At 42.2% G+C, this 70,380-nt stretch overlaps 2 protein-coding genes across 2 annotated transcripts; both read left to right on the top strand.

Moving 5' to 3' along the window:
* The first annotated feature begins 10,587 nt into the window (after positions 1-10,587).
* On the top strand, positions 10,588-20,911 carry LOC311035374 (uncharacterized protein). The gene is made up of 11 exons (XM_084043537.1): positions 10,588-10,860; positions 12,224-13,035; positions 13,532-13,723; positions 13,988-14,083; positions 14,217-14,373; positions 15,669-15,928; positions 16,416-16,607; positions 16,886-16,981; positions 17,114-17,279; positions 18,858-18,983; positions 19,616-20,911. The coding sequence occupies exons 2-11, from the start codon at positions 12,226-12,228 to the stop codon at positions 19,657-19,659; spliced, it is 2,139 nt and encodes a 712-aa protein (XP_083899663.1). The 5' UTR covers positions 10,588-10,860; positions 12,224-12,225; the 3' UTR covers positions 19,660-20,911.
* A 24,979-nt stretch (positions 20,912-45,890) lies between these two features.
* LOC311034439 (uncharacterized protein) lies at positions 45,891-59,411 on the top strand (the record flags this gene model as incomplete). Its single annotated transcript, XM_084042319.1, has 18 exons — positions 45,891-46,640; positions 47,135-47,326; positions 47,591-47,686; positions 47,821-47,977; positions 48,919-49,745; positions 50,229-50,420; positions 50,685-50,780; positions 50,915-51,071; positions 51,887-52,878; positions 53,370-53,561; positions 53,826-53,921; positions 54,058-54,214; positions 55,194-55,465; positions 55,950-56,141; positions 56,409-56,504; positions 56,637-56,802; positions 57,772-57,897; positions 58,100-59,411. 18 exons carry the CDS (start codon positions 45,891-45,893, stop codon positions 58,141-58,143), a joined length of 4,800 nt encoding a protein of 1,599 aa, XP_083898445.1. The 3' UTR covers positions 58,144-59,411.
* Positions 59,412-70,380: the final 10,969 nt, after the last annotated feature.

Here is a 70,380-nt window from a genome sequence, read left to right as displayed (position 1 = left end):
GAGCCTTTTGGTCGTGATTTCAGCATCTTTCGTACCAGGCAGTGATGCAGCCAGTCAGGATGCTCTCTATGATGCACCTGTAGAAGTTGCAGAGTATCCTGGAGTCCATATCTTAATTACTCCTCAGTCTATGGAAGAGTTGTCTTGTTGCCTTGATGATGGTGCCTGTGTGAAGCTCACGACACGTCACATCACGTCGTGACGCGTTCTTTTCACCTGTAATGACATGAAATTGGGACGCCAGGGTTAAAGTGCATGATCCTAAAGATGAAGCTTTTTTTTTTTTTTTTTTTTTTAAGATATTGTTTTGGGATTTTTATGCCTTCATTGACAGGACAGTAGGCCGACAGGAAATGGGGAGAGAGACGGGGGAGACACACAGCAAAGGTCGCCGGGATCGGGAGTTGAACCCGCGACATGCTGTCAAGCTGGACCACCAGTGCATGCGGCATGCGGCAAGCGCCTGGACCGCCAGGCCAGCGGGTGCCCCCCCCTGTACTTTTAAGACTGTTACTACTTCCTCCCTGATATTGTAAAATATTTTAGTATCTGTGTAATTTGATTGTTTTTATAGAATTGTGTCTTTTACTTTCTCGCGTGTCTGTATTGTATTTTCCCAGTTCAGAACCCCAGGGAGATTAGGAGCACTTCTGGATTGTTAAATTAACAATTACGTAAACATAGGCCATTGGCGTACGTTGCAACCATTTCAGCATTCACAACCTTGGTATGTACGACACAAACAGCTACACCTGCTTGACAGGTATAGCCGGCATAGCTTTTAACGGTTTGTGTGGCATTGGTGGAATGAGCAATAAAACTAGTTACAGTTTTCCTAGTTTAGCACATACATGCACTCATACGCATTGAGGTGAGTCAGAGGTGACGCATTCACACAAGGTGGGGACAGATGAGAATAGGGTGTTCAGCATAGAGGGAGGAATGATGGGGAGAAGAAGGAAAAAAATATATTGGTCTCCCCATATACCAACCTTGGAGAACTAAACCATAAGGCCATTGCACATTATTGCAACTTCAATAGAACAGGACATCACACACCTGCTCAATGACCATTTTACTCTACTGCCCTCCGGGCACAGGTACAAAACACAGAGGCGCAGAAAGGCTCACTTTGTCAAAAGCCTGATACCTGCAGTGATAGCCTTAAACAATAGGCCTCCCTCAACAGGCCTGAGTGTCCTGCTGCGTGCCTGGTATTGTTGTGTTCATAATTGCTGTGGAAAGAAATGTCCCCTTGGGAACAAAAAAGTCTATAATACAAACAATAATATAACCCATCAATCTCCCAATACTGTCTGAGGTCAGTCAAGTCAAGATTGAAGATTTTGGGGCATAATTTACTCTTTTGTCAACAAAAGTGCTCTTGCCAAGACTCTTGCCAGAGCCCTCATTCAATGCCACTTTGACTATGCTTGCACCTCTTGGTTTTCCAACATCTCAATGTCACTAAAACCTATGCTTCAGAGTTCAGACCACCCAAAACAAACTGATTTGACTACTTCTCAGCCTAAAGCCCATGACCCACCTAATTCCAACACATAGTTTGGGATGGCTCAGGGTAGATGACAGGGTTAAGCAATTAAAAAAACTATCTGGTATCACCCATTTATAGAACAACAAATATATTATGTGTGTTATCCTTTTAGCCTAAATGTCTGACTGTACCTTGTGCATTTCTGAAAAATAAAGTATTCAATTAATCAGTCAAAGGTATAAAGCTGAAGTTGGCTCCCTTATTCACATGTTCTGGTCCTGTTCATAATTGTCTAGCTACTGGAGAAAATATTAAGAACACTGTCCATGATAACTAGAATAAACATCTGCTACATTTACTCAAAATCAATATTATTTTCTTCCACAATAACTCACTACAATACGTTACACAATTTATTTATTCGAGTAGCTGGAATTTAATGATGCTTTTTTAGCTAACAGTTTGAACACTTATTATGCAGTCTAAAAGTGTTTCCATATACAATATCACAACCTAGAAAATGTTTCATTCAGGTTTGGCTGAGAAATCTGAATTAAATGATGGACCGTGTTCTTGAATAAACAACCAGTTCCTGAGTGACAGCATACTGCATGCATGCGCTGTCAACCGAGAGCAGGCATTCATTCTGTGGTTGGCTTTAGTATTGCTTTAATATTGACCATTATTGTTTAGATACCAGTAATGGGGGAATGATGATGATGTAAAAAGAAAGTCCCAAATATTAGCATAACAGTATATATATCAGACCAATTATGCCAGTCCAGTATTCAGCCGTGCTGGTGTTTGCTAGCATTATGAAAACAAACCACTCCAGTCCTTAACCACACAGATGTGGTCAAGTAATTAGTTTGTCCTTAGTAAATGTCAATACAGAGCTTCAGCAGAGGTGCATTATGGATGGTTCATGCTTGTCGTTTACACACCCCGCATGACCTCTGCATGTAAATGTGTATTAACGGGTTTGTTTGCACAACGCATTGTAAAAGCAGCGCTGTTTGCTGAGACACGTCTCACACATTTTACTACGTCAACATATCCCTGTTTCACCAGGTAGACATGTAGTCTGTAGTATGAACAATATGTGGTATGCACCATGTGTGTAGCCTGCAGATACTGTACGTAGGTGTGTATGGAATCAGTGTCAGTCGGTAGTAAACATAGTATACTCCAGACTGACAATGACTTCATAATTATGCAACTATGTTCGTGTGTGTAAAATTCCAAGGGGGTTTAGGTGAACAGAAACAACAGCAGACATTTTTGACAATGGGGAGGATTGTTGAGAAAAAGAGGGAGGGTGACGGAGGAAGAAAGAGAGCAGGTGAAGAGAATGAGATGTAGAGCAAGAGAGAGATGAGAAGAAAGTGTGAGAGAGGGGGGAGAAGGAGAGAGAGAGAGGGGCGGCAGTGGCTCAGGGGTAGAGTGGCCGGTAGTAGCGGCCGGATGGAAGCCGTGAAGTTTCCAGTTCGATCCCGCTCCCCCAGAAGAGTTTGTGTCGAAGTGTCCTTGAGCAAGACGCTGAACCCCTAATTGCTCCCAATGAGCAGGTTGGTGCCTTGCATGGTTTCCTCCTCCATCGGTGTGTGAATGTGTGTGTGAATGGGTGAATGTAATGCACAATCTATGTAAAGCGCTTTGGATAAAAGCGCTACAGTATATAAATGCACCATTTACCATTTTATTTACCATTTAGAGAGAGAAAGAGAGCGAGAGCGAGAGAGATAGAGAGAGAGAGAGAGAGAGAGAGAGAGAGAGAGAGAGAGAGAGAGAGAGAGAGAGAGAGAGAGAGAGAGAGAGAGAGAGAGAGAGAGAGAGAGATGTGTTACCTTCAGAAAGATTCAGGGTGAACAGGGTTAACGAAAGAATGAGAGGAATGGGAAAAAGGTGGCAACCCCCATGAAACCATTGAGTAACTTTTAGATCGCGTCTTAAGATAACCTTTCTTATTATGCTAAGATTAGCTGTCTGTTAATGTTAGCTGTATTGCCAGGCAAACACAGGGCAGGGAGTGCACACCAGCGTTGATGAGGTGCTGCTGACCACGGCAGGTTATAATGTTGAGAAGGAGGAGGCCGCACAACTCTTAGCCACAATGCAAATGTTTATAAAAGAAAATCAGGGAACCAGCGACAAGATAGTCTTCCTCAGGGTTGCCAAACCCTAAATCTTTGCATTGTGGCTAAGAGTTGTGCGGCCTCCTCCTTCTCAACAGCTGCACGTCATGTTATGAGTATTATGCTTTTGTTAATACAGTATATTTTCTCCAATTATTTAAGTTGTCACTGTTGATGAACAAGAATATTTCTGGGTTTGTCATTCAGGGACCCAACCTTAAGCAAACCCAAACCCACAGCTCATATTTCAAAAGTGTTGGGAATTTTTTTGTGTGTTGTTCCTGTCACCCCTGTTTGACAAGGTAGATAACTTAACCCTTGTGTCTACACGTCAATAAGCAATGGTACAGGAAAACTTATCGGCCATTATTCAAAATGTCAGAATTTAGAGTTTGGGCAGGTGGCTGGCGTTCATTTCCCATGAACTTCTGACTAGGATGATGCTACATTTACTCAAAATCAGTATTGTTTTTACTTTAAAAGTTATGTCAGCTCGGCAATAACTTACTACAATTCGTTACACAATTTATTTATTCGGGTGGCTGGAATTTAATGATGCTTTTTTGGCAAATAGTTTGAACACTTATTATGCAGTCTAAAAGTGTTTCCATATACAATCTCACAACCTAGAAAATGTTTCTTTCAGGTTTGGCTGAGAAATCTGAAATAAATGATGGAACATGTTCTTGAATAAACAACCAGTTCCTGAGTGACAGCATACTGCATGCATGCGCTATAGAAAGAGAAAGCTCACAAACATGCCAGTGTAGGTCAGCTCCTCTGTCCGCCCATGCATCAAACATTTTAGGTCCCACAGAATTTATCTCGAAAACTATTGTCTGGAGTTTTCTGTGCACATTCATTCTCCCAGGAAGTTTGGGTCCCGGGCAAACGTTCTCTTTTCGGTCTTGAGCTAAAAGGTTTGGGTAGTGCTACCCTTGGGCCAAAATGCAGTTGCACCCATTATTCCAAATCTAATGGCCGGATTGCCATGACACTTTGGGTGATTCCACTTTCCTCTAGTGCCACTATCAAATAAAATATCTAAATCGAATAGGCAGACTACAGTGAAATGTATCCTTCCCATACTATATGGGAAGATATTAGATATCTCAAAAACTGTTGCCTGGGTTGTAAGGTGCAACATAACCTCTGCAGGCAGCTTTTATTTATTTTTTGCTGTGACCAGCAGCTCTATAAATTGCTCTGTCAGGTGGTCGGTTGGTTGGTCGCATTGATGTATACACATACGTGGTCGCAAGCTATTGTGAATTCACTTGTAAATGGTGCATTTACCTGTATATACAGTAGTGCCTTTATCCAAAGCACTTCACAATGTGCATTACATTCACCCACTTGGGTGTCAGAATGTATTGAGAGGATAGCCCCTTGAGATGCAGCATCTCATTTTAGAGGGGGTCCTATACTGTACACATAAGTAAAACATTACATACAATACAAATACACATACGTACAGATAAAGTTAGCTTTCTCACTCTTTCCCACCCACACCCCAGCCCTCAACTCATTTTAAACAAAGAAATGAATCAAAGTTAGAAATAAACATAAGTACAAGCAGTATCAAAAGCATGAACAGGTTGTTTTGAGGTGTGAATACAAGGAAGTCCTGAAGCGGCCAAAAGAGGTAACACATCTGAGAGAAAGAGGAAGATTGTTCCAGTCAAATGGAGCTTTGTAGTGGAATGACCTGCGTCCAACTTCAGAAAGTATTTTTTTGAGGAACAGTAAAATAGGGATGTTGTGTTTATCTAAGTGGATATGATGTGTATGGTTCCAGAGATTGTTTCAAATATGAAGGACAGTTAAAGTGAACACATTTAAAAAGGAATAGATACCACTGATACCAGTGAAGTTGCCTTCTTGCCTTATTAAGGCTGCAGCCAATTAAGCGAACTGTGTGTGCATGGGTCTTGGCTTTGTCTTGGTCTAGACTGGCATGGGTCTCGCAAGGGTCATGGTCTCACCTAGCATGGGTCTTGGTTTTTGCTGGCATGGATCTTGTTTTTTTCCTTGGTCTAGACTGGCATGAGTTTTTGTCTGGAACACAACGGTGATCATGCAGGAGCGGGGTAGATTAAGAACTTTGGTTCATTCTTGTCTCATGATGGCTTTGGTTGTTTTCCCCATAACCGGTCACAAGTTCGTTACACACTCAGTCATACTCACTAAAGCCTTATGATCACAATGCCAGTGTTATTGTCTCCAGTGTAAAATGCCTCAAATCATGAACACAGCGTTCAATTTCCGTGAGATTTTGCATGCACATTCTCACTAGGCCGAGGAAGTAATGGCACTTGAAAATGTTCAAATCAGCCTCATAACGGCGATATAACAGGCCGATCTGTGTTTTTAACTATAACTGCACCGATCTGTGTAAAACTTTGTAGGTGCACTCCCTAGAGGCCAAGGAAAAACCTTTGCCCTGCATTTTTCACATCTGCCTTTTATAGCGCCACCAGGAGGCTGCCTTATGTAAAACACATTTATTGAACTTGAATTTAGGATATTACTCCACCAGATCTTATCCAAATTTCACGCACATCGGTACACATGATCTCTAGTCATGTGATCAAGACAGATCGTTTTTCGTTTGATTTCTCATATTCCATCCTGATTGGCTAAGTTTCACATCTAAAGTTTGCAGGAGTGGCCCGTTTTGAACAAAATTGCATTGCAAAATTTTAGCACCAAAAAAAATGTATATATATTACTCTTACAAATGTTGTCCAAACATCACGCAAATCGGTACATATTATCTCTTTAGTCAAGTCATCAAGACGGATCCGTCCAATCCGTTTGATTTTTCACATTCCAGCCTGATTGCAGAATCCGAACATTGCTCGCCCACACTAACCCACCTGATCTGGCGACCTGTGCTCCGAGGAGCACTTTGTCTAGTTCATCCATTAATCCCACTGCGCCATTCCAAACAAACAGGTCCGGCATGGTTCGAGTAGGTGTGACAGAGACATTTGTTGATCTTATACTATAAGGCCTGATGATAAACATGAATACATCAAATAGAAAGCTAGTGTGCCAACGCTGCCAACCCCTTGGGGAGGGTGTGCAGACAATCACATACCTCCTTCTATACACACAGTCACCACAGCGGTTTTACCAGGAGAGTGGGTCATGCGCAGAGGTTCACACTGTAGCCTCTGGGTTCTGGCCTCCCTCCTGAACAGCAAGGGCCTCTCAACGACAAGGGCGTAATCCCTTGCTGATTTCACAGCCACAAACCCTGCCAATTGTGTTCATTGGAGCACCCTGCCAATACGCGAGTTTGTGAAATTACCCATCCCCCCCCCCCATCCTAACTATTGGGAGCAGTGGGCAGCCACGGAGCAGCGCCAATCGAACAGCTTAAGCTCTGCAAGGCCATTGACCAATTCCACTGACAGGAATAATGTCCCTATTTCCAAACATCTATGTCTTTTGGAAACACACATGAACATGGGGAGAACAAGTCAAAATCCACACAGAAAGCCCACAGTCCAACATATTTGACCCAGTGCCTTCTTGCTGTGAGTTAACAGTGCCAGCCATAACCACCACGCTGCGATCATGTATCGGTATAGCAACAGAGACGCTTTTGGAACAATTGGTGCTCCCTACTCTACCACATTTCTCTGCTGCCCAGACTTGTCCGTCACATAGAGGACGGCTTCAAGAGAAACCACATAATACAATGGTGATAAAGAAACTGAGGATGAGAGCTGCCATTTCAGTGGACGGACCTGTTCCTGGTCTCAGTCTCATGACTACTGTCACTTCAACAAACAATCATAATGACCATGTGCTCACATACGCACGTACACACACACACACACACACACACACACACACACACACACACACACACACACACACACACACACACACACACACACACACACACACACACACACACACACACACACACACACACACACACACACACACACGTCACACGCGCACAAGTACAAAGTTTCCAAGGGTCCTGAGCTGACATACATATTACGTACATATTTCTCACTCTTCATACCAGTAACCTGTAAACTGATTGTATGACATTCTATAGTAGTTGTGTATATCTGTCTGTCTCTTATATGTCATCATGATTTGTGTGCATGGGGAACTCATTTGAAACAAGCTCAGTGCTTTTATGAGTCTTCCAGTTTAGTAGACCTTGTATTGTGAATTTGTACTTCCATGTACTGTTGTTCTCATGTCTTACTAAATAAAGTACATCAATCAATCAATCACGGAAGCCATCAATGAGCTGTAGTTTATCAATGTTATTGTTTAACCTCATAGGTGAAAAGTTTCAACAATTAAAAAACAAAGTTGAAAAATTGACACTTTGTGAGTAATTTCAAAACACATACATTTGTAATCACTTGTATCATTTCGATCAGCATGTTCAGGTTCCAGTACCCAGCATTGGATGGGTCATTGTGTGGGTGAAATAGACTCTCTCCCTCAATCACTCCCCCTCCCTTTCTCTCACAAAATGTCACACGCAGAAGTACCTCATAGTACAGTACTTCTCTTACTCTGTATCTGTCACGTAACTGCTGACTCTGGCGCCTGGATTTCCCCTGCGGGATCAATAAAGGTCTATTCTATTCTCTCCCTCTCCCTCCATCTCCATCCTTCCCCCTGTCCCTCTGCCCCTCCCTTCCCCTCTCTCACTGTTAGGACCTATCACCTTGATTCTCTCCCTCATCTACGCAAATACTGATACACTTGACGCCATGCCCATCAACTGCCTCATCAGATAGACTGACGCCTGAGCATAATGATACGAGATGCTTCTGTTGTTTTCATTCTCATTCTGTTCCATTCTTTTATGATGCTAATGTCCTAATTATCATGTATCTGCTTTTACATCAGCGGCGGCGGCTTCAGAAGTCCCAAAGGACTACAAAACGATGGCGCGCACATGACTGTGATGTGACAAATGAAACTGATTCTGATTCTGATTGTCCACGAGGTCACGTCATGTGTCCAATACTGTAAATATTCTCTGTGTGTAAAACACTAGAACTTGTTGTGTGATACTGCTTGGTGTCATCTTGTTCTGCACATTTGCGACTCAACTGAACCATCACTCACCATCACTTAGTTAGAGGGAAACTCCTAACACCACTTGGAAGGTTAACTAAATTTACAACACTTTTGAAAGTTAAGTTGATGTGTGACATCTATCATCCTCCAATTATGCGTCGGCTACAATTATTCAAACCCCACTGCAAATCGTTTTTTTTGGCAAAATTCACAAACTGTCAACTGTATGAAGTAAACAAATCAAACAAGAACATGCTATGTAAATAGCTCAACACAGAGTGGTTTCTCCAAATTTCCACTTGTAATGACTATTGCAGTGTCAGAATTATTCAAACTGTTCATGACAAGTGTGTTTAATTCTTAGTAGAGCACCCTTTTGCCGTTATGACTGCTGCAAACGTGATGCATAGCCAGACACCAGCTTCTGGAAGCATTAGGAATCTTAGCCCATTCCTCATGTGCAAAGGCCTCTGGTTCACACATATTCTCGGATTTGCGTTTTGCAACCGCCTTCTTCAAATCCCATTAGATTTTCTGTGGGGTTCAAATCAGGAGACTGTGATGGCCACTGTAGGATCTTCCAGGACTTCCTCCGAAACCAAGCCTTACAGTTGGAAGCATAATTCACAAGTTCAAAGTTAAAGGAACAGTGGCTACACTACAGTACCACTTGACAGAAAGAGGAAGCTATCAATTGAGCTGTAAGAGTCTCCTGACTTGAACCCCATAGAACATTTCCAGTGGTATTTGAAGAAGGCGATTGCAGAAGTTGCAGATAGCAAAGTGAACTGGAAGCCACGACACTAAAATGCCACAGGAATGCTGCCAGAAGCTGTTTGCTGGCTATGCATCACTTGCAGTAGGTCATAAGAGCAAAAGGGTGCTCTACCAAAGACTAAAGACACCTGTCATGAAGGGTTTGAATACTTCTGAGCTTAGTTGTTAAAAGTGCCATTTTGAGGTGAATTTAGAGAAGCAACTCATACTATTAGTTGTGTTGAACTATTTAAATTGTTCTTGTTTGATTTGTTTATTTTATACAGTTGACACAGTTTGTGAATTTTGCCAATACCCTAAGCAGTGGTGTTTGAATAATTTTGGGTGCAACCGTATATGCTCATAAATACCATGTTACTGTGTTATGCCACTTGAAGAGAAATCTATTCTATTCTGGGAGGATTTTAACTGCTGGCAATGGGTTTCTCATATGTTGCCCATCTCACATTTTTCTGGGATTATGATGCTACAGCACAAGGAAATGTAATTGAATACCCTGCAGGGTACTAAGAAACAGGTTCACAGAAACAGGTGCAGTGACTCGGCACTATGGGACATGCAGGCATGCAGCATAGGTGTTTCCATCCCATCAGCCCTTGGGGCTGCATTTGGATCTTAATTTCCTTAAGTCGATTAGCTACATTGTTAATTGTAACAGAGTTGTAACCATGGTTGCCATATCCGCTTATTTCAAGCGACTTTGGGCTTGTTTTTCCTGTAATGTTGCTTGTAAATATTAATAGTTGCTTGTTGCGTTTTTTTGGGCTTGTTTCTAAAAGCATAGTTGCTTCTTTGGGCTTGTTTCCTAGTGTTGTTTAAACCAGTGGTTCTCAATCATTTTCATGTCGAGGACCCCCAGATTAATATGTATTTGTCCGCGAAAATACAATAAAATATGAAATGTGTTTAAGAGGGCCTATCTTATTGTTGTAGAGCTTTTAAATAATGCTGGCCTAATGATACCCTTAGGCCAGCATAGGCCTACTAACTACTACATCCCTTTGGCAAGATGACGTCAAAAAAGAAAAAGGCCACACCCAGCTGCAACTAAAGAGGTTTCGGCCTCGTTTCTCCTCCCATCCCATCATTGTGTTTAAAAAGCAGGAGAGGCAGCTCAGATGTCACTCTCTCTTAAGACACCGTTCAGAGCATCACTGGCCCACAGGAGGCACACACGCTCTTTGGCTTTATAGTATCATCACACATAAGGAGCCTGGACTCTTTATTGGGAACTTCATTAGGCTACTACTTCTCACCTGGATCTCAGCAGTCAACTCCAATACAGTAGTGAACTTCATTAGTCCAATAGTTCTCACCTGGATCTCAGCAGTCAACTGAACTCAAATACAGTAGGATAGGATACACAAACAGAATAATCCACAGGTAAGATTTTTTGTTTAGTTTTTTTTTGCAATAATTATGATTAGCTTTCAATTAGCTTGTTTTACAGCATGTAAACTGTCTGCCTACTTATGGTAACAGGATAGGTGGGCACCAAGGAAGAGTGGGCACCTCGGTGTTAGATTGGCTATGTTTTCCAAAATGTGAAAAAAAAATGTGGAAAATGTTTTTAGTAAAGTAAAGTAAAGTATACATATTAAGAACATGCTTAAACATTAGACAATTATGGTCTAATATTTCTACAATTGCACAACTTGCTACAAAACCCCAGTCATTTTGGGCATAAACAAGAAGTTGAATGATACAATTAAGTCTGATAATGATGTACCATGCATGTTCACATCATGTATACTTTACATTACTTAAGACCATTTTTCTTTTTCCTTTTTCTTTTTTTACATTTTGGACAAAATAGCACATGTTACATCAAGGTGCCCAGATGTCCCTAGTGCCCACCTATCCTGTATCCCTTCTTATTTGTATGATTTGAACTGGATATTTTTAAGCAAAATGATTAGGTTAATCTTTTTTAATGCAGAATGCAATTAACAGTAGCCTAATATATCAACATCATATGCTAACGTTTTTTGATGAATAGAAATATTGAAAGTCATAGATGTTACTGTTGGCAGAAACCTTTTCTTCCCCCATCACCCATTCTTGAGAATTGGGACTAAACCTTAAATTACATTTAAAAAATAAATAAAGACTCTTCAATTATGCCGGGAAAAGATATTTTAAAAGATCTAAGTCTTGACTATTACACCATGTAATGGGCCAATCTCCCACTGTTTTCTATGTAGATGTCAACTCCATAAGATGGCATATCTGATGGAGTTGACATCTTATGGAGTCTTTCGGAGTTGACTTTTTTTTTTTCATTCAACAGCACAGTCATAATGAGTAGCCAATTTATTTTTTTACACATTTTAAACCATAATTATTATTTAGTTTGGATTTAGAAGGACTTATAGAGTTGACATGTTATGGTTGAGACATCAGACAGCAATATTATTTAACACATTTATCAAATATAGAAGGCTTACAATAGCTTCAGCAGCTTTCCTGCCTTTTTTTTAAACCAGGAAGTGATACAGGGGACCTTAGGTATATAGATAAGCCTGTTTATGTCTGATTAAATTATGTTTTTGTAGAAATCTGACGAAGTTGACAAAGGTCTTGGACACAACTTTAAAGGGCCAACACAAACATATATTCTTATACAAAGATGATACTAGTGCATTCTTACACCTATGTTATGTGTGTGTGGGATTATCTAGCATAGCAATGATACTTTTTAATGATAGCAAAGATTGATCTTCCCCTTGACTTTGCTTCCATCCAGACATGGACAGACTGCTACTTTCTGTGATGCTTGTTGCATTCGCCTCAACGCTTATGGTTGCCAACACCACATCAACGGCAGCCACGGCCAGCGCAACATCAGCCATGACCAATGCGCCCGGCTCCACAATGGTAGCAGTGACCAATGCGCCTGGCTCCACAATGGCAGCAGGAACCAATGCGCCTGGCTCCACAATGGCAGCAGGAACCAATGCACCCGGCTCCACAATGGCAGCAGGGACCAATGCGCCTGGCTCCACAATGGCAGCAGGGACCAATGCACCCGGCTCCACAATGGCAGCAGGGACCAATGCACCCGGCTCCACAATGGCAGCAGGGACCAATGCGCCCGGCACCACAGTGGCAGCAGGGACCAATGCGCCTGGCTCCACAATGGCAGCAGGGACCAATGCGCCCGGCACCACAGTGGCAGCAGGGACCAATGCGCCTGGCTCCACAATGGCAGCAGGGACCAATGCGCCTGGCTCCACAATGGCAGCAGGGACCAATGCGCCTGGCTCCACAATGGCAGCAGGGACCAATGCGCCGGGCACCACAGTGGCAGCAGGGACCAATGCCCCCGGCTCCACAATGGCAGCAGGGACCAATGCGCCCGGCTCCACAATGGCAGCGGGGACCAATGCGCCCGGATCCACAGTGGCAGCGGGGACCAATGCGCCTGGCTCCACAATGGCAGCAGGGACCAATGCGCCCGGATCCACAGTGGCAGCAGGGACCAATGCGCCCGCCTCCACAGTCGCTGCTGCTACTGTAGCTGCACTGGTAACCAACACCACAGTGGAGACTCTCTCGGTAGGTGATTGTAGAATATAGCAGTGGCTCTCAAACTTTGTCATGTCAAGGACCCCCAAATTGATATGTATTTGGCCGCAGACCCCCATCTGAAAATATCTAGTGCCAGGGACCCTAAAAAGAGAAGATTCGAAGAGAAGAAAAAAAATAATTTAAAATGTCCAAACATTTTCAAGAGTTTGAAAAAATAGCAGATGTGCAAGCTTGTATATCTGCTATTTTTGAATAGCCAAAGTATGAAATAATAGTGGTTGTGATTATTGTGACGTTATATTAATTAATTTTGCTGGGGACCCCCTGCTGCCCCCCAAGGACCCCTGGGTCCCCGGACCCCACTTTGAGAACCAATGGAATATAGAATAGAATAGACCAACAAAGCTGGCAGTGATAGCAGCCATGGTCTGATTCACACACCTTGTGCGAGCCACACCTCTAAAAAGTGATTCTCTCTCCCTCTCCTCTCCCTCTCCTCCTCTCCCCACACAACCACATACAGACATCCATCAATAGGGTCGGTTGCGGTACCAGCCGACTCTGCGTGGCAGATCCAACCAGCTGTGACCCGTCCACATCTAGCTCCTGTTTCTTCGTTTCTGTCCAGCAATCTGCCGGACAGAACTTTGAGTTCCAGATCGCCGGAGAGTCAACTGGTTATTTAGCCGCCAGTCTGTCCACAGACACCACCGCGGTATGGAAAACCTGCTTAATGAAAATTCAATAAATGCGCATACAGTAGAACTGTTTTATAAAGCGACTTTGAGTACTCAGAAAAGGCACTATATAAATTGTATGTATGTATCATTATTATTATCCCATGGTGCACACCTGTGTGTTTTAAGATGAGGCCTAAGGAATCCATCTATAGCTATCTCTCTGTCTGCTCTACCTTCAATGCATCATAAGCTTATACTGTATACTGTATAGGTGTTGATTGCTCAATTCTCCCCCACAGGGTGGTAATGATATAACCTACATCTGTGCCAACAACAACAGCGTGATTCAGTTCTTCAGTGCCTTACTCAACAACGGAGTTCTGACTTTGACATCTGTGAGTTTCACCCATGTGTATGTGTAATTGCACATCTTGGTTTTGAATAAGAATTTGGTATAACTAAGCTAACTACTGTAACAACTGTTGTCTTGTTTGAGCCATATTATGTTAAAACTTTTTTTTTTTTCAGTTGAATGTCAACTCTGTGAAGGGAAGCTTGAATGGAAGCCAGATCCAGTGTACCTTTGCAGCTACCGTATCAACTTCAACTGGAGGAAGCAGACGCAAGAGAGCCACCACATCCAGTAGCTTCTCCGTGGGTGTGTCCACTGGCAGCGTCGACAGCAGTAAGCAAACCTCCTTATCACTGTATGGCCTAATTAGAATCAGAAACACTTTGTTTCCCAAAGAAAGACTTGTAAATCTGCATGAACAGTATGTTAGGTCAAAGGTCACTATTCACTATGATGTTGAAGTAGTTGTACCATCGCTGGCGGAAGCCTTGGCCAATATGTTTTCAAGTTGTCTGTCAATCCGTCCGTCCATCAGTCCGTCTGTCCGTCTGTACCACGTCACCTCAATTATCTCAGGAACACCTTGATAGAATTTTACAAACGTCCACTTGGACTCTAGGATGAACCGATTAGGTGGTCAAAGTTAAAGGGAATGTTTTTTGTTGAATATTCTTCATATTTTGTGAATTCATCATCTCAGATCCAATGAAAGAACTGATCAGTCTTGCCCAAATACGGAACTGTGCTTAACTCCACATTTAGATGTTTTACGTCCTTATAATTAGCCTGCTTTATTTTATAATGCAGCATGTTGTCATCGTCAAACAGACAATATGTCCGATATGTCCGCCTAATTACCACCTAATTAAGGACAGGGATCTTTCTTCCCCTCCAAATTATTTAATACTTTTCATTACCAATAGCAAATAGCACAATATAAGCATTATTGAGGTTAAATTATGTGGAATTTATGTCATCTGAGCATGAGGCATGTTCAACCCAAATGTAATGACCTGCAATGACTAGTAGGATTAATAGTACATACTACTGCAAGTGGACCTTGCAGAACTTTACTGCAGACTAATATGTATATAGCTGACTATATTCATATTTTAAAGTCCAGATGAAACGGCATTTGGAGAGTTTGAGTATCTAATTTCCATATCGTGACATATTTCCGACATATTTTGCTCTGATAGGGTTAAAAGGGCATTTTTCACGTCATTGTGACATAGCCTTACACAGTGACACAAGAGAATACACACACACACACACACACACACACACACACACACACACACACACACACACACACACACACACACACACAAACACACACCGTTTATGTGTGATGGAACCTCAACGGGACCATTTTCATGCATTTAGAATTTACAGTGCACATGAAACACACACACACACACACACACACACACACACACACACACACACACACACACACACACACACACACACACACACACACACACACACACGTACAAAATAGGTTTGTCTTTCATATTACATACATATTACTGTATGTATGCCCTTACATCGATCCCACACTTGTAATTCACACTGGATAAGAGCGTGTGTGCTAAGGCCTAAATTGTAATTGGTTGTGTCCTTAGGCGGCTCTCTTGGAACCCCCACAACTCAAGTCCAGAGCAACGTTGTGAACCTGGCTGAACCCACGACCACCGTCACAGTGGTGACCAATGCGGTCAGCAGCACAGTGGCAGCAGTGACCAGCGCCACAGTGGCCAATACGCCCGGTGCAACGGTCGCGGCTACTGTCGCTGCTACTACTGCTGTCGCTAATACTACTGCTGTAGCTGCTACTACTGCTGTAGCTGCACTGGAAACCAACACCACAGTGGAGACTCTCTCGGTAGGTGATTGTAGCAATATAGCAGTGGCTCTCAAACTTTTTCATGTCAAGGACCCCCAAGTTGATATGTATTTGGCCGCGGACCCCCATCTGAAAATATCCAGTGCCAGCGACCCCAAGAAGAGAAGATTTGTGTTCAAAAGAAAAGATATCCAAACATTTTCAAGACTTTTTAAGAATAGCAGATGTACAAGCTTGTATATCTGCTATTTTTGAATAGCCAAAGTATGAAATAATAGTGGTTACAATGTATTATGTTAACTCATTTAGCTGGGGTCCTCTTGGTACCCCCCCCCCCCCAGAACCCCTGGTGGTCCCCTGACCCCACTTTGAGAACCAATGGAATGTAGAATAGAATAGACTGACAAAGCTGGCAGTGATAGCAGCCTTGGTCTGATTCACACACCTTGTGCGAGCCACACCTCTAAAAAGTGATTGTTCTCCCTCTCCTCTCCCTCTCCTCTCCTCCCCACACAACCAAATACAGACATCCATCAATAGGGTCGGTTGCGGTACCAGCCGACTCTGTGTGGCAGATCCAACCAGCTGTGACCCGTCCACGTCTAGCTCCTGTTTCTTCGTCTCTGCCCAGCAATCTGCCGGACAGAACTTTGAGTTCCAGATCGCCGGAGAGTCAACTGGTTATTTAGCCGCCAGTCTGTCCACAGACACCACCGCGGTATGGAAAACCTACTGTACCTTACTAATTCAATAAATGCACTGCATACAGTAGATCTATTTTGTAAAGCGACTTTGAGTACTCAGAAAATCGCTGTATAAATTGTATGTATGTATTACTATTATTATTATTATTATCCCATGGTGCACGCCTGTGTGTTTTAAGATGAGGCCTAAGGAATCCATCTATAGCTATCTGTCTGTCTGCTCTACCTTCAATGCATCATAGGCTTATGCTGTATACTGTATAGGTGTTGATTGCTCAATTCTCTCCCACAGGGTGGTAATGATACCTTCTACATCTGTGCCAACATCAACAGCGTGATTCAGTTCTTCAGTGCCTTTCTCGACAACGACGTTCTGACTTTGACATCTGTGAGTTTGTAATTGCACATCTCGGGTTCTGAATAAGAATTTTGTGTAACTAAGCTAGCTAACTACTGTAACAACTATTGTCTTGTTTGAGCCATGTTATGCTGAAACTGTGTTTTCCTGTTTTCTTTTCAGTTGAATGTCAACTCTGTGAAGGGAAGCTTGAGCGGAACACAGATCCAGTGTACCTTTGCAGCTACCATACCTGATTCAACTACTGGAGGAAGAGAGGCAAGACGCAAGAGAGCCACCACATCCAAGACATTCTCCATGGGTGTGTCCACTGGCAGTGTCGACAGCAGTAAGCAAACCTCCTTATCACTTTATGGCCTAATTAATTAGAATCAGAAACTCTTTGTCTCCTAAATTGTAATCTGTACAGTATGTTAGGTTACTATGATGTTAAAGTAGTTTTACCCTTTCGCTGGCGAAAGCCGTGGCCATTATGTTTTCAAGTCGTCTATCCATCTGTCCATCCGTCCGTCCGTCTGTCTGTCTGTACGTATACGTCACAACCTCGTTAACTCAATATCTCAGGAACGCCTTGATAGAATTTCTACATATTTGGCACAAACGTCCACTTGGACTCAAGGATGAACCGATTAGGTGGTCAAAGTTAAAGGGAATGTTTTTTATTGAATATTTTGTGAATTCATCATCTCAGATCCAATGAAAGAACTGATCAGTCTTGCCCAAATACGGAGCTGTGCGTAACTCGGCAATTCGCTTCTTTCTATTTTTGTAATGTAAAAATGTTTTATGTCCTTCTAATTAGCCTGCTTTATTTTCTAATGCAGCATCGTCAAACAAACTATGTCCTTATTAAAATATTACCACCTAATTAAGGACAGGGATCTTTCTCCCCCCTCCAAACAATTTGATATGTTTTATTACCAATAATGGCAAATAGCTCAATATAACCATTATTGAGCTTAATATGTGGAATTTATGTCATCTGAGCATGAGGCAGGTTCAACCCAAATGTAATGACCAGCAATGACTAGTACTAGTTATACTAATACTACTGACATACTACTGTAAGTGGACCTTGCAGAACTATACTGCAGACTATTATGCATATATCTGACTATATTAATATTTTAAAGTCCAAATGAAGCTGCATTTGGAGAGTTTGAGTATCATCCCATATCCCGACATGATAAGCTCTAAAAGGGTTAACACATTGCCTGCCAGAGTTTTTTCAGATTTTTAGCTGTTGCCTGCCAGGGTTTTGCCATGTTTTTGGTACCTGTTCGCGTAGCCACAGATTTTTTTCCTCCAGTATGATTGATCCCCAGATGGTTTCTAATCACAGATGAGATTCAGGTGTGGTTTCACAAATGTCAACGAGGTCATTTTGACCTCGTTGACATGTTTGGTTGATGTTTCAATATAGCTCAAAAGCAGTAGTTTTAAACCAAAAAACAAAGTGAATTGTTTGTCCGTTTGAATTTTAACATTGAAGTGAATGGAGCAGCAAATCTTCGAACATTTTTAGCTCCTAATCTGTTCATAATTCGACAAGGGTTGAAATTATAAAAAAATGCAAAAAAAAAAAAAAATTTTTTTTTTTGAATTTTTTTTTTTTTTTTTCCCTTTTTTCCAAAGACGTATATATACGTCATTGGCAGGCAACAGCTGATTTCTAAATGACGTATATATACGTCTTAGGCAGGCAATGTGTTAAAGGGCATTCTTCACGTGACATAGACTTACACAGTGACATAAGAGAATACACACACGCACACGCACACACACACACACACACACACACACACACACACACACACACACACACACACACACACACACACACACACACACACAAACGTGTGTGCTAAAGGCCTAAATTGTAAATTGTAATTGGTTGTGTCCTTAGGTGGCTCTCTTGGAACCCCCACAGCTAGAGTCCAGAGCAACGTTGTGGACCTGGCTGACCCCACGAGCACCGTCAACAACATTTTGTCAAGCCATGCCATTCCACTCTGTCAGTCCCTCTCCAAAGGTAAGCTAGAAGACACTAGACGCTAGAAGTCCAGTTATGTTTTGCTGTGTTTTTTTTATTTTTATTTGATGAATGAATGATCTGCACTGCAATGAACTGCATAGTCTGGGAGGCATTGCCTCGGAGTTTGGACAGCGGGGGCGCGGCCACTGCGTTGTGATTCAAATCAACAGCCAATGAAGAATAGGGGGCGGGATCCACATGCAGTGGGTGTTGCATCTAAATAGGATCGACGGGAAGCAATTTCCCCTTGAGAAATTTCGACCGCCATTGTTGTGTACTGCTGTTTGCCTCTCGTCGGACTTTTTAGACGAGTTGCAACCGGTAAGAGGCGTGTCCGCTCAGATTCAGAGCGTGACGTACATCCCGCCCACAAATACAGGGGGTTTGGCCCAGAAGTTCCTCGCCGAGTCGGCGAAAACTTCTGGGAACTCAGATTATGAACTGCACTATATTGCAATGAACTGAACAAGCATCTGCATACTGACTAATTTCTCTCTCTCTCTCTCTCTCTCTCTCTCTCTCTCTCTCTCTCTCTCTCGCTCTCTCTCTCTCTCTCTCTCTCTCTCTCTCTCTCTCTCTCTCTCTCTCTCTCTCTCTCTGTCTCTCTCTCTGTGCCTATTCAAATACAGTTCTTCTGACCATTTTGGCCGTGGTTGGTGTGTCCTTGCTCTGAGGAGGTCAGCTCTGAAGATCAGCACACCTCCGTAGAGGAAGCTCCACTCAGGAAGATCATAAATTTCTCATTTGCTTTTATTATTTACCATTGCACATATTTCTCAGACTCATATCCACCTAAGCACCTCTGGGTGCAAGTGGTTTGTTAATACTTTGTGGGGGGGAAACAAATGACGTCAAACAGGCTTAATTTTCCCTCCATTCTTCTATAAAATTTAAGAGATGCAATGAAGGATGCTTAGTGTATTAAACGGACCCTGTTTACAACCAATACATCTGCTTTGATTTACAAATGTATCCACTGCACAAGTCCCACGTTGTCCTACATGATTCCATCCTTCTGCTTCATACAGAATCACGTTTTGTCTTCAGGTATTCGAAGGTAAAAAGAATGATGTGGTAACTACTTGCTGAAATGTGCCATGTGTGTTCTCATTAGTCTGATTTCGTCCAAATACTATTTTTTATTTACTTGAACCCTGTGGTCAAACGGCCTTATGCGTGACCAGTAACTTGTTACTCATATTATTCTGTACAACCTTATTTATTGCAATTATTTTGTCTTTTGTAAAATAGACTGTTCATTTTGTTTGTGCGCGCATGTTCATGCGTATTTTGTATGACATGTGAGCAAGTGCTTTGGTGTGGAATCACAAGAAACCGACCAGCAGGTGAGTAGACGCAACGTTTGCCAGCCTCTGCTCTATATTCACTCATTAAAATGATGTGAGCATATGGCAGACAAATCCCTCTGTGCGCCTGTTCTCGCATACTACAGGTAAACACTCAACCTCAAAAAGAAATTGTAGGGCAATCCTAAAAAATATGATGTTTTATTTGTATAAAGTGTATCTAGATTAATAGCTAGACAAGAGTCAGTAATTCTGCGGATGGGGTGAGATTTTCACACATTCTATTTGTTTTGGCCCTGGAAAGCAAAACTGAGCGAATCTATAGTGGGAGGCTACCCTCCCTGTCTATCAAGAATGTGGCTTACATTTATCCCAGACATTTTGTCCGTCCTAGTGTGCCGGTATGAAACAAGTGAACAAGCACAAAGCACTGCTCTAAATGAAGCCTTCATTGGCAGATGATGTCTTTGTGTGTATGTGTGTGGGTGTGCATGTGCTCTTGAAGAAGGGTGAAGCAATAAGGCCACTGGTTGGTGAATGATATGACTGCACTTTGTACTGTACTATACAATAATGCTTTTATTTCACATTTTTGCAATAAACGTTTATCAACACTAATTCGTTTACTGTCTTTACATCTAAGTCTTTAGAGACTGGTTGGTGATAAGCCTGATAAGATGGAATTGCAGTTATCCAGCGTGGCGGTAAATACCTGAAACTCGTTTTTCTGCATCTTTTTGATACAGGATGTTCCAGATTGTCTGTTCTCCTCCCATCCCACCATGTACTGTTTAAATAGCAGAACGCAGGGTCCACAGGCGCACCTGTTGCATTAGACACCCACAGAGCCTTGTTTATTGGGAACCTATTAGCTCTCAAACGATCCTCGGCATCAACTCAAAGAAAGTAGCGATACAGAAACAATAGTCTGCAGGTAAGTTGCGGTAACTGGAACAATGTCGTTTTTTGTCATGTTTTTCTTTTCTTTTTAATATGCCTATTAGCCTACTTTTCAATTGGCTTATCTTATCTATTAATGCAGCTGTATGTATTTTTGTCTTAAGATTAAGTTTAATTATTTTAAAGTATAATACTGTATCTATGGCTACTGTATGTCTTATTAAGGTATTACATTTCATTGTTTATTATTATTCATACATGAGGGTGGTACACAGCACACATGTTATTGAAGACTAAAATACATGCTACTGTACCACCGAAAATAAAGATAACCCTATTTACTAGCCTACTAATTCAAAGAGTCTTTCATGTTGAGATGTATTGCGACCGGCGTGGGTCACATTCCCAAACGAGTGTAGACAAGGTAGATTAGTGGTGGAAAGTAATGAAATATTGCTCAATTTACATAAAAATAAACCTTTGAACATAAATTGTTTTCATAAAAAATCTGTAATTACTTGCTATCATAAGTAGCAGGTCATATATGAAAATATATACAGTAGGTCTGTGTGTGTGTGTGTGTGTGTGTGTGTGTGTGTGTGTGTGTGTGTGTGTGTGTGTGTGTGTGTGTGTGTGTGTGGGAGGGGGGGGTGTCTACTGTATGTGTATGTATTGCACCACCTCTTACCCTTTAGCACATTCAGTACATTACAGTGTATGTGAAATATGTGAAATATGTGATTGCTGGTATTTCATCACTGGGCTTATCTTGAAGTACAGTACAGTGTAAGTGCTTTTCTTTTATGTTGATACTGTAAAAGGAACAGGAAACTAGCTATTTGTTGTTGTATAAATAGCATCATTTTGTACTTTATTTGGATGGCATTTAATTTATATTGTTGAATGTTTAGATTTCAAGGGGAATAACTGATTATATACATACATGTCTATATCTTCCTTTTTGAGTATCCATTAAAGGAGTAGTTCACTCCAAAAATTACTTATTTTCTATCAATTACACATCCCATTAAGCCTTTTTTTTGTTTTTGTCGCATTCCTGAGCCAATAATTTGATGACCGGCAGAGTCTCCGGTAGACTCAAAAGTCTCCTACTGAGTCTCCTATTGACTGATGACCCTGTCATCAAATTATTGGCTTAGGAATGTGACAAAAACTAAAGAAATCTCCATGAATTCAAGGCTTCATGGGGTGTGTAATTGATTAAAAAATATTTTTTGGGAGAACTCCTTTAAATGTGCAGTATGTGATATTTCTTTGTTAACGTCATACTGTGTAACCTTTTCAATTAAAGTTTTTGATATAATCTTTCACTGGTATGTTTTGCACAATAACCATTCCACATACGTGCGTTGTTTTGGGCAACTTCTCTAAACATTATAAACACTATTTTTGTTCGCGACAAAATGATATACAGAATATATGTCATGCAGCAGAAGAATCGTCACAATGGACCACAATGGAAACAAGTCAGTACCTTGTGCTGTTTACATTTCTGTCTAATAAAGTATTCAATCAATCAATCAAAAGTACATCAAGTCAAAGTAAAAAAAAAACTACAGCAGTTTTAGATACAATCCACATACTGTAATGTACAGTTTGTGGAAGAGATTTGCAAAGAGAACATATAGGCCTATACTGTATGTTGTTGACTGCTATGAGAGTTAACACACACACTATATATATATATATATATATATATATATATATATATATATATATATATATATATATACTAGAAGTTCGGGCCGCTACGCGGCCCGAACGTCTAGCGCGACGCGTCGTCCACTTGGCAGTGCCCCATGACAGGCACCTCACAGTGTGAGAGAGAGTTTTGTGCTCCCTTAAATCCACGGCAGGCTTTGAAAATACCCACTTCACAAAGAGGTGACGTGCATCACCTCTGCAATGACCCAAACCCACTTTGTGATTACTCACACCTGGCATGGCAGACCTGTGAGCAGTGTGCAGTGGTGTACAATGTTAAAAGAGAGACCAAATGGCAGGAGATGAAGTGAGCAGTTTATTGGTGTAAAAGGTGTATACGAATGAAATGGTGTGAAAGACAGTGGCGACGTCGTCAGGCCCACAGGTTGTCATGGCAGAGCCTGCAGAATGGGAGAAAAGGCGAAGGCAGGAGTCAAGCACACAATGTGAGACGTCCACCATGGATCATGTGAGAGTGAAGACAGTGATGTTTGTGTGAAGTTGTAGGCATTGTTAGTAATGTAGAGCAATCAGAAACGACACATGGAAGAATGCGACAGCCTTACCTCAGTGGGGAAGAAGCACTTTTGTGAAAACCACGTTTTCAGTGACGTTTTCAGTGTGGTTTTCCTGCTGGTGTATGGCATACTTCAGGGCTGCTGGGTCACCGGTTCTTGAACTGGAAACATAGAGCTGTCCGTGAGTGAAGACAGGGGATCGAAGCCAGACCCCAACTGTTGTAAGTGTTTGCCCTTGTGATTTGTTGATGGTGGTGGCGAAAGCAGTGCGGACTGGAAACTGTCGCCTGGCCCAGTCAAAAGTGAAAAGTCCAGCGTCAGGAATGAACTTTATTCGAGGGATGAGGACCTCCTTTTGCGTGGCTGCTATTTTGCACAGCAGCAGCTTGTTGTTGAGGGTCCTCTGGAATAAGAGTTTTGTCCCATTGCAGAGTCCGTCTTTGGGGCTGATGTTGCGGAGTAGCATCAAAGGCATGCCAGGCTTGAGGGTGATGATGTGCCTGGGAAATCCATGGGGGCAGAGGGTGTTTAGATATTCCACGTTGAAGCGCATTGCGTCTTGGTCGTGTTCCAGGGTGTCAGCACTGCTGAGCTTGGTGGAGGTACCTGGCATCCAGGTCTCCATGATGTCATTGATGGTGTCGACTTCCCTGTTGGTAGGGGCAAGCAGTGATCTGCCATCCATCCACCCAGTGTTAGTGAAGTTGTTGGGCAAGTCAGGGAAGATGGTGTTGCAGAACTCCTTCATGGAGTTCTCCTCTGCTGTGTTGTCAAGGGCGGTGTTGGCTTGAATGTGGAAACACATGTCCTCGGGGATGGAGACGAAGTTGTTGTCATCATTGGCTGTGCCATCGCCAATGCTGAGAGTCCACTTGTCGAACTCCTCCAGGCGTGGGTCACCACTGGCATTTACTTATAGTTTGCAGATATACATTACGTGGCGTAAGTGGCGTGTGAGAAGACAGAGTGGAATGAGTACCTTTGTCGGGTGAAGTTGTCGTCATTGTGGTGGAGAGAGTTCCTTCGTGGGGTGAAGTGGTGGTCATTTTGGCGGCGTGGGTTGTGTTGAGGATGGAAGCCGTCGAACTGGTGCGATCTGACGGCATCCTAGAATTTATAGGTAGGATGTGATGTCATGCTGACGTCGGTAGGATGTGATGTCATGCTGACGTCACACTGGCGTTGTGTCCATATTCGGGACGACCGTCTCATCGTGTCGTGAGATTACGTCACACTGGCGTTGTGTCCATATTCGGGACGACCGTCTCATCGTCATCGTCGTCTTGGTAACAGGTTGGTTTGTTGTGATGATGTAGTGTAAAGTTTTGGCACATAGGATGTGATGTCATGCTGACGTCGGTAGGATGTGATGTCATGCTGACGTCACACTGGCGTTGTGTCCATATTCGGGACGACCGTCTCATCGTGTCGTGAGATTACGTCACACTGGCGTTGTGTCCATATTCGGGACGACCGTCTCATCGTCGTCTTGGTAACAGGTTGGTTTGTTGTGATGATGTAGTGTAAAGTTTCAGACAGACAGTAAGAGTGATGCAGTGTTGCATCACTCTTATACATACATACATACAACGGACAACCGACATGGCGCAGGATTCAAATTGTAAGGTAGAGATATATATATATATATATATAGTTATTGACCCCAAAAAATCGCCACAACCAACACTATTATGAGAAACCAGGACGTCACAGTGTGGAAGCTCAAACAAGCTCGGAAACAAGTAATAAACATGTTCTGAATGAAAATAATACAACATGTTAACTCAATCGTTAAATTGTGAGACCGCGAGATAATAGTTTGGTTCAGACATACTGAAATTGAATAGTAGACAAGGGGTGGTTGTAGCTGAGTGGGTAGAGACTGAAGCTGTCTGCGAATATGAAAGTTGCCAGTTTCAACCCTCGGCTTGCCCAGTCGAAATTTCGATGTGTCCCTGAGCAAGACACTTAAACCTGCTCCTTTCCATCTAAATATACCAGATTCTTTTGCCGAATGTTTGCCCCAGAATAGGGATGCCAGGGTTCATATTAACCCCTACAGCTTCCCCATGTCAACATCTGAGCAGCCATCTGCTGGAAAGTAATTTTCCCTCCCAAATGCTCCCTTTCTTTTTCTTTAGTAAACATATAAAAAATAGGTACTAGGGATACCAATTTCATCCAATCAGGAGAGAGAATTCAGGATAAAAATAAACAAGTGAGATAGGAAGTGTCCCCAGCTGTTCCGGCCATGGTGGAGTTAGTTTAAATGATTAAACTTTTAAACAAAATAAATAATAATTTGGTTTTCAGCTAAAAAATATCACTTACAGCAGTAACAGCACCTTTAAATGTCATAGACACATTGTTACTGTTGGCAGAAGCCTTCAAAATGTACTGAACTTTTATGGTGTCCTGAGACGTTTTTTCATCATTGAGATTTTTGTTTTTGTTTGACTCTGAGAATCTAGCACATTAAAATATTAGCAAAGATCGAAATTCTCCTTTAACTGACTTGAACAACCCTTTGCTTCCACCCAGACATGGAAAGACTGGTTCCTTATGTGATGTTTGTTGCACTTGCCTCAATGCTCATCGGCACCAACACTCAGAACACCACAACGTTAGGAATGAATGCAACCACTGAAATGGCAGCAGGGTCCAATGCTACCACCGCAATTACAGCAGCAACTAATGCGGGCAGTGCCACAACTGCAGCAGGGATGACCGTATCCAGCGCCACAGCAGCAGCAGAGACCACTGCAACGGCAGCAGGGACCAATGCAACCACCGCAACGGCATCAGGGACCAACGCGCCCAGTGCCACAACAGCAGCGGAGACTACTGCCCCAAGTACCATAACAGCAGCAGGGACAACCACGCCCAGTGCCACAATGGCAGCAGAAACTACCGCGCCCAATGCCACAATGACAGCAGAGACCAGTACAACGGTCGCTGCTACTGTAGCTGCACTGGTACCCAACACCACCGTGGAGGTTCTCTCGGTAGGTGAATGTAGAATAGAATAGACTAACAAAGCTGGCAGTGCTAGCAGCCTTGGTCTGATTCACACACCTCTAAAAAGTGATTCTTCTCCCTCTCCTCCCCACACACCCACATACAGACATCCATCAATAGGGACGGTTGCGGTACCAGTCGACTCTGCGTGGCAAATCCTGCCAGCTGTGACCCGTCCGTGTCTAGCTCCTGTTTCTTCGTCTCCGCCAAGCAATTGGTCGGACAGAACTTTGAGTTCCAGATCGCCGGAGAGTCAAATGGTTATATTGGTGTCATTCTGTCCAAAGACACCACTGCGGTATGGAACACCTACTTTATAAAAACTCAATACATGTGCTGCATAGATCCCATGGTTATGCCTGCGTGTTCTGTCTGTCTGTCTGTCTGTCTGTCTGTCTGTCTGTCTGTCTGTCAGATATTGATATTGATTGCTCAATTCCCCCCCACAGGGTGGTAATGATACAGTCTACATCTGTGCCAACAACAACAGCGTGATTCAGTTCTTCAGTGCCTTACTCGACAATGGAGTTCTGGCTTTGACATCTGTGAGTTTCACCCATGTGTATGTGTAACAGCACATCTCAGTTCTGAATTTGGTATAACTAAGCTAACTACTGTAAAAACTGTTGTCTTGTTTGAGCCATACTATGCTGAAACCGTGATTTTATTTTTTTCCTTTTTATTTTTTCAGTCAAATGTGAACTCTGTGAAGGGAAGATTGATTGGAACACAGATCCAGTGTACCTTTGCAGCTACCATACCAGATTCAACTACCAGAGCAAGTACCAGTAGCTTCTCCATGGGTGTGTCCACTGGCAGTGTCAAAGGCGGTAAGCGAACGTCCTTATCACTTTGTGGTATTATCAGAATTAGAACATTTTATTTCCTAAAGAAAGTATTGAAAAGAGTATCCATCCATCCATCTTCAACTGCTTATCTGGAGTCGGGTCGGGGGGGCAACAGTTTCAGCAGAGAGCTTCAGACTTCCCTTTATCGAACAACATTAGCCACTTCCTCCTGGGGAATCCCGAGGCCTTCCAAGGCCAGTGTGGAGATTTAATCCCCCCATCTGGTCCTTGGTCTGCCAGGGGGTCTTCTCCCAGTGGGACGTGCACGTTCCACTGAAAAGAGTAATACTTTGCAACTACTTCACTATGATGTTGAAGTAGTTTTGTTTTTTTAAGATCCCAAAGGTGATCTTAAATCATGTCTCCACCAAAAAAAAAATTGTATTAGTCCTGTTTTTGTTTCCACTGTTATTCTGTCTTTGTTTTGGGTGTTAACTGTTTTGGAATGGACCACAATGGAAGCTTCAGCTTTTTTGTGATTTGACCCAGGTCAGCATTTTTATTATTGTAGTATTTTATTGATGCCAATACAAATCTTCTATTCTATGGAATCACTAGAGTGAACTTATATCTCAAACATTTAAAAAATTCCACCGTGAGTCTATCTGGCCCCAGTGCTTTGCCAGACTGCAATGCTCTAATTACCTCTATTATTTCTTCAGTCGTGTCCGGGACATCAAGGGACTCCCGCTGATCTTTCTTTAAAGTAGGGAGGTCTAACCCTTCCAAAAATGACAGAATGCCATCCTTTGAGTGAAGATGAAGACGTGTACATTTCCGTATAAAGGTTTCTAGGAGAACCGTCCCCTGAGATTGCATGGACGTTATTGTGGCCATGGATTCCTGTTGCTGAAAGTAACGAGCCAAACATTTCTAGCTTTATCTCCATATTTAAATTATTTTGGCCTGTGTGAACAGTCAAAATTTGACCTCCTGTGAAAAAGCATGTGAGTATTCTCATATTTTAGCTGTACAGTAGGCCTATGACTATCTTCAAATGATCGGGGGAAATGTTTTGTTTCAGTTTTCCTTCAGCCTTTTCCACCTTTCTCTAACTATGCAAGCTATTGTCCCCTATATGTCCTACCTACTTTCCCTTAAACATGTACCCTTTGTGGCATCACGAGGGGACAGGTGGTAGATGGTGGTAGACAGGTGGGTGTTTCCTACACCCAAAATGGCCATTGTAGAAAGAACTGCAACTCCCAGGGTGCCTCAGCACACAGACAAGTGTGGGTGTTTGAGGCACCTAATTGAGAGAGCAGAGCTGAGAGAGCAAACAAACAGGAGGACAGAGACACACAGAGGACAGAGGACTGGATGGAGCTGGACCCAAGGGCGGAAAGGGAAGGCTTGTGTTAAGTAACCGTGTGGACTTTGTTTGGATTTAAGAACATTATTCTCCCTTTGCGGACATTTATGTTTCCTTTGAAAATTGCCTTATGTTGGCCTACCTGAGTTGTTTACCTGTGGGAAAATAAACCTAATTTTGTTTTCACCCTGGATTTTCCCTGTTTGATTCTGCACTGCCTCACCCTAGCCCGCTCCATACCTCTCATGACATTACACCTTACAAAAGCTTTATTGGGTTCCCAAGTTGTCCCTGCTGATCGATCAAGCCAAATTAAATGACCAACAGACATTACATATTATTAATTAATGATTATTGACATTACATACAGTACTGTACACATACATCAACAGCCCAGTGAAAACGTACTAGGCTATACAGCAAGTGGACCTTCCAGAAGTATTACAGCAGACTATATGTACATACCAGACTCATACTGTATTCATATTAAAAGTACAGATGAAACGGCGTTCAGAGAGTATCTAACTTCCACATCATGACGTACTTCTGGTTAAAACAGGTTACATAGGCGGGACATTGCGTTTGATTTGAATGTTGAAAAGTGGGTGTTGCATAACAAACATGCAGAATTACAGTTGGACATTGATTTATGGGTGGATGTCATCAGAGTTCCAGTGGCTGACAATGTACCAAAAAGTTTGTATTTAATCTATTGGTTGTGTTCTTAGACTCTCTAGGAGCCCCCACCAACCGAGTCCAAAGCAACGTTGTGAACCTGGCAGACCCCACAAGCACCACAGACAGCACCACAACGGCAGCAGAGACTACCACGCCCAGTGCCACCACGGCAGCAGGGACCAATGCGCCCAGTGCCACCACGGTAGCAGGGACCAATGCGCCTAGTGCCACCACGGCAGCAGGGACCAATGCGCCCAATGCCACAACGGCAGCAGGGACCAATGCGCCCAGTGCCACAACTGCAGCAGGGACCAATGCGCCCAATGCCACAACGGCAGCAGGGACCAATGCGCCCAGTGCCACAACGGCAGCAGGGACCAATGCGCCCAATGCCACAACGGCAGCAGGGACCAATGCGCCCAGTGCCACCACGGCAGCAGGAACCAATGCGCCTAGTGCCACAACGGCAGCAGGGACCAATGCGCCCAGTGCCACAACGGCAGCAGGGACCAATGCGCCCAATGCCACAACGGCAGCAGGGACCAATGCGCCCAATGCCACAACGGCAGCAGGGACCAATGCGCCCAATGCCACAACGGCAGCAGGGACCAATGCGCCCAGTGCCACAATGGCAGCAGGGACCAATGCGCCCAGTGCCACAGTGCCTAATGCCACAACGGCAACAGGGACCAATGCGCCCAGTGCCACAACGGCAGCAGGGACCAATGCGCCCAGTGCCACAACGGCAGCAGGGACCAATGCGCCCAATGCCACAACGGCAACAGGGACCAATGCGCCTAGTGCCACAACGGCAGCAGGGACCAATGCGCCCAATGCCACAACGGCAGCAGAGACCAATGCGCCCAGTGCTACAACGGCAGCAGGAACTACCGCGCCTAGTACCACAATGGCAGAAGAGACTACTGTGCCAAGTGCCACAATGGCAGAGGAGACTACCACTCCCAGTGCCACAATGGCAGAAGGGACTACCGCACCCAGTGCCACAATAGCAGAAGAGACTACCGTACCCAGTGCCACAATGGCAGCAGAGACTAGCGCGCCCAGTACCACAATGGCAGAAGAGACTACCGTACCCAGTGCCACAATGGCAGCAGAGACTACCGCACCCAGTGCCACAATAGCAGAAGAGACTACCGTACCCAGTGCCACAATGGCAGAAGAGACTACCGTACCCAGTGCCACAATGGCAGAAGAGACTACCGTACCCAGTGCCACAATGGCAGAAGAGACTACCATGCCCAGTGCCACAATAGCAGAAGAGACTACTGCACCCAGTGCCACAATAGCAGAAGAGACTACCGCACCCAGTGCCACAATAGCAGAAGAGACTACCGCACCCAGTGCCACAATAGCAGAAGAGACTACTGCAACGGTCGCTGCTACTGTAGCTGCACTGGTACCCAACACCACAGTGGAGGCTCTCTCGGTAGGTGATTGTAGAATATAGAATAGAATAGAATAGACTGACAAAGCTGGCAGTGCTAGCAGCCTTGGTATGACTCACACACCTTGTGCGAGCCACACCTTAAGTGACCCTTTTCCCTCTCGTCCCCACACACCCACATAAAGATATCCATCAACAGGACCGGTTGCGGTGCCAGCCGGCTCTGCGTGGCAAATCCTGCCAGCTGTGACCCGTCTCTGTCTAGCTCCTGTTTCTTCGCCTCCGTCAGGCAATTGGCCGGACAGAACTTTGAGTTCCAGATCGCCGGAGAGTCAACTGGTTATATTGGCATCCTTCTGTCCACAGACAGCATTGTGGTATGGAAAACCTACTTAATAAAAACTCCATACATGCGCTGCATAGATCCCATAGTGCACGCCTGTGTGTTTTAACCACTTAAACCCCAGCATCCATATTGTGGGGAAAGCTTTTGCAGAAAATAGCCGATCGACAGGATCAAACATTGTCGATAAGCTATTTTCAACAAAACCTTTCCCCACAATAACAGAAAACGGTTAATACACTAGTATAGAGCCCTGAGGGACTCCGGTCAACCATAATGAGCTATAAGTGGTTAAGATAAGGCCTAAGGAATCCATCTAGCTATCTGTCTGTCTGCTCTACCTTCAATGCATTATAGGCTTATACATAGGTATTGATTGCTCAATTCTCCCCCACAGGGTAATAATGATCCAGTCTACATCTGTGGCAACAAAAACAGCGTGATTAAGTTCTACAGTGCCTTACTCAACAACGGAGTTCTGACTTTGTCGTCGGTGAGTTTCACCCATGTGTATGTGTAATCACACATCTCGGTTCTGAATACGAATGATATAACTAAGCTAACTACTGTACTATGACAACTGTTGTCTTGTTTGAGTCATACTATGCTGAAACTTTGTTTTCTTCTTTTTTTAAGTCGAATGTGAACTCTGTGAAGGGAGGATTGATTGGAAAACAGATCCAGTGTACCTTTGCAGCTACCATACCAGATTCATCTACCAGAGCAAGTATCAGAGCAAGTAGCTTCTCCATGGGTGTGAACACTGGCAGTGTCGAAGGCGGTAAGCAAACCTCCTTATCACTTTGTGGTCTTTTCAGAATTAGAAACACTTTGTTTCCCAAAGAACTGAAAAGGGTAATAATTTGCAACTACTTAACTCTGATGTTGAAGTAGTTGTTTTAGTATGTAACAATTTTGTGACATGCCAGTGTGGTAGATGTATACACTGCCAAGAGAGAACAAAGACGCGGATATAGCCCCAAAAAAAGCTGAAACAAAGTCTGAACATTCATGCAAATATTTCAATGAGTTAACACCTGGCAAACTTCACAACATGCCCTGCTATAAACAAAAAGTGTTTTATTATATTATTTTATATAATTAATATATAAATCATGTTGAAAGAAAAATTGTAATTGCACAATTGTGCCGCCCAGGTGAGAAACATGAGGTGAGACCTGGTCAGGAATTGTTGTTGGTGTGGCTCTAACTCTGCTGGGGTAATTTTCAAAGATTTTTTAAAGTATTTTGGTATCCATGGATGTCAGAGAGACTGGGCAATAACTTTTGCATTAGTAGGTTATTTTTAAGGGTTAAAGATATTAAAGCCTGAGAGTTCCAACTCTCTCAATCTAACTGTACATTACTGTACTTAACTGTGCTGTATGTGAATGTCAATTAATATAATACTGTCCCTCCCAAATAGGCTATGTAGATCACAGTAAAGATGGGTGCATCTTTTTTCAAGATGTTGGTGTTCCGAAAGCTTCAGAGTTGCCATTTCATTGGATATATTTGTTTGAGTCAGCTGCTCACCCAATATACGAGGCCGTGTCCAGCATATATAACTCTATGGTCCAGCCTCACAGACCATCATTGACTTGATTTTGACTACAGATCAGTCTCCAGGAGTGGTGTTATAGAGTACGCGACCACCACACAATTTTCACAAAACTCGTAAGATACACAAATCTGGTCAATTGTCATAATATAATCAGATACAGATCTTTGAAAAATTACACCTGGTGGATTTTTGTTCAGTTTTCCAGTGTTTCAGTGTTTATTCTCATCAGATGAAAACTGTCCTCACTGTTTCCCAAACAGTGAGGACGCAGATCTGGGTCGCAGATCTATTTTGTTTCCTAAACATTTTAATTCATTATTGTTATTTTAAAAGATTTTCTAAAGATTTTCATGAGCTGAAAACAAATTATTATTTTTTTCAAAAAGAACTTCATGAATACAATTAAAATAATCAAAGAAGTTCCCTAAATTAGGAAATCTGCTATTTTTACAAGTTTGGGTCCCGGGCAAACATCAGATTTCTCTTTTGGGTATTGAGCTAAAAAGTTTGGGAACCACTACTCTACTGTCCCTTACATGTCCCCTTTATAAAAGCTTTATTGGGTTCCCAAGTTGTCCCTGCTGATGGATCAACCCAAATTAAAAGACCAACATAAGATTAAGACATTACATTATGTACTGTATTCATATTTTAAAGTCCAGATGAAACAGCATTCAGAGAGTATCTAACTTCTGTATCATGACACATTTCTGAGTGAAACAGGATAGGTAGGTGGGACACGTACCAAAAAGTTTGTCTTTAATCTATTGGTTGTGTTCTTAGACTCTCTTGGAACCCCCACCACCCAACTCCAGAGCAGCGTTGTGAACCTGGCAGACCCCACAAGCAACAACACAGACGTGTTAAACAGTAACACAACAGCTGCTCCCACTACCACCACGAGCCACGCCATTCCACTCTGTCAGTCCCTCTCCAAAGGTAAGCTAGAAGACACTGCCATGGCTCGCTGTGTTGTTGTTGTTGTTTTTTTAACTACAACTGTGTATTTGTATTTGCTTGTTTCAAATTGGGACGTGTGCATTAAGATCTACCTCGTCTCCACTTGACCCTGTACGTCCTTCTTGTGCTGTTAAGCCTGCACTGCACTGCACAAGTGTGCTAAGGTGTAAAGGCCAGACCGCACCAATGCAACTGTCGCAACTCTTTGCAACCGTTTTAAGGACAGTCCACACCAATGTAACTCCTTGCAACTGCCATTGGGGATAATGGTTGCAAGTAGTTGCATGCATGCAACGGTTTTGTTGCAAGGACTTGCATCTAGTTGCATTGGTGTGGTATGGCCTTTAGAGGGACGTTTACATAAATGACTCATTTCTCTTGGCCTTTTCCCTTTTTTTCCTCCCTCATTCTTTCTTTCTCTCTCTCTCTCTCTCTCTCTCTCTCTCTCTCTCTCTCTCTCTGACTTTTATGTGTACCTGTTTAAATACAGTTCTTCTGATCATTTTGGGCGTGTTGGTTGTGTCCATGCTCTGAGGAGGTCAGCTCAGAAGACCAGCACAGCTCTGTTGAGGAAGCTCCACTCAGGAAAATCATGACTTTCCCATCACTTTTTCTGATTTACAATAACGCACATACTTCTCATTTATCCAGCTAAGCACCTCTGGAACAAATGGTCTGTTAATCAAACACACTTACACCTCAGATATTGTATGAGCTTAAGAGATGCAATGAATGATGCCGATAATGTAGTGAAAACTGACTCTATTTACTGTACAACCAATACCTCTGCTTTGATTTACAAATGTGCCAGAAGTTACAAAGAATGAGCGACAGAATGATGTGTTAATTACATGTTGAAACGTGCCATGTGTGCATAACTCCGATTTTGTCCAATGCTATTTTATTTACATGACTAACTTATGAGATTTCATCTGAAAGCAGCAACCTATTTATTACTATTGTTATTTTGTCTTTTGTAAAAATAGAAGCTCTCAGATGGACTGTTCATGTTGTGTCTGTTTGTGTGGGGTCATCCCTATGTTCCCCGGGTTCTATGTTCCCCGCTTACCAAAGGGGTTAGGCCGGGTGAGGGTTGGGGGGGATACACAAGAAACAGACCAGCCAGAATATGGCAGATGAATGCCTCTGCACGCCTGTGCAAGTCTGAATATATAAGTGTTGGGGATTTTGTTATAAGTTTGGTATTCCATAAAATGATAAATTCAGGTCGGGATACCAATTTCATCCACAAAGATCCTTTATCACATCGGATCAAATTGGCATCCCGACCTGAAAATATATTTTCTGTTTATCTGAAGTGATGGGGATACCCCTGTTACTGAACTCTTGAGGTTACAGTAAAGATGCATCCAAAAACACATAATGATACTTTTTCTGTCATGATTGCTTAATAAGCCATCAGAAAAGGTACACACATGCTTTTTAACCACTTAACCCTATTGTTGTACGTCTATGCGATGCGTTGTGAGCGTGTAGATCAGCTGTTTTTGTGGAATGTTAATAATTATGACATGCCCAGCATAGGGACGCTAGGGTTCATGTGGTTGTGTAGGCCTACATAGCTGTAAAAGAAAAGAAGGAAAATAATACTATCTAACCTAGAAACTATAAAATGATAAATGATCAGCTATTGTTTGATAACAAAATGACTCAAATGATGAAAGTGACAAAAAGTTTACATACACAATTGGGAGTTATAACACATTTCATATGCAATACAAATTGGTTTAATGAATACAAATACACTCAAATCCATAAAAAGACATTTATAGAGAAATAAAGAAAAGGGACTCAAGCTCACCACCAGGGGGAGTCAATTCCAACAAAATTGGTGCAAGGCTTACAAGGTAAACTGACAGAAGGAGACTCACTCACTGAGGTTAAGGAAAACTCCTTAGACAAAACTTAAGTCTTGTCTAATGAGTTTTCCTTAACCTCTATACCTCTATGCAGTGAGCGAGTCTCCTTCTGTCAGTTTACCTTTTATGTGTTTGAGACCACCGCACCTGCAGTCAACCTTCACCAAAGGACAAAGAAAGGCGCAACAGTTCCCCTGTTTTTTTGCAAGGCTTACAACAAATGAGATTCTAACCCACATACTAGGGCAGTGGTTCTCAACCCGTGGGTTAGGACCCCCAGGGGGGTCCCCACATGATTTTTGGGGCGTCCCTAGATGACAGTGCAGTGAGTGACAATTTAAGGACATTTAAGACTTTTTCAATAACAAAAAAAAGAAAGAAAAGAAAAAATAGCATTACTGCTCAACTGCTGTGACAAAGGCACATTATATTATTCCACTTGACCTAAGCATGTAAGCAGGTAATTGATTACTGTGGCTGATTGAATCATTGGTGCCATCCGTACAGGGGGGGAGGGGGGAACAAACAAACCTGTGTACCAGTGTGTAAACAAATGAAGAGAGGAGATCTCCTAGGCGCCAGTATTACGGTATTAGTGATGAAGTTTAAACTAAAGAGTAAACTGCAGCCGAAAGTTTAACGCTGTCGAGCCGGAGAACGGATTGAAGGACCGTGTCGCGATCGACACTGTGGTGATGGCAGCACAGGATTTATGAATGGGCCGCCGGTCAGCGAGAGGTTTCTGACGGAACGTGGCAGCAGGGTGCATATTCAATGCATGGACTTTATGCTAAATTGAAATTGATCAGGTGTAAGAAGGTCCTACTGTAGGCTATTCCAAAAATATCTAAATGCCTTCTTACCCAACTCATTCTGAAGTAGCCTATTTATGGATGATCATAAGCAGTGATCCGATTCCAACACATAAGTAGGCTACTCTGCCTATGAATGTAAACATAATACTGAGACAAATTGTAATTTGTGAAGCTCAATTCTGTAGGCCTACATACATTAATACTTTCTCTTTGCATTTTTTTAATTTATTTTGGTCATCAGTTCACTATGTAAATAATATACTCCATGCTCATAAAAACAACAACAACAACAACAACAACAACAATATAAATATGACATAGTTATGACCGAAAAAAGGTATAGGCTGAAGCTATTTTAGCTTATTCTGCCTAACCTTTCCACATAAGTACACATGACAAATAAAGAAAACAAAAAGAAAAACAGGAGAAGAAAAAAAAAACAGAAAAAATGTTTTTGGTTTCATAATCCATAATATATTTATATAATTATAATCCATGATTTTTTATTATTTTTTGTATCTTCATAATCCATAAAATAATAATCATAATAGTAATACATGATCATATGTATTATTATACATGTAAATACTTACATGATTTTTCTTGTTTTTTATTCTTATTTTTTATTGCTTGCTTCTTGATCCATAATATATTATATATTATAATACTACATGATCATACCTCTCTATACTTATTTATAGTCTTGTTTAAAAAAAATATTTGAAGATCGAACTACACATCCTTAATTCCTTTTCACAACAACTCCACAAATGTACCTCTTTCACAGATACACAGTGTTGTTTGGTGTTTGTTCTTGATGTTGTTTCGAACATGCCTGTGTTTCTAAGTTCATATTGGGTCTCTTTTATCTCAAACAGCTTTCGAAGACAGTATTATTAAGCTTTGAACAGAATCAACAGTTTGAAGATTGTCTATATCCCAGAATTTGTGTGTGTGTAGATGAATAAGGCTTTGGTAGTCTCACGGTACTCTGCTCTCTTATTTATTCGTATAACTCTTTTCTGTAAAATAAAAATTGGATTAACATTGGTTTCCCCAAGTGTTTCCCCATACCTCCACACAGCATGTCATATGAACTATAAGGGAACAATACATTAAGTATAATGAATTTTGGTTCAAGATTTCTTATAGATACAGTATAGCAATGGTTTTAGACATTTTCCCTTTGACAAGATTTATGTGAGATTTACGACTTAATCTATGATCAATTAACACTTCAAGAAATGTATATTCTATACTCTTTCAATAGTGATATAATTTATCCACAATGTGACTTAAATGTATTTTTATATATCTTATATTTATTTTCAGCTTCCTTGATTCTTAATTTTAAGAATCTTCTATGACATTTTTCTTTTTGCATCCAATTTCTATCCCTCTTGTAATCCATGGTTTGTCCACAAGGTGGTGCTTTCTAGTCTGTTTTCTTAATGGGCTGTGTTTGTCATAGGACACCATCACTGTGGACGAAATCACTTCATAAGCTTGGTTGGGATCACTTGTGACATACACCATAAATGTGATTGCTACTGACAGTTACTTCCAAATAAATACATTGTCACAGAAATACAGCCACAGAAGTGGCAGAAGTATAGAACTGATCATATTCACACCTATTTGCATATTATATTATTATTATTGCATATTCATTGCATATTCATTCTTATGCAGTGGTGTAAAGTAACTAAGTATACATTCACTCAAGTACTGTACTTAAGTACAATTTTGAGGTATTTGCACTTTACTTGAGTATTTCCAATTTCCCATACTTGTACTTCTACTCCACTACATCTCATAGGCAAATATTGTACTTTTACTCCACTACATTTTTTTTGAAAACTTGAGTTATTATAGTGTAAGTTCCAGTATGGTACTTACTATGGGATATCATCGCCCTCTAGCGATGCTACAGAGCAAGCACACCGGACTCCCGAATTCCAATCCTCATTGATGATTGGAGTAGGGTTAGTGTGACGCAAATATATATATACATATATGTATATATACCCTGACGTCATACAGGATCGTTCTCGGAAACTTCCACTCTGCATGCTTGATTGCACACAGAGGGGGTTTAAACGTAAGTACCATACTTACATTACTAATAAAACCTGGGTTACAGTTGTAACCTAGGGTTATTATAGCGTAAGTTCCAGTATGGTACTTACTATGGGACACATACACGTCCCCCGGGGGAGCCCATATTCACACCAACCCCACCCAAATGCCCACCCAAGGCCACAGGTCAAGTCCATGACTTGACCTTGGCCTATGGGCAACACATGACCAGGACCGTGTGCGCCATCTCCGATGCCGCCACATCCAGGCTGTAGAAAGATACGAATGTCAAGGGAGACGACCAGTTGGCTGCCGAGCATACGTCCTGCAACGACACCCCTTTATAAAGGGCCCAAGATGCAGACACACTCCGAGTAGAATGGGCCCTCAGTCCCACCGGGACAGCAGTGCCACTAGTCCCATAGGCCAACCGAATCGCCTCCACGATCCATCTGGACAGAGATGGATCTTACTATGGGTGTAAATGACTCCAGGTTGAGATTCTGTGGAGCTTCTGAACCAGAAGACACTGTGTTCTCCATCACAGATCTCAGTGTGGACGGTACAGTTCAGAGTCACAGAGTCTCCTTGCTCGACTGACTCGGACACTGGCTGATGGATGACAGCTCGAACGTTGGACCATGAGCCTTTTACACTGAGAATAGCCCGTCTGAAAATGTGATAGGTTCGTAGTAGCGGATGCTCACACAGTAGTATGTACCTGTGTCTGAAGGATGCAAAATTGAGATCTGCAAATGATTTGTGCCCTTTACTGCAGTGTGCAGTGACAAGAGTAGATTGTCCTTGAATTCACCATGAAGATCGACATTTTGATTTAACTTATAGATTAGGTAGACACAAGCTGTGGTTTCTGTCCCAGTGTTTGCTTGTACCAACTAAGGATTGGTGCAGCACCAGTACTATTCCCATAGAAGCAGTGCAAAGTTTCATTGTATCCAATGTTAGCTGATATAAGTCCGCTATCTTGATGGAAGGCCGGGGCTTGTTTCAGATTACCTGCTGTAAAACAGAGAGATTTAGCATTTATCCTGTACAGTATATGGAATACATTGTGTTGTAAATGTTTTATTGTAAAATTCATGAAAATGGCATTATTCAGAGCTCAATTCAATATTTGTTAGCAGACTCAGGTCCATAGAAATACGTACAAAGAATAAACATAAAAGAAACACGACAGGCAATAAAATCATTAAAAATGTAAAATAAATATATAACTTAACCCACAGGCAGAACACACAGGCATTTTAGCCAGTAGACCCTTAGTCTGGATGTATAGCGTGAACAGCTCACTATGAGGCTTGAGAGTGCCACAATGATGCTGTTTAATTGGTGCTCCCTGCTCTACCACATTTCTCTGCTGCCCAGACTTGTCCGTCACATAGAGGACGGCTTCAAGAGAAACCACATAATACAATGGTGATAAAGAAACTGAGGATGAGAGCTGCCATTCCAGTGGACGGACCAGTTGACATGACTGTGATGTGACAAATGAAACTGATTCTGATTCTGATTGTCCACGAGGTCACGTCATGTGTCCAATATTGTAAATATTCTCTGTGTGTAAAACACTAGAACTTGTTGTGTGATACTGCTTGGTGTTATCTTGTTCTGCACATTTGCGACTCAACTGAACCATCACTCACCACCCTTAGTTAGAGGGAAACTAAACTCCTAACACCACTTGGAAGGTTAACTAAATTTACAACACTTTTGAAAGTTAAGTTGATGTGTGACATCTATCATTCTCGAATTATGCGTCGGCTACAATTATTCAAACCCCACTGCAAATCGTTTTTTTGTGGCAAAATTCACAAACTGTCAACTGTATGAAGTAAACAAATCAAACAAGAACATGCCATGTAAATAGGTCATGAACAGTTTGAATAATAGTCATTAAAAGTGACTATTATAGTCATTAAAAGTGGAAGTTTGAAGAAGTGTCTTTAATACTTAGTAGAGCACTCTTTTGCCGTTATGACCTGCTGCAAACGTGATGCATAGCCAGACACCAGCTTCTGGAAGCATTAGGAATCTTAGCCCATTCCTCATGTGCAAAGGCCTCTGGTTCACACATATTCTCGGATTTGCGTTTTGCAACCGCCTTCTTCAAATCCCATTAGATTTTCTGTGGGGTCCAAATCAGGAGACTGTGATGGCCACTGTAGGATCTTGCAGGACTTCCTCCAAAACCAAGCCTTACAGTTGGAAGCATAATTCACAAGTTCAAAGTAAAGGAACAGTGGCTACACTACAGTACCTGGACTTGACAGAAAGAGGAAGCTATCAATGGCTGCCACCAAATTATTGAGCTGTAAGAGTCTCCTGAACCCCATAGAACATTTCCGGTGGTATTTGAAGAAGGCGATTGCAGAAGTTGCATATAGCAAAGTGAACTGGAAGCCACGACACTAAAATGCCACAGGAATGCTGCCAGAAGCTGTTTTCTGACTATGCATCACTTGCAGTAGGTCATAAGAGCCAAAGGGTGCTCTACCAAAGACTAAAGACACCTGTCATGAAGGGTTTGAATACTTCTGAGCCTGCATTAGTTGTTAAAAGTGCCATTTTGAGGTGAATTTAGAGAAGCAACTAATACTATTAGTTGTGTTGAACTATTTAAATTGTTCTTGTTTGATTTGTTTATTTTATACAGTTGACACAGTTTGTGAATTTTGCCAATACCCTAAGCAGTGGTGTTTGAATAATTTTGGGTGCAACCGTATGTGCTCATGAATACCATGTTACTGTGTTATGCCACTTGAAGAGAAATCACTGAGCTTAATGAGGAAAATATTCTGGGAACTGCTGGCAATGGGTTTCTCATATGTTGCCCATCTCACATTTTTCTGGGATTATGATGCTACAGCACAAGGAAATGTAATTGAATACCCTGCAGTAGTGATGTGCGGGTCGGGTTTTTTCATGACCCGCCCCGCCGCGCCCCGCCACGGAACCCAACCCGCCTCAACCCGCCCCGCGAACCCATTTTTAAATATATGGCTCAACCCGCCCCGCGACCCGCGGTAAAAAAACAACAACTGTAAAATCATGAAGGAAAATAATCTTCAAGTATACACCCCAAGTGTATTCAAACTGTTTTATTGTTATTATTCTTATTCTTATTAGGAATAAGGACAAAACAAGAGCACATGTGTTTTTTTTTTTTTTGCGTGTGAGAGCGGCTGACCCGCTCACCCGCAGCCTGCATAATTTCCTCTGAAATCCTGACTCGACCCACCTGCGCCGCGGGTTGACCCGCGGGTCCCGCGGGTTACGGGTCGACCCCCTCATCACTACCCTGCAGGGTACAAGAAACAGGTTCACAGAAACAGGTGCAGTGACTCGGCACTATGGGACATGCAGGTATGCAGCATAGGTGTTTCCATCCCATCAGCCCTTGGGGGTGCATTTGCATCTTAATTTCCTTAAGTCGATTAGCTACATTGTTAATTGTAACAGAGTTGTAACCATTGTTGCCATATCCGCTTATTTCAAGCGACTTTGGGCTTGTTTTTCCTGTAATGTTGCTTGTAAATATTAATAGTTGCTTGTTGCGTTTTTTTGGGCTTGTTTCTAAAAGCGTAGTTGCTTCTTTGGGCTTGTTTCCTAGTGTTGTTTAAACCAGTGGTTCTCAATCATTTTCATGTCAAGGACCCCCAGATGAATATGTATTTGTCCGCGGACCCCCATCTGAAAATATTTTGTACCAGTTTAAAAAATATTCCACATTTGTCACATTTCTCAAAATCACCATAAAAATTGAGCACCAGGGGAGACGGAAAATAACAAGACAACGATTGATCGAAATAAAACAAAATAAAATAAAATATGAAATTTGTTTAAGAGGGCCTATCTTATTGTTGTAGAGCTTTTAAATAAGGCTGGCCTAATGATACCCTTAGGCCAGCATAGGCCTACAACTACTACATCCCTTTGGCAAGATGACGTCAAAATAGAAAAAGGCCACACCCTGCTGCAACTAAAGAGGTTTCGGCCTTGTTTCTCCTCCCATCCCATCCTTGTGTTTAAAAAGCAGGAGAGGCAGCTCAGATGTCACTCTCTCTTAAGACACCGTTCAGAGCATCACTGGCCCACAGGAGGCACACACGCTCTGTGGCTTTATAGTATCATCACACATAATGAGCCTGGACTCTTTATTGGGAACTTCATTAGGCTACTACTTCTCACCTGGATCTCAGCAGTCAACTCCAATACAGTAGTGAACTTCATTAGGCCAATAGTTCTCACCTGGATCTCAGCAGTCAACTGAACTCAAATACAGTAGGATAGGATACACAAACAGAATAATCCACAGGTAAGTTTTTTTGTTTAGTTTTTTTGCGCAATGATTATGATTAGCTTTCAATTAGCTTGTTTTAATGTACAGCATGTAAACAGTCTGCCTACTTATGGTAACAGGATAGGTGGGCACCAAGGAAGAGTGGGCACCTCTGTGTTAAATTGGCTATGTTTTCCAAAATGTAAAAAAAATTTGGAAAATGTTTTTAGTAAAGTATACATATTTAGAACATGCTTAAACATTCACAATTAAGGTCTAATATTTCTACAATTGCACAGATTGCTACAAAACCCCAGTCATTTTGGGCATAAACAAGAAGTTGAAGGATAAAATGAAGTCTGATAATGATGTACCATGCATGTTCACATCATGTATACTTTACATTACTTAAGAACATTTTTCATTTTTTATTTCTTTTTACATTTTGGACAAAATAGCAATATCGAGGTGCCCAGATGTCCCTAGTGCCCACCTATCCTGTATCCCTTCTTATTTGTATGATATGAACTGGATATTTTGTTAGCAAAATGATTAGGCAAATCTTCTTTAATGCAGAATACAATTAACAGTAGCCTAATATATCAACATCATATGCTAACGTTTTTTGATGAATAGAAATATTGAAAGTCATAGATGTTACTGTAGGCAGAAACCTTTTCTTCACCCATCACCCATTCTTGAGAATTGGATCAAAACCTTAAATTAGATTTAAAAAATAAATAAAGACTCTTCAATTATGCCGGGAAAAGATATTTAAAAAGATCTAAGTCTTGACTATTACACCATGTAATGGGCCAACCTCCCACTGTTTTTCTATGTACAGTAGATGTCAACTCCATAAGATGGCATATCTGATGGAGTTGACATCTTACGGAGTCTTTCGGAGTTGATCATTTTTTTTTCATTCAACAGCACAGTCATAATGAGTAGCCAATTTATTTTTTACACATTTTAAACCATAATTATTATTTAGTTTGGATTTAGAAGGACTTACAGAGTTGACATGTTATGGTTGAGACACATCAGATAGCAATATTATTTAACACATTTATCAAAAAATAGAAGGCTTACAATAGCGTCAGCAGCTTTCCTGCCTTTTTTTAAAACCAGGAAGTGATACAGGGGACATTAGGATATAGATAAGCCTGTTTATGTCTGATTAAAAGGGCCAACATTTTTGCAAAAAATATATTCTTAAACAAAGATGATAATAGTACATTCTAAGTACAGTCGAAAGACAGGGGCCATTTTCGAATTGCAAAAGTAGGCTACAAGCAAGCACATGCGATTGATATGGGCACATTTCCTACTAATGATGACTCAACCAGGTAAACCGGTACAGTTTCCCTTGAAATTCTAACTCCCATTTCTGTGGAAGTTCTTGACATCCGACTTCCAAGTAACTGACAACATTGATACGTCTTAACGCATCAATGCAACCTGAGACAGGCTTTATTTGAGCCTGTAACTAAATACAGGCTCAAATAAAAGCCTGTATTTACCTTGATGTACTAAAATCTCCCTTAAAGTCATCCTTGAGTTGAAGTTCCTTTCTGTTGTCATGCACATTAACAGTATCCACCATCGATAAAATAAAATATAATACAAATCTTCACTTTCCTACATTACTAAATGCATGGTCAGGGACCACATGCAATACATCCACGGACCACCAGTTGAAAACCCATGATGTAGGCAACAGTGTAGTCACTGTAGTTAATAATTATGGGATTCAATGGGTTTCCCACATGTACGTTTAGAACACTGTCCATTCTGCTACCACTACAGACACTACACTGTGCATTTAGCAAGACTGACTACAGTAATGTTCTAATCAATGTGGAAAGCAAAACATCGGACATATTATCAGTTTTAAATGTCATGTTGTTGTATTTCATGGGGAGGGTTAGGGGTGTCAAGATAACACAAATTTCACGACACATACATGATGTTGGGCATATGATATCGATATGATACATTATTAATGTTCTTTTCTCATGTATCATCAACATTGGCCATCATCTTTAGTTTAAAATAACAATTATAAAGCACTTTAAAAAAAACAATTACGAAGTGCTTTGTACACACAAATAAATACATGTATGCAAGCTTAAGGGAGAAGTGAAGTTCTCACTAACTATAAACCCATTGTTTCAGAGGACAGATAGGCACTAATATAACAAATATAATATAATATAATATAACACTGCATAACTATAAATTCCACAAACCTCATATTTTTGTCATCTGGACTTTACGAACCAAGTGCAGACTAGTTATTTACAACAGCTAAAACAAACAAACAATTTACACCTCCCCTCTGCAGTGCTTTAAACTGAAAATGACTGGAGTCTGTTTCATTCTCTCCAAAATATCTTGAATATGATGGAAGACATGATTAATAATTACTGTGATTATGATAAGCTTTACATTTCGTATCATACACCATAGAACTCCTATAACTTTCACCGGCAAAAAAAATAAAGAAAAAGAATTAAAAAAATATTACGATACAGTATGACATATTGACAATACCTATCGTCACATTTTAATACCACGATAGGCTATATCGTTGGACAATATATCGTATATAACTCCAATCTAGCATATAGTAATGATACTTTTTAATGATAGCAAAGATTGATCTTCCCCTTGACTTGAATACCCCTTTGCTTCCATCCAGACATGGACAGACTGCTACTTTCTGTGATGCTTGTTGCATTCGCCTCAACGCTTATGGTTGTCAACACCACATCAACCACGGCCAGCGCAACATCAGCCATGACCAATGCCGCCAGCGCAACAGCAGCAGGGACCAATGCGCCCGGCTCCACAGTGGCAGCAGGAACCAATGCACCCGGCTCCACAATGGCAGCAGGAACCAATGCGCCCGGGTCCACAATGGCAGCAAGGACCAATGCGCCCGGATCCACAATGGCAGCAGGGACCAATGCACCCGGATCCACAATGGCAGCAGGGACCAATGCGCCCGGCTCCACAATGGCAGCAGGGACCAATGCACCCGGATCCACAATGGCAGCAAGGACCAATGCACCCGGCTCCACAATGGCAGCAGGGACCAATGCGCCTGGATCCACAATGGCAGCAGGAACCAATGCGCCTGGCTCCACAGTGGCAGCAGTGACCAATGCACCTGGATCCACAGTGGCAGCAGGGACCAATGCGCCTGGATCCACAGTGGCAGCAGGGACCAATGCGCCTGGATCCACAATGGCAGCAGTGACCAATGCGCCTGGCTCCACAATGGCAGCAGTGACCAATGCGCCTGGCTCCACAGTGGCAGCAGGGACCAATGCGCCTAGATCCACAGTGGCAGCAGTGACCAATGCGCCTGGCTCCACAATGGCAGCAGGGACCAATGCGCCTGGCTCCACAGTGGCAGCAGGGACCAATGCGCCTGGCTCCACAATGGCAGCAGGGACCAATGCGCCTGGCTCCACAGTGGCAGCAGGAACCAATGCACCCGGCACCACAATGGCAGCAGGAACCAATGCACCCGGCTCCACAGTGGCAGCAGGGACCAATGCACCTGGATCCACAATGGCAGCAGTGACCAATGCGCCTGGATCCACAATGGCAGCAGTGACCAATGCGCCTGGATCCACAGTGGCAGCAGGGACCAATGCGCCTGGCTCAACAATGGCAGCAGGGACCAATGCGCCTGGATCCACAGTGGCAGCAGTGACCAATGCGCCTGGATCCACAGTGGCAGCAGGGACCAATGCGCCTGGCTCCACAGTGGCAGCAGTGACCAGTGCGCCTGGATCCACAGTGGCAGCAGGGACCAATGTGCCTGGATCCACAATGGCAGCAGTGACCAATAAGCCTGGATCCACAATGGCAGCAGGGACCAATGCGCCCGGATCCACAGTGGCAGCAGGGACCAATGCGCCTGCCTCCACAGTCGCTGCTGCTACTGTCGCTGCACTGGTAACCAACACCACAGTGGAGACTCTCTCGGTAGGTGATTGTAGAATATAGCAGTGGCTCTCAAACTTTGTCATGTCAAGGACCCCCAAATTGATATGTATTTGGCCGCAGACCCCCATCTGAAAATATCTAGTGCCAGGGACCCTAAGAAGAGAAGATTCGTGTTTAAAAAAAAATAATTTAAAATGTCCAAACATTTTCAAGAGTTTAAAAAAATAGCAGATGTGCAAGCTTGTACATCTGCTATTTTTGAATAGCCAAAGTATGAAATAATAGTGGTTGTGATTATTGTGACGTTATATTAATTAATTTTGCTGGGGACCCCCTGGTACCCCCCAAGGACCCCTGTGTCCCCGGACCCCACTTTGAGAACCAATGGAATATAGAATAGAATAGACTAACAAAGCTGGCAGTGATAGCAGCCATGGTCTGATTCACACACCTTGTGCGAGCCACACCTCTAAAAAGTGATTCTCTCTCCCTCTCCTCTCCCTCTCCTCTCCTCCCCACACAACCACATACAGACATCCATCAATAGGGTCGGTTGCGGTACCAGCCGACTCTGCGTGGCAGATCCAACCAGCTGTGACCCGTCCACGTCTAGCTCCTGTTTCTTCGTCTCCGTCCAGCAATCTGCCGGACAGAACTTTGAGTTCCAGATCGCCGGAGAGTCAACTGGTTATTTAGCCGCCAGTCTGTCCACAGACACCACCGCGGTATGGAAAACCTGCTTAATAAAAATTCAATAAATGCGCATACAGTAGAACTGATTTGTAAAGCGACTTTGAGTACTCAGAAAAGGCACTATATAAATTGTATGTATGTATCATTATTATTATCCCATGGTGCACACCTGTGTGTTTTAAGATGAGGCCTAAGGAATCCATCTATAGCTATCTCTCTGTCTGCTCTACCTTCAATGCATCATAAGCTTATACTGTATACTGTATAGGTGTTGATTGCTCAATTCTCCCCCACAGGGTGGTAATGATATAACCTACATCTGTGCCAACAACAACAGCGTGATTCAGTTCTTCAGTGCCTTACTCAACAACGGAGTTCTGACTTTGACATCTGTGAGTTTCACCCATGTGTATGTGTAATTGCACATCTTGGTTCTGAATAAGAATTTGGTATAACTAAGCTAACTACTGTAACAACTGTTGTCTTGTTTGAGCCATATCATGTTAAAACTTTTTTTTTTTTTCAGTTGAATGTCAACTCTGTGAAGGGAAGCTTGAATGGAAGCCAGATCCAGTGTACCTTTGCAGCTACCGTATCAACTTCAACTGGAGGAAGCAGACGCAAGAGATCCACCACATCCAGTAGCTTCTCCGTGGGTGTGTCCACTGGCAGCGTCGACAGCAGTAAGCAAACCTCCTTATCACTTTATGGCCTAATTAGAATCAGAAACACTTTGTTTCCCAAAGAAAGACTTGTAAATCTGCATGAACAGTATGTTAGGTCATCGTCTAATGCAGCATGTTGTCATCGTCAAACAGACGATATGTCCGATATGTCCGCTTAATTACCACCTAATTAAGGACAGGGATCTTTCTCCCCCTCCAAATGATTTAATACTTTTCATTACCAATAGCAAATAGCACAATATAAGCATTATTGAGGTTAAATTATGTGGAATTTATGTCAACTGAGCATGAGGCATGTTCAACCCAAATGTAATGACCAGCAATTACTAGTAGGATTAATATATAGTACATGGTACTGACATACTGCTGCAAGTGGACCTTGCAGAACTTTACTGCAGACTATCATGTATATAGCTGACTATATTCATATTTTAAAGTCCAGATGAAACAGCATTTGGAGAGTTTGAGTATCTAATTTCCATATTGTGACATATTTCCGACATATTGTGCTGATAGGGTTAAAAGGGCATTTTTCACGTCATCGTGACATAGCCTTACACAGTGACATAAGAGAATACACACACACACACACACACACACACACACACACACACACACACACACACACACACACACACACACACACACACACACACACACACACACACACACACACACACACAAACCGTTTATGTGTGATGGAACCTCAACGGGACCATTTTCATACATTTAGAATTCAATTGAATACAATGGGTTTTACAGTGCACATGAAACACACACACACACACACACACACACACACACACACACACACACACAAAATAGGTTTGTCTTTCATATTATGTATGCCCTTACATCGATCCCACACTTGTAATTCACACTGGATTAGAGCGTTTGTGCTAAGGCCTAAACTAAATTGTAATTTGTTGTGTCCTTAGGCGGCTCTCTTGGAACCCCCACAACTCAAGTCCAGAGCAACGTTGTGAACCTGGCTGAACCCACGACCACCGTCACAGTGGTAGCAGGGACCAATGCGGTCAGCAGCACAGTGGCAGCAGTAACCAATGCGCCTGGATCCACAATGGCAGCAGGGACCAATGCGCCTGGCTCCACAGTGGCAGCAGTGACCAATGCGCCTGGATCCACAGTGGCAGCAGGGACCAATGCGCCTGGATCCACAATGGCAGCAGGGACCAATGTGCCTGGCTCCACAATGGCAGCAGGGACCAATGCGCCTGGCTCCACAGTGGCATCAGGGACCAATGCGCCCGGCTCCACAGTGGCAGCAGTGACCAATGCGCCTGGCTCCACAGTGGCAGCAGTGACCAATGCGCCTAGATCCACAGTGGCAGCAGGGACCAATGCGCCTAGATCCACAATGGCAGCAGTGACCAATGCATCTGGATCCACAGTGGCACCAGGGACCAATGCGCCTGGATCCACAGTGGCAGCAGGGACCAATGCGCCTGGATCCACAATGGCAGCAGGGACCAATGCGCCTGGCTCCACAGTGGCAGCAGGGACCAATGCGCCTGGATCCACAGTGGCAGCAGGGACCAATGCGCCTGGATCCACAATGGCAGCAGTGACCAATGCGCCTGGATCCACAATGGCAGCAGTGACCAATGCGCCTGGATCCACAATGGCAGCAGTGACCAATGTGCCTGGCTCCACAGTGGCAGCAGGGACCAATGCGCCCGCCTCCACAGTCGCTGCTGCTACTGTAGCTGCTCTGGTAACCAACACCACAGTGGAGACTCTCTCGGTAGGTGATTGTAGAATATAGCATTGGCTCTCAAACTTTGTCATGTCAAGGACCCCCAAATTGATATGATATGGCCGCGTACCCCCATCTGAAAATATCTAGTGCCAGGGACCCTAAGAAGAGAAGATTTGTGTTTTAAAAAAATAATTTAAAATGTCCAAACATTTTCAAGAGTTTAAAAAAATAGCAGATGTGCAAGCTTGTATATCTGCTATTTTTGAATAGCCAAAGTATGAAATAATAGTGGTTGCAATTATTGTGACGTTATATTAATTAATTTTGCTGGGGACCCCCTGGTACCCCCCAAGGACCCCTGGGTCCCCGGACCCCACTTTGAGAACCAATGGAATATAGAATAGAATATAGACTAACAAAGCTGGCAGTGATAGCAGCCATGGTCTGATTCACACACCTTGTGTGAGCCACACCTCTAAAAAGTGATTCTCTCTCCCTCTCCTCTCCTCCCCACACAACCACATACAGACATCCATCAATAGGGTCGGTTGCGGTACCAGCCGACTCTGCGTGGCAGATCCAACCAGCTGTGACCCGTCCACGTCTAGCTCCTGTTTCTTCGTCTCCGTCCAGCAATCTGCCGGACAGAACTTTGAGTTCCAGATCGCCGGAGAGTCAACTGGTTATTTAGCCGCCAGTCTGTCCACAGACACCACCGTGGTATGGAAAACCTGCTTAATAAAAATTCAATAAATGCGCATACAGTAGAACTGATTTGTAAAGCGACTTTGAGTACTCAGAAAAGGCACTATATAAATTGTATGTATGTATCATTATTATTATCCCATGGTGCACACCTGTGTGTTTTAAGATGAGGCCTAAGGAATCCATCTATAGCTATCTCTCTGTCTGCTCTACCTTCAATGCATCATAAGCTTATACTGTATACTGTATAGGTGTTGATTGCTCAATTCTCCCCCACAGGGTGGTAATGATATAACCTACATCTGTGCCAACAACAACAGCGTGATTCAGTTCTTCAGTGCCTTACTCAACAACGGAGTTCTGACTTTGACATCTGTGAGTTTCACCCATGTGTATGTGTAATTGCACATCTTGGTTCTGAATAAGAATTTGGTATAACTAAGCTAACTACTGTAACAACTGTTGTCTTGTTTGAGCCATATCATGTTAAAACTTTTTTTTTTTTTCAGTTGAATGTCAACTCTGTGAAGGGAAGCTTGAATGGAAGCCAGATCCAGTGTACCTTTGCAGCTACCGTATCAACTTCAACTGGAGGAAGCAGACGCAAGAGATCCACCACATCCAGTAGCTTCTCCGTGGGTGTGTCCACTGGCAGCGTCGACAGCAGTAAGCAAACCTCCTTATCACTTTATGGCCTAATTAGAATCAGAAACACTTTGTTTCCCAAAGAAAGACTTGTAAATCTGCATGAACAGTATGTTAGGTCATCGTCTAATGCAGCATGTTGTCATCGTCAAACAGACGATATGTCCGATATGTCCGCTTAATTACCACCTAATTAAGGACAGGGATCTTTCTCCCCCTCCAAATGATTTAATACTTTTCATTACCAATAGCAAATAGCACAATATAAGCATTATTGAGGTTAAATTATGTGGAATTTATGTCAACTGAGCATGAGGCATGTTCAACCCAAATGTAATGACCAGCAATTACTAGTAGGATTAATATATAGTACATGGTACTGACATACTGCTGCAAGTGGACCTTGCAGAACTTTACTGCAGACTATCATGTATATAGCTGACTATATTCATATTTTAAAGTCCAGATGAAACAGCATTTGGAGAGTTTGAGTATCTAATTTCCATATTGTGACATATTTCCGACATATTGTGCTGATAGGGTTAAAAGGGCATTTTTCACGTCATCGTGACATAGCCTTACACAGTGACATAAGAGAATACACACACACACACACACACACACACACACACACACACACACACACACACACACACACACACACACACACACACACACACACACACACACACACACACACACACACACACACACACAAAATAGGTTTGTCTTTCATATTATGTATGCCCTTACATCGATCCCACACTTGTAATTCACACTGGATTAGAGCGTTTGTGCTAAGGCCTAAACTAAATTGTAATTTGTTGTGTCCTTAGGCGGCTCTCTTGGAACCCCCACAACTCAAGTCCAGAGCAACGTTGTGAACCTGGCTGAACCCACGACCACCGTCACAGTGGTAGCAGGGACCAATGCGGTCAGCAGCACAGTGGCAGCAGTAACCAATGCGCCTGGATCCACAATGGCGGCAGGGACCAATGCGCCTGGCTCCACAGTGGCAGCAGTGACCAATGCGCCTGGATCCACAGTGGCAGCAGGGACCAATGCGCCTGGATCCACAATGGCAGCAGGGACCAATGTGCCTGGCTCCACAATGGCAGCAGGGACCAATGCGCCTGGATCCACAATGGCAGCAGTGACCAAAGCGCCTGGATCCACAATGGCAGCAGGGACCAATGCGCCTGGATCCACAATGGCAGCAGGGACCAATGCGCCTGGCTCCACAGTGGCAGCAGGGACCAATGCGCCTGGATCCACAATGGCAGCAGGGACCAATGCGCCTGGATCCACAATGGCAGCAGGGACCAATGCGCCTGGCTCCACAATGGCAGCAGTGACCAATGCGCCTGGATCCACAATGGCAGCAGTGACCAATGCGCCTGGATCCACAATGGCAGCAGGGACCAATGCGCCTGGATCCACAATGGCAGCAGGGACCAATGCACCTGGCTCCACAATGGCTGCAGGGACCAATGCGCCTGGATCCACAGTGGCAGCAGGGACCAATGCGCCCGGCTCCACAATGGCAGCAGTGACCAATGCGCCTGGATCCACAATGGCAGCAGGGACCAATGCGCCTGGCTCCACAGTGGCAGCAGGGACCAATGCGCCTGGATCCACAATGGCAGCAGGGACCAATGCGCCTGGATCCACAATGGCAGCAGGGACCAATGCGCCTGGCTCCACAATGGCAGCAGTGACCAATGCGCCTGGATCCACAGTGGCAGCAGTGACCAATGCGCCCGGCTCCACAGTCACTGCTGCTACTGTAGCTGCACTGGTAACCAACACCACAGTGGAGACTCTCTTGGTAGGTGATTGTAGAATATAGCAGTGGCTCTCAAACGTTGTCATGTCAAGGACCCCCAAATTGATATGTATTTGGCCGCGGACCCCCATCTGAAAATATCTAGTGCCAGGGACCCTAAGAAAAGAAGATTAAAAAAAAAAAAAAAATTTAAAATGTCCAAACATTTTCAAGAGTTTAAAAAAATAGCAGATGTGCAAGCTTGTATATCTGCTATTTTTGAATAGCCAAAGTATGAAATAATAGTGGTTGCAATTATTGTGACATTATATTAATTAATTTTGCTGGGGACCCCCTGGTACCCCCCAAGGACCCCTGGGTCCCCGGACCCCACTTTGAGAACCAATGGAATATAGAATAGAATAGACTAACAAAGCTGGCAGTGATAGCAGCCATGGTCTGATTCACACACCTTGTGCGAGCCACACCTCTAAAAAGTGATTCTCTCTCCCTCTCCTCTCCCTCTCCTCTCCTCCCCACACAACCACATACAGACATCCATCAATAGGGTCGGTTGCGGTACCAGCCGACTCTGCGTGGCAGATCCAACCAGCTGTGACCCGTCCACGTCTAGCTCCTGTTTCTTCGTCTCCGTCCAGCAATCTGCCGGACAGAACTTTGAGTTCCAAATCGCCGGAGAGTCAACCGGTTATTTAGCCGCCAGTCTGTCCACAGACACCACCGCGGTATGGAAAACCTGCTTAATGAAAATTCAATAAATGCGCATACAGTAGAACTGTTTTGTAAAGCGACTTTGAGTACTCAGAAAAGGCACCAAATAAATTGTATGTATGTATCATTATTATTATCCCATGGTGCACACCTGTGTGTTTTAAGATGAGGCCTAAGGAATCCATCTATAGCTATCTCTCTGTCTGCTCTACCTTCAATGCATCATAAGCTTATACTGTATACTGTATAGGTGTTGATTGCTCAATTCTCCCCCACAGGGTGGTAATGATATAACCTACATCTGTGCCAACAACAACAGCGTGATTCAGTTCTTCAGTGCCTTACTCAACAACGGAGTTCTGACTTTGACATCTGTGAGTTTCACCCATGTGTATGTGTAATTGCACATCTTGGTTCTGAATAAGAATTTGGTATAACTAAGCTAAATACTGTAACAACTGTTGTCTTGTTTGAGCCATATTATGTTAAAACTTTTTTTTTTTTTTTCAGTTGAATGTCAACTCTGTGAAGGGAAGCTTGAATGGAAGCCAGATCCAGTGTACCTTTGCAGCTACCGTATCAACTTCAACTGGAGGAAGCAGACGCAAGAGAGCCACCACATCCAGTAGCTTTTCCGTGGGTGTATCCACTGGCAGCGTCGACAGCAGTAAGCAAACCTCCTTATCACTTTATGGCCTAATTAGAATCGGAAACACTTTGTTTCCCAAAGAAAGACTTGTAAATCTGCATGAACAGTATGTTAGGTCAAAGGTCACTATTCACTATGATGTTGAAGTAGTTGTACCATCGCTGGCGGTCAAACAGACGATATGTCCGATATGTCCGCCTAATTACCACCTAATTAAGGACACATGGATCTTTCTCCCCCTCCAAATGATTTAATACTTTTCATTACCAATAGCAAATAGCACAATATAAGCATTATTGAGGTTAAATTATGTGGAATTTATGTCATCTGAGTGTGAGGCATGTTCAACCCAAATGTAATGACCAGCAATGACTAGTAGGATTAATATATAGTACATGGTACTGACATACTACTGCAAGTGGACCTTGCAGAACTTTACTGCAGACTAATATGCATATAGCTGACTATATTCATATTTTAAAGTCCAGATGAAACGGCATTTGGAGAGTTTGAGTATCTAAGTTCCATATCGTGACATATTTCCGACATATTGTCCTCTGATAGGGTTAAAAGGGCATTTTTCACGTCATTGTGACATAGCCTTACACAGTGACATAAGAGAATACACACACACACACACACACACACACACACACACACACACACACACACACACACACACACACACACACCGTTTATGTGTGATGGAATCTCAACGGGACCATTTTCATACATTTAGAATTCAATTGAATACAATGGGTTTTACAGTGCACATGAAACACACACACACACACACACGCACACACACACACACACACACACACACACACACACACACACACATACACACACACACACACACACACACACACACACACGTACAAAATAGGTTTGTCTTTCATATTATGTATGCCCTTACATCAATCCCACACTTGTAATTCACACTGGATAAGAGCGCGTGTGCTAAGGCCTAAATTGTAATTGGTTGTGTCCTTAGGCGGCTCTCTTGGAACCCCCACAACTCAAGTCCAGAGCAACGTTGTGAACCTGGCTGAACCCACGACCACCGTCACAGTGGTGACCAATGCGGTCAGCAGCATAGTGGCAGCAGTGACCAGCGCCACAGTGGCCAATACGCCCGGTGCAACGGTCGCGGCTACTGTCGCTGCTACTACTGTCGCTGCTACTACTGTCGCTGCTACTATTGCTGTACCTGCTATTACTGCTGTAGCTGCACTGGAAACCAACACCACAGTGGAGGCTCTCTCGGTAGGTGATTGTAGCAATATAGCAGTGGCTCTCAAACTTTTTCATGTCAAGGACACCCAAGTTGATATGTATTTGGCCGTGGAACCCCATCTGAAAATATCTAGTGCCAGCGACCCCAAGAAGAGAAGATTTGTGTTCAAAAGAAAAGATATCCAAACATTTTCAAGACTTTTTAAAAGAATAGCAGATGTACACGCTTGTATCTGCTATTTTTGAATAGCCAAAGTATGAAATAATAGTGGTTACAATGTATTATATTAAGTAATTTAGCTGGGGTCCTCTTGGTACCCCCCCCCCCCCCGGAGGTCCCCTGACCCCACTTTGAGAACCAATGGACTGTAGAATAGAATAGACTGACAAAGCTGGCAGTGATAGCAGCCTTGGTCTGATTCACACACCTTGTGCAAGCCACACCTCTAAAAATTGATTGTTCTCCCTCTCCTCTCCTCTCCCTCTCCTCTCCTCCCCACACAACCACATACAGACATCCATCAATAGGGTCGGTTGCGGTACCAGCCGACTCTGCGTGGCAGATCCAACCAGCTGTGACCCGTCCACGTCTAGCTCCTGTTTCTTCGTCTCCGTCCAGCAATCTGCCGGACAGAACTTTGAGTTCCAGATCGCCGGAGAGTCAACTGGTTATTTAGCCGCCAGTCTGTCCACAGACACCACCGCGGTATGGAAAACCTACCGTACTAATTCAAGAAATGCACTGCATACAGTAGATCTATTTTGTAAAGCGACTTTGAGTACTCAGAAAATTACTGTACTGTAAAAATTGTATGTATGTATTACTATTATTATTATTATCCCATGGTGCACGCCTGTGTGTTTTAAGATGAGGCCTAAGGAATCCATCTATAGCTATCTGCTCTACCTTCAATGCATCATAGGCTTATGCTGTATACTGTATAGATGTTGATTGCTCAATTCTCTCCCACAGGGTGGTAATGATACCTTCTACATCTGTGCCAACATCAACAGCGTGATTCAGTTCTTCAGTGCCTTTCTCGACAACGGAGTTCTGACTTTGACATCTGTGAGTTTGTAATTGCACATCTCGGGTTCTGAATAAGAATTTTGTGTAACTAAGCTAGCTAACTACTGTAACAACTATTGTCTTGTTTGAGCCATGTTATGCTGAAACTGTGTTTTCTTGTTTTCTTTTCAGTTGAATGTCAACTCTGTGAAGGGAAGCTTGAGCGGAACACAGATCCAGTGTACCTTTGCAGCTACCATTCCAGATTCAACTACTGGAGGAAGAGAGGCAAGACGCAAGAGAGCCACCACATCCAATATATTCTCCATGGGTGTGTCCACTGGCAGTGTCGACAGCAGTAAGCAAATCTCCTTATCACTTTATGGCCTAATTAATTAGAATCAGAAACTCTTTGTCTCCTAAATTGAAATCTTTACAGTATGTTAGGTCACTATAGTCACTATGATGTTAAAGTAGTTTTACCATCGCTGGCGAAAGCCGTGGCCATTATGTTTTCAAGTCGTCTATCCATCTGTCCATCCGTCCGTCCGTCTGTCTGTCTGTACGTACGTCACAACCTCGTTAACTCAATATCCCAGGAACGCCTTGATAGAATTTCTACATATTTGGCACAAACGTCCACTTGGGCTCAAGGATGAACCGATAAGGTGGTCAAAGTTAAAGGGAATGTTTTTTGTTGAATATTTTGTGAATTCATCATCTCAGATCCAATGAAAGAACTGATCCGTCTTGCCCAAATACAGAGCTGTGCGTAACTCCGCAATGCACTTCTTTCTAGTTTTGTTTTTATGTCCTTCTAATTAGCCTGCTTTATTTTCTAATGCAGCATCGTCAAACAAACAATATGTCCTTATTAAAATATTACCACCTAATTAAGGACCGGGATCTTTCGCCCCCCTCCAAATGATTTGATATGTTTTATTACCAATAATGGCAAATAGCTCAATATAACCATTATTGAGCTTAATATGTGGAATTTATGTCATCTGAGCATGAGGCAGGTTCAACCCAAATGTAATGACCAGCAACGAAGTACTAGTCATACTACTGACATGCTACTGTAAGTGGACCTGGCAGAACTATACTGCAGACTATTATGCATATATCTGACTATATTAATATTTTAAAGTCCAGATGAAGCTGCATTTGGAGAGTTTGAGTATCTTTCCATATCCCGACATATTATGCTCTAAAAGGGTTCAAAGGGCATTCTTCACGTCATCGTGACATGACTTGGAAGTCACACTGGATAAGAGCGTGTGTGCTAAAGGCCTAAATTGTAAATTGAAATTGGTTGTGTCCTTAGGTGGCTCTCTTGGAACCCCCGTAGCTAAAGTCCAGAGCAACGTTGTGGACCTGGCTGACCCCACGAGCACCGTCAACAACATTTTGTCAAGCCACGCCATTCCACTCTGTCAGTCCCTCTCCAAAGGTAAGCTAGAAGACACTGCCATGGTTCCAGTTATGTTTTGCTGTGTTTTTTGTATTTTTATATGATGAATGAATGATCTGCACTGCAATGAACTGCACTATATTGCAATGAACTGAACAAGCATATGCATACTGACTAATTTCTTTCTCTCTCTCTCTCTCTCTCTCTCTCTCACTTTTTCTGCGTGCCTATTCAAATACAGTTCTTCTGACCATTTTGGCCGTGGTTGGTGTGTCCTTGCTCTGAGGAGGTCAGCTCTGAAGATCAGCACACCTCCGTAGAGGAAGCTCCCCTCAGGAAGATCATACATTTCTCATCTGCTTTTATTATTTACCATTGCACACATTTATCAGACTCATATCCACCTAAGCACCTCTGGGTGCAAGTGGTCTGTTAATACTTTGTGGGGGGGAAATAAATGACATCAAACAGGTTTAATTTCCTCTCCATTCTTCTATAAGCTTTAAGAGATGCAATGAAGGATGCTTAGTGTATTAAACGGACCCTGTTTACAACCAATACATCTGCTTTGATTTACAAATGTATCCACTGCACAAGTCCCACGTTGTCCTGCATGATTACATCCTTCTGCTTCATACAGAATCACGTTTTGTCTTCAGGTATCCGAAGGTAAAAAGAATGATGTGGTAACTACTTGCTGAAATGTGCCATGTGTGTTCTGCCAAGTCTGATTTCGTCCAAATACTATTTTTTATTTACTTGAACCCTGTGGTCAAACGGCCTTATGCGTGATCAATAACTTGTTACTCATATTATTCTGTACAACCTTATTTATTACAATTATTTTGTCTTTTGTAAAATAGACTGTTCATTTTGTGTTTGTGCGCGCATGTTCATGGGTATTTTGTATGACATGTGAGCAAGTGCTTTGGTGTGGAATCACAAGAAACCAACCAGCAGGTGAGCAGACGCAACGTTTGCCAGCCTCTGCTCTATATTCACTCATTAAAATGATGTGAGCATATGGCAGACAAATCCCTCTGTGCGCCTGTTCTCGCATACTACAGGTAAACACTCAAAAAGTCTGAAATTGTAGGGCAATCCTAAAAAATATGATGTTTATTTGTATAAAGTGTATCTAGATTAATAGCTAGACAAGAGTCAGTAATTCTGCGGATGGGGTGAGATTTTCACACATTCTATTTGTTTTGGCCCTGGAAAGCAAAACTGAGCGGATCTATAGTGGGAGGCTACCCCACTGGCTCCCTGTCTATCAAGAATGTGGCGTACATTTATCCCAGACATTTTGTCCGTCCTAGTGTGCCGGTGTGAAACAAGTGAACAAGCACAAAGCACTGCTTTAAATGAAGCCTTCATTGGCAGATGATGTCTTTGTGTGTATGTGTGTGTATGTGTGTGGGTGTGCATGTGCTCTTGAAGAAGGGTGAAGCAATAAGGCCACTTGTTGGTGAATGATATGACTGCACTTTGTACTGTATTATACAATAATGCTTTTATTTCACATTTTTGCAATAAACGTTTATCAACACTAATTTGTTTACTGTCTTTACATCTAAGTCTTTAGAGACTGGTTGGTGATAAGCCTGATAAGATGGAACTAAGTGACTAAGTACATTTACTCAAGTACTGTAATTAAGTAAAATGTTGAGGTACTTTTATTTTACCAAAGTATTTCCAGTTGTCTATACTTTTACTTCTACTTCACTACATCTCAGAGGCAAATATTGTACTTTTACTCCAGTACGATTATTTGAAGATTGTTACGGGTATGGTTAAGGGGAGACTGTATCACTGCAAGAAAAGAGGCATTAATGGGCATTTTTGGGCATTTACAGTTGCTCAGTAAACCTGCAGTTTGCTGGTGTTTTTGTACGTAATTGGAAATTTACAGTTGAAAATGTTTACTGTGAAATACGTCTATATACTTTGGAAATCAGTGATTTACCGTTCCTCTGCCAGACAAAGACCCAGCAGGAGACTGGCCATTTCCTTTGACATCCAAATTCACTCTTTGTTTAAAGAGGGGGTCTCTCTCTCCCTCTCCCCATTACCAAAGCAAAAATGGAACAAAACAAAACTATACTTTTCAATGTTTTTGTTAAGGGCTTAAAAAAGGGCTTCATTTGTTAATCTTTTTTTTATATATAATCTAAGTGAATAAGAATATTTCCCATATCTGTTCACCGAATAGGTGACTGACTTAATGGTGTGTGTGTGTGTGTGTGTGTGTGTGTGTGTGTGTGTGTGTGTGTGTGTGTGTGTGTGTGTGTGTGTGTGTGTGTGTGTGTGTGTGTGTGTGTGTGTGTGTGTGTGTGTGTGCGTGTGTCCACCTTTGCCTGTGTGTCACGCTTGGGCCCTGGGCCAGACTTTGGACATGTCTGCTTTATGTGCTGCTGCGGGTATCTTACCTACTGTACACTGTTACGACCTGGCTCGTAGGCCATAACAAAAAGGAGGAAGACACACGGCTGGTTTAAAAGTGTATACAATAATATCATATATTTAACTTAAATATAACAAAGAATGGCATGGAGTGTGTTAGTCTGTAGAATCAGTAAGTGAGTGGATGTGTGCAAACCAAAGACTAAACTGAAGAAGACCAAATTAGTTGCTGCTATATCGCTGTTGTCGAAAAGAAACCTCTTATCTCCATATTCAAACTTATGTTTTTTATTAGATAAACGCCCTACTTCTTCATACTACAGCGTCACACAAAAGCATCAAATGCTTTTTTAAATGGAATCCTGAAAAGTAACTGTTTTGGACACAAGTTTTTCAGAAAACCCAATGCCCAGCCTGCAGGACCTGTGGGAAGACACTCAAAGACAGACAGGGGAGTAGCCTAAGCAAGCGAGCTTGCTTGAGGTGTGAAGGGGGATGGTGTGTGTGTGTGTGTGTGTGTGTGTGTGTGTGTGTGTGTGTGTGTGTGTGTGTGTGTGTGTGTGTGTGTGTGTGTGTGTGTGTGTGTGTGTGTGAGAGACAGAGAGAGAGAGAGAGAGAGAGAGAGAGAGAGAGAGAGAGAGAGAGAGACGGGTGTTCATTTACAGCAGCACAGGTTATGTTGATAAAGGCTGGTGATGTTTGCTTTTATGCATTATTACACATTTACCTTAAGACAGGCAAGCCCATTGTATTTAGTATTCAGTTAGTATTTTATTGTTATTTATTTATTGTTTATTTGGTCAGGCATTTCTCAGGACAGCTAAAGGTCCTTATTTGGGCCCTTCCAGGACCCCATTGAGTCCCTTTGTTCACCAAATTCAAATCAGAAAAGGAGCCAAGCAGAGAGGAGTGAAAACTAAGAAAGTAAGTGGATTTACATGCTGTACAGATCTCTTTAAGTTATAGATTATTGTGTATTCCTTTGTTTGATTTTGATTGAATACTTTATTAGCAGTTTGCTAAAAAAAAAGAGCAAGTAACCTACAGTTCAATACAAGGTCTGCTAAGAGGATTTTAAACCCCAAAAAGCCTATGGCTTGTTTATATCAAGCTAAACACAAGCTAAACTTTATTTTCATGCTGTTTTATGCTGCTCAGTTTGGGTATTCTTCCTGCTTGTCTTGGTTGAATTATTATAGTATGCTAGCTAAGCTATTAGCTGAAACTTTTACATGTGCTACAACATATTTATTGATTTGTTTTATTTTTATCTAAGTAGGTAATTGTGTTAGCCTTTCACATACAGTTCAAAAGCTTAAATGCTAGGTTTTGATGGAGGCTTTGAACAGGTCGGGGGTGGGGTGGAGGTGTCTACAGTCTGCAGTCTGCACTCTGAAACTGGCTTCTCTGGAATCAAGTCAACTAACATATACTGCTTTTTAGACTTTTACTGGGGCCAGTTAAACATTGCAGTCACATGTAGGTTCTCTTTTAGAGCAGTGTAGATGTGGAATTGTGTTGTTTGTGTAGATAAACAACTAAATAGATCCTAATTGTGTTTTCCTTGTATTTCAGCGGCTTGCAGGACTCTCTTTGAGTCTCTGAGAAGAAGCCATCGCCTGGACCAACCAGAGAATGCTGACCAGAAGAAAAAGATGAATGCCTCAATGAAGAGCCGACAGAGAAGATTGAGGGTAAGTTATATGGAACTGTTTGTAAGATGTTTTTTTGTTTTACATTCTGTGTTCCTGTAATAATGGTAATGTAATACATAATTTAATTGCTATTCTATGTTTTACAGTTGATGACCACCAGGACTGCATGTCTGGAGTCTGATGGAGAAAGGGCCGTGTGGGCGCACGCAGGCCCAGATGAAGAGGACGGCATCGTAGATGGACGGGCGGTGTGGATTGTTTCATCTCCACCCGAGAGAGATGAGGAGCTTTCTGCTTTATGCCAGGTGCTTCAGGAGAGGAAAGACAACCGAAGAGACCCGCGTTCCCTTCATCACCACCGCGTGCGGCGAGACACACTGGCACAGAACAGCTCATTTTTAGCTCTCTTACACAGTAACTAAGTTGTCCAGTTTGGTGGAGGGACTCCAAAGACAAGAGAGGCCGTTCAGCGAGACACTGCCTGAGAGACAGAACTACAATTTCTTTTTGTTATTATTGTCCCCTTTGTGGGAGTTTTGTACAACTTCTGGGGGTCCCTGGAAAAAAACATTTGGAGATGGGGATTTTTTTTTTTACTGTTTTAGAAGATATTTGTAGAATCCCCAGAAACAAAGATTTGAGTAACAAATGTTCGCTTTAAGAAAATATATATATTCAAAGATTTGCACAAATTTTCCACGATTTTGGAGCAGATTTGGTTCCATTTGTACACTCTCAGAGTTACAGACCCGTAAGGGTCCATTTGGTTCCATTTGTACACTCTCAGAGTTACAGACCCATAAGGGTCCATTTGGTTCCTATCCATCATTTAGCTGGGGACCCCCTGGAACCCCCTCAAGGACCCCTGGGGATTTTTTTTTTTACTGTTTTAGAAGATATTTGTAGAATCCCCAGAAACAAAGATTTGAGTAACAAATGTTCGCTTTAAGAAAATATATATATATTCATATGTTTTTTTTTTTTATCAATAAACACAATTTACCTGACTGAGATTGTTGCCTATTTGTTTTCAGAATCATGTATGTATATGTGTGTGTGTGTGTGTGTGTATATAACTAAATAAATGCATACATAACATATATATATATATATATATATATATATATATATATATATATATATATATATATATATATATATATATATATATATATATATATATATATATATATATAAATAAATAAATAAATAAATAAAATAAGGGGGGGGGGGGTCACCTTGTGAGCCCCCCCCCCCCCCCCCCCCACACAAAGTGACCCCCAAAATGAGGGCGGGATGCCCACCTACGTCACAGCCAATCATACGTGGCTTATTGCACATGCTCAGTAGCATTACTCGAGATAGGGAGGGGGGATCTCCCCCCTACCAAATTGTGGAAATCTAGGTCAGGGCTGAAGGTGTGATTTTCTGGCAGCAACCCCAGCAGGGGGTCACGCATACTTAATTTGGTACCATACAGGAGTTTACCGACCTACAAAACTTTGAGTTTTCCGAGTGGAAAACTCTTGTAAATTCTTGTAAATTCTCTGAGTTTACATCTCATATTCATCGGTTTTCATAGCCGGAAACCTTGTTTTTTTTGCAGTGTATGTTTATGGGGAGACTGTAAATGCTGTTTTTCTCCCTGCTACACTCTGCCTGCTTCTCTGTTCACTCACTCTCAGGTCCAGCCCATTCACTCAACTCAACTCCGCCTCTCACCACCGGTTGGTCCTTCCCCTCATCACTCCACCAATCACCTCCATCGTCATCAGATATAAAGCACCTGTGACGGCCATCTTTCTCTTTCCCCATCATGCTTCCACCAGATCATTTGTTTGCTCCATGCACATGTCCTAACTAATTCACCTCCAGTCTCTTAAAGACTTGTTGACCTTTTTGCCAAACCTTTACTACAGGGGGGGGTAGTTTAGCTCTGGGGTACCCTGTATATATTGCATGTAGGTAATTGAAAAGGACTTTATACTCGTTGTTTAACCACCTGAACCCCAGCATCCCTATTGTGGGGGCAGTGGTGTAAAGTAACTAAGTACATTTACTCAAGCACTGTACTTAAGTACACTTTTGAGGAATTTTTACTTCACTGGAGTATTTCAGTACTTTTACTTCTACTCCACTACATCTCAGAGGCAAATATTGTACTTTTACTCCACAACAATTATTTGAAAACTTTAGTTACTAGTTACTTTTCAGACATAGATTATGATATTATGAAACATACATGAACCACTTTAGCTCTATTTTATATGTAGGCTATTTGAAAATAGCCGATCTACAAGCTCACAACGAGTCGCGATGCGACGCGTTGTGAGCTTGTAGATCTGCTATTTTCAAACATTCGAGTACTTTTACTTTTGGTACTTCAAGTATATTTTGATGCTATTACTTTTGTACTTTTACTCAAGTAACATTTTGAATTCCGGACTTTTACTTGTAACTGAGTACTTCTAGATTGCAGTATTGATACTTTTACTTAAGTAAAACATTTGAGTACTTTTTCCACCACTGTGTGGGGGGAACATCACGTGTTGTGAGCTTGTAGATCGGCTATTTTTGGCAAAGAGATTTGGTGTACAGTAGATGGAAAAAGAACGCAGTGAGGTGAAGTGGTTAAACTGAAGTGATATATTGATGATTTGCAAATATTATCAACGTTTTCTGCGCCCACCCTGGGCCCTGGACTTGTGTCACGGCACCCTAGGGTGCAACGGGGGCCGGGGCACCTACTTTGAGAAACCCTGCCCTTGGACAGTGGTTCTCAACTTTTTCAGGCCGTGACCTTCCAAAATAATCATATTTGAACTGGGGACCCCCCAAAATAATCATATTTGAACTGGGGACCCCCCAAAATAATCATATTTGAACTGGGGACCCCCCACCCTGACAAGAACTTGGAAAGTAGGAGTTGAGACGTTACATTTAGTTTGACTCCACAGATAAATATTGTGAAAATAACAGATGTAAAAGCTCACAACGCCTCACAATGCGAGGCGTTGTGAGCTTGCAGATTGGCTATTTTTTTGGGCTATTTTATATTATTTGACAATTTGGCCAATGTCTGACCAGTTTTTATAGTATTTTGTTGATGTTGGGTTTGTTGATTACTTTTGATGTAGTACTTGTGTTTTTGGTATTAAAAAGGTCTTAAAAGTCCTTTATTTGTCACTTCACTGTCAGGGAACCCCCCCCCCCCCCCCCCCCCTCAAAAAAAATCATGTGGGGTCCAGACCCACAGGTTGAGAACCACTGCTCTAGGAAGCAGGGAGGGGCGGGGCTATTAGAGTCCTTTAATTGTCAGCCCCTCCCCCTAATACCTTCCAGCAATCACAAATGTTTGTGACCCACTTTAACCATAGAGTTAAAAGGACCCACTCTGTTTGCAAGGAAAAAGACTCTTATAGTGAAATAAACAACTCCTAAAGTAACGTTACTCCACAGGGACGTCGAGTAGAGTTATCAGTGTTTAACAGGTTGGTGAAAAAAGCTGTTAAAACACACTGTGACCACACTGTGACCAGACTGTGAAAACATCTCCATCCAGACCACAAAACAGGTAAGTGTTCTGCAGGTGTGTGTTAGCTACTTAGCTTAGCTAATTAACTGCTTAGCATTAAGGAATTGATGGAATTGCGTGTAATTTCACTGTTATTTGACTTGGTAAAAAAGCAACAACTAGTGAGGATGAAGCATTGCTGTGTGAAGTGAATATGAACCGTCTTTGATTTAGTCCTGAAACATGACTGACTGTCATATCATGACAGTCATGGATTAACTTCAACCTGGTGTTTGCAATTTTTCCATTTACGGTCCGTACATCTACATTAACGATCATATTTCAAATATAAAGTGCTTACTTCATGGCCACGGATGTTATTCTAGTGTACGGGCCCTCAGAAGTACCTATATCCTCCGTATTTTTCAATAAAAAGCATTTTAATCTGATTGGTGGCCATTTTCTCCGTCTATTCACCATATGCTTTAAACTACGCTACCCTATCGGCTGGGAGGTGTATTGCACTATGCTACATTATAACTCTATGAGGAAAATGGCCACCGATCGGATTAAAATGCTTTTTAATGAACAATACGGAAGATGCAGGTACGTTGGAGGACTCGTACATAATTATAACATCCGTGGCCATGAAGTAAGCACTTTATATTTGAAATGTGAATGTTTATGTAGATGTACAGGCCGTAAATGGGGAAGGTGCAAACACAAGGTTGAAGTTAATCCATGACGGTCGTGATGCTGACAGCTTTGCAGGCCTAGTACGGTCTAAAGTAACTAAGTACATGTACTCAAGTACTGTACTTGAGTACAATTTTGAGAAACTTTTACTTAACTGGAGATCCAATTTTCAATACATTTACTTATACTCCACTATATCTCAGAGATAAATATTGTACTTTTACTCCACTACAATGATATGAAAACTTGAGTTAGTAGTTATTTTGTAGCTTTTGATTATTACAAAACATGGACTAACCACTTCAGCCCTAAACATTAGTGTGTGTGTGTGTGTGTGTGTGTGTGTGTGTGTGTGTGTGTGTGTGTGTGTGTGTGTGTGTGTGTGTGTGTGTGTGTGTGAGTGAGAGATAGTAAAAATAGCAGATCTACAAGCTCACAACATGTTGCTTTGGTGTGAGCTTGCATTCTTGATATTTTCAAAATATTTGAATACATTTTGAAAACTTTAAGAGACATTTCTGCAGAATGAGTACTTTTACTTTGGTACTTTGAGTATATTTTTGATGCTTATACTTTTGTACTTTGACTCAAGCATGTTTTAATACAGTACTTTTACTTGTATTTCTACATTGTGGTATTGAGACTTATTCTGTTACAAGTAAAAGTCCAGAATTCAAAAATGTACTGCAAAAAGTACAAAAGTATTGTCATTAAAGTACCAAAAGTAAAGTACTCATTGTGCACAATGTCCCATTTCAAGTTCTCAAATGTATAACATATGAAAATAGCAGATCTACAAGCTCACAATTCGTAATGATGTGACACATTGTGAGCTTGTAGATGGGCTATTTTCAAATGGCCGAAATGTATATAGGGCTGAAGTGGATGTATGTTTTGCAATAATAATAATAATAATAATCAAAATGAAAGCTAAAGTAAAGTTATACTAATGTTTTCAAATAATTGTAGGAATTGTAGAGTAAAAGTACAATATTTGCATATGAGATGTAGTGGAGTATTGGAAATACTCAAGTAAAGTACAAGTCCAGTGGTACTGGATTTGACGCTCAACAAAAGCTAATTCATCCTTATATTGCATAAACTTGTGTTGCTTTTCATTGGTTTCATGTTAATGTGTATTTTCAGACATTTAACCACTTAAACCATCAACACTAAGTAAACTTTCACTCTGTACTTAGTGTGCTCTTTTCCCCCTCTCTTTGCCGAAAATATCTACAAGCTCACAAAGCGTGTAGATCGGCTATTTTCGGCTAATGTTCCCCTCAGAATAGCGATATAATATTCAAGTGGTTAATGTACAAAAAAAAAAAAAATCCTATCACACAAAGATTTGGCGGACCCCCTGTAGTAACTCTGAGGACCCCCTAGGGGTCCCGGACCCCCTGTTGAAGACCTCTGCTCTAATGGGTTTATAAATATGCACACATGTGTGCACCGATGGATGCCTGTTGATGCTGTTTGCCTAAACCTTGTACGGCACTTTGCACAGCTTCTGATGTTTTGAACCCATTAAGACCTGGAACGCATCTGTGTCACTTTTTCATTTGAGCTTAAAAAGCATCATTTTACACTTTGGCTTTTCAAAAATAACAGATATACAAGCTCATAGCGTGGCACCGAGTGCCGCGCTATGAGCTTGTAGATCTGCTATTTTAGAAAAATCGTGAATATGTATGTATGTATATGTATGTATATATTTTTCTTTTAAAGCAAACATTAACTCGAATCTTTGCTTCTGGGGGGTCCCTGGAACAAAATATTTTGAAACATGAAACATGAAAAGGTTTGAAAACCACTGATATAGAAACATACGTTTTTCAGAGAACCGTTGACATTTGGCAGAATCGGAACCTCAGGCTTCAATTGGTTAGATGTGCTGAGTGTAAGGGCAAGTGATGCTGGTGTTCCGTTATGCAGATTACGCATTATTTGGTGTCAGCCCTGGTACCATTTGCAGGCAGGTGTGTGCCAGTCACAGGTCTGTGCTAGGCACAGGTGTGTGTGTGTGTGTGTGTGTGTGTGTGTGTGTGTGTGTGTGTGTGTGTGTGTGTGTGTGTGTGTGTGTGTGTGTGTGTGTGTGTGTGTGTGTGTGTGTGTGTGTGTGTGTGTGTGTGTGTGTGTGTGTGTGTGTGTGTGTGTGTGTGTGACTGGCACCTGAGCATGGGTCCTGCAACTTTGACATCTGTCTTTGGTACCGTTGTGCAAATCTTGCCTGTAAATCTATGGTTCCTCAGTGAAGCAATTAAGGGGTCTTTGGTTGTTGTCTTCCTTGTTGACTTCACCAGTCTCGCAGAACTTGGTCCTAAGTTTGGAAATTACATTTACTTGTAACTTGTACATTTAGTCCATGAGCCAGAGCCCCAAAATTGAGCAATGATTATCGAAAGAGTGGGCAAAACCATACCTATATTAAATCGTTTATAGGGTCAATATAAGTAAATAAATATATGATAACCTTTCCACAGGAGCAGCTTTTTCATATTTATCACACATTTTGTTATTTTCCCCATCCGTACATGACAGGTGAAAAAATGACAACATTTAAAAAATAGTTATAATAATGAAACTTCCCCAGTTGATTACTTACATGAAGACAATGATTTATTGTACTACAAGTTTTCTGAATTTGTATATTTAAATATGCAAATTGGGCATTTAGTCCATGACCCAGAGCCCCAAAATGTAGCCAGATATTGAATATTCCCTCGTTAAAAAAACCTTTGACTCCAACATCTTAACACACTTAAATAAGAATGTTGACTCTGGCTTTGTCCAATGTTCCAATGTTGATTCTGGAAAGTTATGCAAATTCGGGCATATTTTCCTAATGCATAACTTGTAATACGATAAATCATTGTCTTCATGTAAGTAATCAACTGGGGAAGTTTCATTATGATAACTATGTTTTAAATTTTGACATTTTTTCACCTGTCATGTACGTATGGGGAAAATAACAAAATGTGTGATAAATATGAAAAAGCTGCTCCTGTGGAAAGGTTATCATATATGTATTTACTTATATTGACCCTATAAACAATTTATATAGGTATGGTTTTGCCCACTCTTTCGAATTAAATCTTGTCTGGCTCATGGACTAATTGCAGTATTAAGTGTGATGGCATGAATGCAAATTTGACTTGATTTTAGCAACGTTCCTGAGCTGGAAGAAACATGATTGTGCAAACCCCTGTCACTTGACCGTTGAAGGACAAAGTGTGCAGTGATGTAAACTAAGTACAAGCTCACAATGCACGCAGCGTGTTGTGACCATGTAGATTGGCCATTTTTGGCGACTCGATTTGTGTAGAGTGAAAGAAGAGCATACCAAATAAAATGCAGTCTTTACAGGTCTGTGTTATCAAGTACAGAGGGTTTAAGTGGTACTGGATTTGACGCTCAACAAAAGCTAATTCATCCTTGTGTATGACGGAGGACAATTTCACAATAAATTAAAATCTCTACGATTATTGTGTGCGTTTTTAATGATAACGATTATTGCCCCATCCCTTGATTTGATTTTATTAGACGTTATACAGGAAAAACACATGTTACATCATGTTCATCGTAGAAACGTCAAGGATACAGACGCATAAAAGTATTTTCATTGTGGTCCTTGGTCTGAGACAAACAGACAGCACTGCAACAGAATACATACAGTTAGACAGTACAGTAATAAATAAAACAATCAAAAGCTACACTACCTACAGCATAAATACATATAATCGCACATAGGTGACCCTACTATTCGGCAACATTTTCTAAAAGCCATGCTTTGACCCTTATCTTAAAAAGGAGATGGCTGCTGGTGCTCTTTATAGTCAGGGGTAGAGGGTTCCAGTTGACTGCTCCTCCAAATCTAAATGAGCGTTTTCCCATTTCAGTGGTGAACGTGGGCATGGTCAGGTCTGCTATGCTGGCTTTGGTTAGGTTGGAATGGGCTTCGCTACGCTTCTGAAAGAGCTTACATAGGTACACAGGGGCGCTGTTTATGTAGATGTTATGCACCAGGTTTAGCTGTAGTTGAACTGACCTGGCTGCCAGAGGGAGCCAACCCAACTGGTGGAAATTATGTTGGTGGAAATTATGTTTTCCAACATGGTCCCTTGCAGACAGCCCCAAGACAAGCCTGACCAACCTATTTTGAGAAACCTGCAACTTCTCTTTTAGGGCTTTGGTTAGGCCACTGTACCATGAGCCAATAGCATAGTCGAAACAACATAAAACCAGTGAGTT

The sequence above is a fragment of the Gymnoscopelus microlampas genome, assembly GCF_963454915.1.
Source record: "Gymnoscopelus microlampas genome assembly, chromosome: 19".
Taxonomy (NCBI): Eukaryota; Metazoa; Chordata; class Actinopteri; order Myctophiformes; family Myctophidae; genus Gymnoscopelus; species Gymnoscopelus microlampas.
The sequence above is the reverse complement of the archived record's forward strand: the minus strand, read 5'-3'. Positions and strand labels throughout refer to the sequence as shown.

Bases quoted from the DNA above. Each gene is read 5' to 3' on its own strand.
- LOC311035374 (XM_084043537.1), top strand. From the start codon at position 12,226: ATGGACAGACTGCTACTTTCTGTGATGCTTGTTGCATTCGCCTCAACG. The intron at 13,724-13,987 runs GTATGGAAAACC...TCTCCCCCACAG, and splicing joins TGTCCACAGACACCACCGCG to GGTGGTAATGATATAACCTA. The intron at 14,374-15,668 runs GTAAGCAAACCT...TTGTGTCCTTAG, and splicing joins CACTGGCAGCGTCGACAGCA to GCGGCTCTCTTGGAACCCCC.